Here is a 72,089-nt window from a genome sequence, read left to right on the forward strand (position 1 = left end):
CTGGGGAGGAAAATGCCAAAGTAATACAAAACATTTTAAGAACAATAATTTTACTGTCTTTAAAAATAATAATGACAATAATAAAAAAAGGTTTACTATCAAAAGCATGAAAATCACTTACGCGAACGGTAATTTCCGTGGCAAATGATGTCGACTCATACATATTAAGTAGTTTGAGTAAATGTAAACCAAAAAAATATATAAAACGGCTGCTCATTGGTCCCAGTAAGCTGATGTAAACCACAAAGTTGTTATAAAATACTCAAAGGAGTAGTGTTATTTGTAAGTAAAAACTGAAAAGATTCTAACGCTGTTTTTAATAAAAATAAAAGCGTTTTCGCTCCAGACACAGCTGAAGCTTCCTCAGAAAACAGATTTCAAATGGTGCCGCCAAAAATCCACATATATAGTCACGTCATTCCACGTAGACTAATTAATTAAAAACTGAAAGATACGCAGTGGAAAATATATTCCTAATCTAAATGTTAGTTACAAATAACGTAAATCAAACACATCTAGTGTGTAACAATCATACCTCATATCAGTGTTGACATACTCAATAAAATTTATATTTATTTACACTGTATAAAAAACAATAACTAATAAGTTAGTGTCAAGTGAAACATAAAATGTTATAAAATGATATAAAATAATATAAGATAAATCCTCATGTCACCAAGTTGGTTCTACTAAAATGTAAGTAGACTATATCTCTAATGCTAGTAGTGAAAATAAAAACTAGGTGTAATACTTATTTTATCATCATGCAGTTATGTACTGTATTAACGTGTAACTAAGTAAAAAACTATCTCCTGTAATTTCTCATTTTTAAAATACAAGAGATGTTACAATGGTCATTCAATCCTGGGAAACTAAACGAGTTTAACATCAATTGCCATTCTAACCGCAAACTTCAAAATAGCGGACAGGTCCACCCCTTGTTGAGTACGCTACCTCATCTATAGCCATAAAATAAAAACTGTGGCCTAGATTTTTCATACAGTGTTTTGCCAAGGCATTCTCTATTTTATTTTTCTTAACCGCATATAAATGTTCGTAGATTCTATCTCGGAATCTACGATCAGTTTTCCCAATGTAAAATGCCTCACAGCAGTTACACTGGGCTAAATATACTATAGATCTAGATTCACAGTTTAATCTATGGTAAATGTAATATTTTTTGTTCCTAATCAAGAAAGAATTTGCAACTTTAACTTCTTTACAGTAATTACAAAATCCACACTGAAAACAACCTTTCAGTCTTGTAGTGCTAGTTGAAATATTGTTCCTTTCGAGTATAGCTTTCAAATTACATCCTCGTTTATACACAAATCTTGGTCTATCCCCAAGTTTTTCAAATAGTTCTTCATTATTCAATACATAGTATCAATTCTTGGTTAAAATATATTGAATGTTCCCAGAGTTCATATTAAACGTTGAAATAAAGCTAGTGGAGAAGTGTTTGCTTGTTTCAACATTAACTATGCCAGAGTTGCTATTCTCCTCAAAGCTGTTCTGCCTTATTGTTACATTAATAGTATCATTTTGTGTTATTGGGTTGCTACGTCTTAATAGGGGAGGATAGAAACCATTTGAATGTTTAAATTCAATTTCATCCATTAATTCAATAAACATAGACAACGGATACTCTCTATTCATGAACATTTCCTTTAAGTTGTTACATTCATTTAAAAAGGCTGTTTCACGACTACACATCCTAGCAGCCCTTATGATTTGGCCTTTTATAATGGCTCTTTTTTGTTTATACGGGTGTGCGCTACTAAAATGTAAAAAAGAGTTGCAATATGTTGGTTTCCTGTGTATGGTAGAAAAATATTCTGAGTTAGTTAGATCTTTATACAATTTTACATCTAAGTAGTCAGTCTCAGTATCTGAAAAATTAAATGTAAACTTCAAGAAAGTTGTGGTCTCATTGAGGGAATCAACTAATCAAATAGATAGCCATCTTTCTATAACATACCCTTGTGCACAACTAGTAGAGATCATTTTGGCTAAATATCTGAAACTTATACCAGGAATCTGTAAAGATTCTTGGACGTTTCTTGAAAATATTAGCAACATCGAATTTGATAATTCATATAACTTCTTGACGATTGATGTGGTAGATTTATATACATCTATTCCTCATTTAGAAGCGATAGAATGGATCACTTTGATGTTAATTGATTTAAAAGCTACACAAAATGAGATAGACATAGCTTCAGAATTATTAGACATTATCTTGACATCAAACTATTTTACCTTTAATGGAAAATTCTATTTACAAAAACAGGGTATAGCGATGGGGTCACCATGCGGTGCCAGCGTCGCTAACCTTTTTATGGCATATTGGGAGCGTAAGTTTATATTTTCCAACATTAACATCATGAACCATATTAAATATTACACTAGGTACTTGGATGACATCTTTATATTATTTAAAGGGAACATTGAATCAGCTAGATTACTAGTTGATTCCCTCAATGAGACCACAACTTTCTTGACGTTTACATTCAATTTTTCAGATACTGAGACTGACTACTTAGATGTAAAATTGTATAAAGATCTAACTAACTCAGAATATTTTTCTACCATACACAGGAAACCAACATATTGCAACTCTTTTTTACATTTTAGTAGCGCACACCCGTATAAACAAAAAAGAGCCATTATAAAAGGCCAAATCATAAGGGCTGCTAGGATGTGTAGTCGTGAAACAGCCTTTTTAAATGAATGTAACAACTTAAAGGAAATGTTCATGAATAGAGAGTATCCGTTGTCTATGTTTATTGAATTAATGGATGAAATTGAATTTAAACATTCAAATGGTTTCTATCCTCCCCTATTAAGACGTAGTAACCCAATAACACAAAATGATACTATTAATGTAACAATAAGGCAGAACAGCTTTGAGGAGAATAGCAACTCTGGCATAGTTAGTGTTGAAACAAGCAAACACTTCTCCACTAGCTTTATTTCAACGTTTAATATGGACTCTGGGAACATTCAATATATTTTAACCCAGAATTGGTACTATGTATTGAATAATGAAGAACTATTTGAAAAACTTGGGGATAGACCAAGATTTGTGTATAAACGAGGATGTAATTTGAAAGCTATACTCGAAAGGAACAATATTTCAACTAGCACTACAAGACTGAAAGGATGTTTTCAGTGTGGATTTTGTAATTACTGTAAAGAAGTTAAAGTTGCAAATTCTTTCTTGATTAGGAACAAAAAATACTACATTTACCATAGATTAAACTGTGAATCTAGATCTATAGTATATTTAGCCCAGTGTAACTGCTGTGAGGCATTTTGCATTGGGAAAACTGATCGTAGATTCCGAGATAGAATCTACGAACATTTATATGCGGTTAAGAAAAATAAAATAGAGAATGCCTTGGCAAAACACTGTATGAAAAATCTAGGCCACAGTTTTTATTTTATGGCTATAGATGAGGTAGCGTACTCAACAAGGGGTGGACCTGTCCCGTTACTTCTTGAAGTTTGCGAGTTAGAATGGCAATTGATGTTAAACTCGTTTAGTTTCCCAGGATTGAATGACCATTGTAACATCTCTTGTATTTTAAAAATGAGAAATTACAGGAGATAGTTTTTTACTTAGTTACATGTTAATACAGTACATAACTGCATGATGATAAAATAAGTATTACATCTAGTTTTTATTTTCACTACTAGCATTAGAGATATAGTCTACTTACATTTTAGTAGAACCAACTAGGTGACATGAGGATTTATCTTATATTATTTTATATCATTTTATAACATTTTATGTTTCACTTGACACTAACTTATTAGTTATTGTTTTTTATACAGTGTAAATAAATATAAATTTTATTGAGTATGTCAACACTGATATGAGGTATGATTGTTACACACTAGATGTGTTTGATTTACGTTATTTGTAACTAACATTTAGATTAGGAATATATTTTCCACTGCGTATCTTTCAGTTTTTAATTAATTAGTCTACGTGGAATGACATGACTATATATGTGGATTTTTGGCGGCACCATTTGAAATCTGTTTTCTGAGGAAGCTTCAGCTGTGTCTGGAGCGAAAACGCTTTTATTTTTATTAAAAACAGCGTTAAAATCTTTTCAGTTTTTCCTTACAAATAACACTACTCCTTCGAGTATTTTATAACAACTTTGTGGTTTACATCAGCTTACTGGGACCAACGAGCAGCCGTTTTATATATATTAAGTAGTTTATATGGTCAACGCAACAAAGTCGACAAAGTCTGTTGACCATAGTTTTTAAATCCCCCATTCACAGCAATGCTGTGAATTCCTGCCCTGTGTACATCCTTCTAAATGGACATACACATGAACATCGACATTCCAAATGCCGCTCCTACCATGGGCGAGAAGGTGGCTGTCGGACATGTCAACGTCGACCTTTTGACTGTAAATCATAAAAAAAAAACAGCTTAAGTAATTATACATAGATTGCCCATACATGTCAAGCAGAGTGCCTCTTTGGCCCTCTTCAAAAGGAACCTTGATGATTGGATGTGAGTTAGGAAATTCACCCCAGGGATCACATCAGTCACCCTGCTAGACAGGGGTCCTAGGAAGTAAATACTATGGGAAGAAATAGCCAGGGAATTGTAATGGCTAGGCTTGTATAGGCCCTAGGGCCGATAGCCTAGTACCAACCTATGAACCTATGAACCTATAATTATTAAGCAACTGTATTAAATTAGACATAATATGGAAACATTGGTTAAGAATAATTACAAGTTATATGACAAAGATTTAATAGAGGAATTTTAGGCAGTTTATAGAGAAATTAAAGGTAACATAGTATAATACAAACAGGAATTGCAATACAAAGTGACAGAAAAGCAGGCTTATGGTATATTTGGAGAGAAAGCAAGGGGATAGAAGTTGATAGAAGTAAGGAGGTGAGTGCAGAAGGGAGAGTAAGGAGTTATAAGGTATGAATATGTATTTGTCCAAATTTAGGTTATAGTTTATCCTGGTGTTGAGCAAGAAAAGAGCCAGATTTTGTTTGGGAAGTCTTTCAAAATGGTTTTGAAGGAAGGGGGGAGGGTATTGACTTGATGGATAGAGATAAGGAGTTCCAGGCCTTAGAAATGTGATATGAGTACAGACAATGACCAGCAAATTTAATAGGGCTGTGGACAGACAGGAGTTTTTGGTCACTGGTTTCTAATGACTGGGATCATAGTTGTATATAGTGTTATTTAGTGCTGGACAAGCAGATGGATTATGGATAATTTTATAGGTGGTAAGAAGCTGTTTATTTTAGCTGAAAGGTATTTCTAACCAATTTACATTTTTAGTGTAAAAAAAAATTTCTAAGCTTGTTTCCTGCCTTTCCTGTAAGTAGTCTAGTCCAGATAGTCCAGATAAAGATATGTGGTATCCAGGACTGTTTATACGTTTCTGAGACCCCAAGCCTTTCTGTGTCTAGCTTATCAGTGGGAGTGGTAAGCACTAGGTAGCTTATCTAAAAAAAAAAAAAAAACACTTTATGCACAGCTACTTAGCTAGGGTTAAACTCTTCCCAGTGCCATAAAGTCTGCTCTTCAAAAGTTCCCCTTAGAACTAGCCAGTTTTTAGTTTTAGCAATCAAATCTGTTTCTCTGAGCTCAGGACTTGTCCAGAACTCGTTGTAAGCACTAAATAAGCTACAAATTTCTACATCACTCAACTTTCCTCACTTGTCTAGAGGAAAACAATTCTTTGTACTAAATAAATAAGCACCTATCCAGGCATGTCTAAGGGTCAGATCCCGGTGTTTTCTCCTGTCTACCTTATGAATCTGGGCATCTTGGGGCAATGCAGCAATTGCCTCATGTACACAGACAACCCTCTCCTCCTACCACCCAACATTACAACCTGTAAAAGATGCACTTATATAGACAGACTGGAAGCAAAGCTCGTTTCACCCAAGACCTGGACTAGACAGTCAAGAGGAGACGGTAAACACTTGCACCACACCACACTCATCACATAGTCCCTCAAAACCTACACCACCAAAACACACACATAGAAATACAAAACACACATCTACATTCACAGAGGGTCTCAATAAAAATCTGCTGAAGCAACAGGGACCTCCAAGGCAGAAACACATGGACCCTCCACCCCCCAACTCAACCCAAATGACACATAGCCCACAAACTCAGTGTGCCACTCAACCACAGCCCTTAAGGCATAACAACGTACCCAACACTCTAGTCATAGTTGACTCTATAGTCAAGCACACTGATGTTCCACTCACCAGGCTAAACAAGGAGAAAGTTACTGTCAGCTGCCTGTCGGGTGCTAGGATCCACCACATAATGCACGCACTCAGGTCACTCCACAACAAGTACAAATATGACTCTGTCATTGTCCATGTTGGTGTGAATGACCTGAGGCATACCTCCCTGGACTACATAAAAAGAGACATGGAGGAGCTTTCTGATCTTGTAGCCCAGGCAGGTATGACCCTAGCCCTGACTAGCATCCTGCCATCACCCAGAATGATACCACAGCACAAGGACAAAATGATTGACTTCAACAATTCGCTAAGCTTCTGGTGTCATTCTAAGGTGATCCAGTATCTATCTGCCTGGGATAACATGATCGACAGACTACGATGCTTTGCCAGAGATGGCCTGCACCTGTTGCCCTTGGAATACCGGATACTGGCTAAGGCTCTTGCCACCTCTGTAGTGCCTTTTTTAGGCAAGGTTCAAATGAGAAATTCACCATTGTAACAGGTACAAGCAAGCAAAATCTGAGGGTAATGCTACTCAATGCTAGACGTCTAAACCTCAAAATGCACTCACTCAAGGCACTCCTTAAAATGGAGAACATTGACATCTGTGCAGTGAAAGAGACCTGGTTCAAGGTTCCAGAGAGAACCCCTACAATACCAGGCTATAATTCATACCGCACCTTTTGGCCACCTAACCTGGACCAAAACACTAAAGGCGGAGGCGTGTCCCTATTCATTAAGGATATCCACACATCCAGGCTAGTTGCTCAGCATAATGCATCTGAGATTATCCAAGTGCAACTAACTCTGGGCAAGACCACAATCCAAATTGCAGCTTGCTACAGATTCCCCATCATGCCACAAGATTCCCACTCCTCATTTCTTGATACACTGGAAAATATTAGGGTACAACCTAGCACCCTAATAATGGGTGATTTCAACTACCCCACCATTAACTGGGAAAACTACTCATGTACCAACACTTTTGCTCAATGTTTTCTGGAATTCATAAATTCCAATGCCTTGGACCAACTTATCCACACCCCCACCAGGGGCAGCAATATCCTAGACCTGGTCATTACCAACATGGGCAACCGGTGTTCCACACCAGAGGTCAATTCCTCATTGGTTAGATCTGACCACAAGCTAATCACCCTAGACATCCACATCCCACCCCCACCCCCACCCCCATTAGGGAAACCACTGCAGAAAATTTCTCCAAAGCCAACTTCAAGTTTCTTAAGACAGAAGTGGCGAACTTCACGACACCCAAGCAGACAAACAATAGAGGTACGACTGCTGAATCCTACACAAATGCATTTTATAAGCACTTACACGAGTGCATGGATCATGCACTCCCTAACAGAACCAAGATGCTATCCTCCCAAAAAAGGAAGCCAACCTGGTGGTCCCCTGCCATAAACACACTCTACAACAGAAGAAAGAAACTGTTGCAAAAAAGAATAAAATCCCATGATTGGAGGAACTCCCTGGTCAGCCTCAGTAAGAAACTGAGATCCCTCATAAAATCCTCCAACGTTAGTTACGAAAACAAAATCACCACTGATTCTAAAGACACCTCAAAGCATTCTATAGCTATGTCAAGAATCTCAATGGCAACACTCAGATCTGCTCTGAGTTACAGCACAATGGCACTAAATATACAGAACCAACTGATATTACCAGCATCATGGCAGATATGTTCAGTGCTAATTTTACCCCCCTCTCACCCTCTAAGGGGCACATCAATATACCAGAAGAATGCAAATTTCCTGTAATCATAGCTGCACAGGTAAAAAACACACTCTCCAAAGCCAAGAATACAGCATCCATGAGACCTGACAATATCCCAGGCTGCGTTCTACACGAACTACAGAATGAACTGGCACCTCACCTAAGTACCATGTTCAATCATAGCCTCACCTCAGGCTTTGTACCTACTTAATGGTGCACAGTGTTGGTTATCCCACTCCACAAAAGGGGAGCCACCATGCACCCTGGGAACTACCACCCCTTATCCTGTCGAGCCTAGTCTGCAAGGCTACGGAATGTATCATCATGGAACTTATAAACAATGACATTGGCAATCTCAAAACTATGGACCCCACCCAGTTCGGGTTTGTAAAAGGCAGATCATGTCTCTTAAACCTGATAGACTTCTTTGAAGTGGTCACCAAAGTTGTAGATGAGGGTAAAGTAGTTCACACAGCCTGTCTAGATTTTGCCAAGGCTTTCAACACCATCCCCCACTCTGAAATTATAGATAAACATACTAAACTAGGTATAAATCCCTATGTCACAAGATGGGTTGCCAACTGGATCACTGACACAACCCACACTGTCAAAGTAGCAGACTCCAAATCTGACTTCAGACCAGTGACAAGTGGAGAACCACAGGATTCAGCCCTGGGTCCTCTCCTGTTTGGTATCTGCTTCTCTGAAGTACAGGCTAACACAGAAGGTCTTTGGCTAATGAAGTTTGCAGATGACTGCAAACTAGGAGCCAAAATCAAAACTCCTAACAATGTGGACATCCTACAAAAGGGCCTCACTGAGACAGATATCTTGTGTCAAAGACATGGCCTCAAGCTCAATGCCAAAATGTGTATTGTAATCCCTTTTGGTAAAAACTCTGTACCCATGAACTACCACAAAGGCGGTAGTCTACTTAACACTGAAAGTGTGATAAGAGATCTTGGGACACAGGTGTACAGTAGTCTCTACTTTGATAATCACATTGCCACAGTAGTCAGGAAATCCTTCTACATGGCACACCTCATCACAAAAAGTTTCTCATCCAGGAAAAAAGAGGTCATCGTTCCCCTCTACTCGTCACTCATTAGACCCATTATAGAATACAGCACCCCTTTTGGTATGTACCTCACAGGACATCTACAACAACTGGAAAGGCCACATAAATACCTCACAAAGAGGATTACCAGCCTCAAACAGATGCCCTATGCAGACCGTCTCAAAAAACTCCAGCTTTACTCTTTCGCATATCGCCTACTCAGAGGTGATCTCTACCTAACATACAAAGCTATGTCAAACCCAGAGCTGTTGGACATGCTCCACTTAAAGAAATCCCAATCCATCTGATTCCTGTCCCAGAGACTTCCAATACTCTGGAACAAACTACCTATCTATATCAAACAAAGCTCCTCATTAGCACTCTTCAAGAAAAATCTTGATTGGATGGGAGATAGAAAATTCACCCCGGGGATCACTTCTGTGGCTCTACTCGACAGGGGCACAGGAAAATAATTTTCTTGGGTGGCGAAAGCCAGGGTACCTTTTTGGCTAGGCTTATATAGGTCCTAGGGCCAATAGCCGAGTACCTACCTACGAACCTATGATATACAGTTGTGGGTTCTGAAAGGGGTATTTGCTGCAAATTTAACAACTCTGTTATAGTATTGTACAAGTTTTGATTTTTGGCATGCCTGAAGGTCAGTAAAGATGGGAACACCATAAAGAAGTGTTGGCAGGAGATAGATATGTAGTGTAAGTGTAGCTTTCATTGCATTGGTGAGAAAGTTTTTGGCCCTGTAACGCATTTGGGGTTTCTGATTAGTTTTTCTTAGGCAATTTTGCATCTGCTTGCATCTGATTTGAGGATAATATGATGGCTGTAGTCACATGCTATGTTGCAATTTGGATAAAATATTGAACAGTTCCTATTCTGGCACTGGTGCTATCATGGAGATTGCTTCACTTCATATTGAAGATCTATGTGAAAATAGAAGATTAATGTCCCTAGGGAGGTAGATAACAAGTATGTTCTTATATAAAACCAGAGTACAGACACATCTACAGTACTCCCATTATATATTCATCATGGGAGATATACAAATTCATCATTTTCAGTTGTTTCTGTTTTTGCAGAATATCTCTGATTTCTGACTCATATTTGTAATCTGTCCATCATAATATAGAAATGAGATGAATTTGTATGTCTCCCATGAGTCAGAAATAGATACTCTGCAAAAACAGAAACAACTGAAAATGATGAATTTATATATCTTTCATGATGCATTTATAATGGGAGATATACAAATTCATCATTTTCAGTTGCTTCTGTTTTTTGCAGAATATCTCTGATTTCTGGCTCATATTTGTAATCTGTCCATCATAAAATGTGTAGGTTTCTGTCAAATCATTTAGGATTGAGTTTGAGACTTCATACTCTTCAGAAAATGAATGCTAATACAAAACCTGTTATTGTATCAAATTTCTAAATATATAACAGCAAGATAAAAAAATCTGCCCATGACTTTGTGTGTTTGTCCTTTATTAGCTTATGTTTGTCTTTGTTCCTGATTCTTGTACTAAGATGTTGTAAACTGGGTTTAAACTTCTGGGAGGGGGGATTGAAATCTTTTAACATGGTAGATCAAGAATGCACAGTGATATAAGAATGTCTGAGAATTAGAAATTGTTGTACTTGCCTTTAAAAATCATAGCTGAGAGTCAGAAAGAGGAGTACTTTCTGATTTAAAATTTATTAGAACCTATATAATAACAGATAAGGACTGGTATAGTCTTAATTCAATTATTTAATAATGTATATTCCCTTAAATAAGTTTATCTTTATGAAAAATATAAAAAAAAAAACTGTAGTAGGAGCAAGAGTAGTTTTGAGGGTAAAAGTCATGGGGTTATGTGTAAATCATAGCAGTTTAGAGATATGCACATTGATACTGAGGTCTTTAATAATGGACTCAGACCAGCAAGCCAGACTACACTATGTATAGAGGCACTTTGTAATCTTATTATGACCTCATCAGCATATTCTTTCTGAACTCTGTGTGTTGAATAATTCATTATCAGTTTACCCATTACAGTGTGCTGGCAGTTTATGATATGTGTTTTGGACTATGAACTACTGACAAACACAGTTCTGACATAGGCTTTTAGTTTGATAGCCCTAGCCTATACCTGCAAATTGTATGACTTTGTCCAAGTCAATGAACAATACAGAGCTTGTGTGTGTGTGTGTGTGTGTGTGTGTGTGTGTGTGTGTGTGTGTGTGTGTGAGTGTGTGTGTGTGTGTGTGTGTGTGTGTGTGTGTGTGTGTGTGTGTGTGTGTGTGTGTGTGTGTGTGTGTGTGCGTGTGTGTGTGCCTGTGTGTATGAACCACTTTAGGATACACTGTAGGAAAAAATGCATATTTCAGATGCTTCTCCTTTGTTCCACAGGCAAAGAGCAGGCCTAAGGCCCTGAGTGACAAATGCAAAGAGAAATGAAATTCCTTTGCAGGGTTTAAAATTGACAGGCATGTCCATAATGACTCCAGCAGTCCATCAGTAGAGTGATTTCAGGACAGATAATCTTATGAAGGAAATGACAGCTGAAGTAGAGTAAAGCCTTTCTTGCATTATAACGAGACAGCTAGGATTGTTTTGGTGAATATCTTTAACTGTATCATCTATGAATAAAATAGGGTCTGAGTTGTGAATGGCTGTTTGTATAGCACATGATACTTGGAGATTACTGTTCTGGTCCATAACCTGTCCTGAACACAGCACTTCAGGACTAACCATTGCTATTCACTGATTACCACTGAATTTGCATCAGGCTAAAATGGATTGCAAGTATTTTCTAGACAAGCCCTGATTAAATTATTACTGTTCACTTAAAAGTACACTGCAACTTAGAAAATTGTCACATTGTTTACAGGACTAATTTTATTTTATTTTTCCACTATCCTTATTTATCCTCTATCATCTTTTTCCAATTTTCCATAATCATTTCTTTCCAGTTGTTTTTAATACCATGGTAAACAATATTTAATAGGAGTATATAATATATTTTTATCATTGCAGCTCTTTTAGCTTAAATATAGAATACTTTTTTTCCACTTTACTGCAAGCAATTTTTGTTATTAGTACTAGCTAATTATTCTTTAATTATCACACGTTTTAGTTATTAACATTTTTTATTTAATTTATATTGAGTTATTAATTTATTTTAAGTATTGATTTTAGTGTTATTTAATAGAGACTGTTCACTACTTTTATAAGGACACTACTTTTTTTGTCGCACACTGGCCAGCACATAGTTAATGTACTTCTCCTGGTTTAACTTACTCATTAAATGTACATTTAATGTTGTCTTCTTGTTTTAATTTTGGTTTATTGTTTATAACTATGCATGCTGGTTAGTTTTAGTAAGTTTTTTTGTAGATATATATTTTTACGGTTCTTGTACACAGGCCTGAGGAAGTCAAGAGGGAGAAAAGCGATCTTTTTGTTAACAATAATTTATAGAAATAGATTATGTTTTGCACAATATATTTTTCTGGATGCCAAAATATATATATATTTTTTGATTATCATATGGTCTAAGTTTAAATATTTCCAACCATGTATTATAATGTCTTTGATAAATTCACAGACTTTGTTTAATAATAATCTGTTTAATAAGAAGTACCACATCATTATTAATTTTATTAATTTTATTTAAAGTGCATAAGGTTTAAATTATTAGGACATTTAGTAAGTAGGGTACTACCAGCTCCCCTATCACACTGATAAGAATAGGGGAAGGGATTTGAATTTGTTAACATGTATACCAATAGACTTCCCCCATGATTCAGCAAGCTCTGCACGGCATGCAGGAATAGTGCAGGAGCTGCTGGAGGCAATATGGCCGCCAAGAGATCCAGGAACAAGATCCCGGGATGTGCACGAGTGCTCCTGCACTATTCCTGCACAGACACAGCTCCTGTATGAAAATTACCCCATTTGCAGGTGAAAACCATGAAAATGAGGTGAATTTGCGATCCAGGAAGCTGGCAGCTGGCCGTGCAGGACTAGTGTAATCTGCAGAAATGTACTCGGTTAGTAACCGAGTACATTTCTACACACTACAAAATGGAGCCATGACAGTTCCAAATAAAGGGTGTATATAATGTGTAAAGCATGCCAATGGCCAAATATATGGCCACTGTCATGTAAAAAAGTTGCAAAAATAAAAAAAATAACTTTTATTTTTATTTTGGGCTGATTTCGGCCGTTTAAGCTTAGGGCAGTGGCACACAAATGGGGTCAGCCCGAAAATAAAAAAAAAACCTTGAAAAAAGCATTCTTTCCAAGAATCGCAATTTTGCCATTATACTCAGTGGCAGGCAGAACACAACATGGCCTGTGAATAGTGGTTGCTAAGGGGGAAGGCTTAGTGTCAGACTTGTAACTAAGCATTAGCAGGCAATCCGATGCAAATGAGGGGAATGATGCAGAATCCCAGATTCCCCCTCATGGCTAGCCTGCACCCAACCGTGTAGGTGCAGGAAGACCATGGTGCAAGCCTAAGAGCTAGCTGACATCATAGTGTGTTCTGTCAGGTATACTGTAATCTTATTGGAGCCCTGTGGCTCGGGTTTGCCCTTAGCTTAGCAGAGCTAAGCAAGGGTGTGTGTCTGAAGATGCCAAGCACTCTTTACATTGCCTAAGCAGGTGTGCATGCCACGCACCATGTTTTAAAGGGAAAAAAAAGTAAACCAGGAAATAGCAGCTCCATGCATATCTAAGCACTGTGTTTGCACGTCGTGCCCCTGGGCTTAAACAGGAAGGCAATGGGAAGGGAAAACATCAGTAGGAAGGTAATCAAGGATAACTAGCATAGCTGGCAGGTGAAATGTATCAGAATCAGTCAATTACACATGCAGCAGCCCATCACACCACTATAAACTATACAAACACCTTTCCCTTTGTTTTTTCCCACAAACTCTATACCACCGGTGTACACAAGTGGGGAAATTTTATCAAACAAAAGCAACAAAATGATAGGGGCTACAGCAGCTCTCATAAATCAACATGTGGAAGAGACTGAAGGTGGTGAGGATGAGAATGCTGTCGACCAACCCACAGTGAGGAGAAGGAGAAGAGTGTACAGACCCAGGGTAACCTACCAGGGGCTACATGAGCTGGAGATAGTGGAGCACTATAGGGTGGACAGGGACATCCTACAGCAAATTGTTGAGCTGTGCCAGCCACACCTTACACACAGAACCAACAGAGGGGAACCCATCCCAGTGGATACAAAGGTATGTGTAGGCCTAAGAATACTAGCCACAGGTACCTACTGGGGATATCATGGGGATCTCACAGGCATTAGCATCCAGGGTACTCCACCTTTTCCTGGATGCCATGTCAGCACATGCCGGTGAGCACATATATTTCCACAACAGCTGTGAAGCATTGACCAGCAAAATGCATATCTTCCACCAAATAGCAGAATACTCTGAGGTAGTGAGTGCTATAGACTGCACGCATATACACATCAAAGCACCACCCGGTGAGTGGGGTAGGGTCTACATCAACCGCAAGGGCTTCCCCTCCATCAACTGCCAGGTCGTATGCAATGCCCAGGGCATTATAATAAATGTGTGTGCTGGCTTCCCTGGAAGCTATCACAACTCCCACATCTGGCATATGACACATCTGTACCAGAGATTTGCCAATGGGGACATCCCTTATGGCCACCTAGTGGGGTATGCTGGTTACGCACTGGAGCCATGATTGATGACACCCACCAGAAATGCACACACACCCGAACAAGAGCTCCATAATGAGGCACATGCACAGACCAGAATCATAATAGAGCATGTGTTTGGGATGCTTAAGTCATGGTTCCGATGCCTGGACTTATCTGGTGGAGGCTTGCAGTCCTCATCAGCTACATGTACCCAAATTGTCATCGTATGTGCCATGCTACATAATATGATCCTGCGGAAACAGCTGCAGCAGGAACAGCATGGGACAGGGTCACACAGCCCCCCACCATTGCCAAGGCCTGCACAGGCACAGAGTGACTCAGAGGAGGAACAACCTGAGCCTGCCCTAGTAGACAGAAGGAGGTGTGCCCAGTATGCCTAGGCCTAGGCAATTAGGCAATGCATAGCATTTACACTGACATGGTAGGAACCCAGGGAATGTCACCTCTCTCTGACTCGCACATACAGTAAAAGGGATGCCAAACATGACACTACCTGTGCTTAACCATGTATAGGGAGTGTACTATGTGCATCCGACATAGTCAGCCTCCAGCACCATCCTCAGTATTGGCACAGCCACAAGGTAAGTCACTCTCCCTATCAATTGCTGAATGGAGTAGTATGTTTTGTTACTTGTATCTATGGTATGGATGTGAGCATGCAAGGGAATCGGATGGCTGAATGGAATGCCAGCAGATAGCAGACACCTATAGTAGCAGCATGAAATCTGTAACAAATGCTGGTGTCACCGCAGTACCCAGTACTAGACAAGGTGACAAAACTCACTGCAGGAAATGTGGTGGGCCAAATGTGTGCCCATAGCACAGATACGTGCCAGTCAGGGAGGCTCACATGGCTCCCTATCAGATGATCGAAACACCATTTCTGCGAATACAAAATGATCAACACATATTGCGCAAACTACGTAAATGCTGGACATCCAAAACAGTGAAATCCGAAATGTCGAAGTGTTTTGGTTGGCCCGTCTGCTGTATAGCTCCGTAAAGTAAGTGTGCGATAGGTATGGACCTTAGGGTAAGGTGCAGGTTAAGGTAATTGTATAGATAGGTAATGTATGTAAGATTTAGTGTAGTGTTAAAAGTAGGGTTTTGTTAAATGTATTTATGTGTATTATTTATTTTGTTAAGGTATATCTCCGTAGGGAAAGTGTGTGGTAGTTACGGACCTTAGGGTTAGAGAGGGGTTAAGGATAGTGCATAGATAGTTGTGTATGTGGGGTTTAGTGTAGTGTTAGAAGTTGGGTTTTGGTGCTTTACTTTAGGGTTAGGAGTAGGGTTTGGTTAGTGTTTGTATGTGGTTTATTTATTTTGTTTGGTTAGGTAGTATGTAGCGGGTGGTGGAGTTGGCCGACTACGACCATTCGATTTTTTTAAATTTCGCAGTTTAGTGCGTTCAGTGTATTCACAGTTCGATTAAAATGTGTCGCTCTTTTGGTATTTGCTGTAATGGATTTTTGCAGAACTGATATAGACCCGGCTCACATACCCAACAACAGTCTCAGCCAGCAGGACAGGCATAGACAAACATAAACAAAGGCTGTGCTAAGGCCTATGAATGATGGCTATGGATAACAGCCCCTCTCCAGACCTACAGAGACAGAATACAACAGGTCAGGCAGTGGCATTTTAGTTTTGAAGGGTAAGAAGTCTGAAACTGAAATGTAGGTCAATCAACAGCCGAGTGCTCCTCCAGGCGTCTTCTGCAGTTAACCCCTACTGCTCCTCTAGGCGTCAAATATGGATTGTTCATATTTGCATTAATAATTCCAAAACCATGTTACTTACAAGGTACCAGGATATTTTGTCTTGAGCCATATGTGATGGCAAACACAACTCTATTGATATTTGACCTCTTTCAATGAGAGTTTTCTAGAACTCTAAGGTGATAACTTAGTTTTTAAAGGCTTAAGCCACGCCCACTAGGGGTTAAAGGTGCACACTCAAAAGAGCTGCTCTGGAGTGAACTGTAGTACACTGATATGCGTCTAGTCTGCATGATAGGTCAGAATACAAAATGAAATGGAGTACCTGAAATACCAGTACATTCATAGCAAATGTGTTCAGTTGTCAGGTGTGCCCCCCCCCCCCATGATCCTATGTAGAAATGTAGTAACATGTATGTGTAGGTATAATAACAGTGGAGCACAGATTACCTGAGCCGACCAAAGTAGCAGGATAGATTGTAGCATGTGTACAATATGCAGGGCTGCATGTGTTAGGTTGGTGTGTGTTGTATATTGTGTGAGAGTGGTCAGCATGTAGGCTTGGTGAGGTTTGTCCTGGTGGCTATTGGCCAGTACTGCTGATGACAGGGCCAAGTTCTCACAACTGCAGTGTCAAACACAATGCATCCCAGCAAAACACATTCCAGCAGTAAGCCATTGTAAATGTTTGGATGTAATATCTGTCACCATCTGAAAGAATGTGGGCCCAGACATACAAAAAGTGCACAGGTGGAAGTACCCCAGACAGACTGTGTATAATATATTACTATCAAATGGACATACCTTTGGAATTGTACATACAGATTAGCAGCATATTAGTTGGGTTTGTAGTAAGGAATACCAATGCCGTGTTGCCAAACACTGGCAGACCACGAAGGTCACAGGTATGAAGTATTGAGAAATTGCTGATGTCCCTGCACAAGCCAGCATAAGTGGAATGCCCCATGTATATCTGAGTCAGATGCAAGTAGTGTCCATAGCACACATGCTCCCAGCTCACCCACCATCACCCACAGGTACCTCACATGTCTTATTCCTGCTGTTGGGAATGAGTACAATATGACCCCACCTCCCACCTCTGTATGGCAATAGCCACAGAATGCAGCATGCAGAAGAGGTCTCCCATGCAGGTGTGTCCCTAGCTGTAAGCAGCACCCTGCCAGAATCCATACCACTGGATCAATAATGACAGAAAGTATTGGCATTAACACCTTGCACCCTCTCACCCCAGAGAAATATACTGTCTTGCAGTCTGGGACTGTAAGAGTTACACAATGCAACAGCCTGCTACAGCTGGCCTGCATCACTATGAAATCCCCTACAGTCCTCTGCCAAAGGCCTGTGTCTCTCCCGTACTGCCAATGTACGTTATGTCATGGACTCCCGAATAACAACATAACAGTCAACTGAACCCAAATGCAAGGCCATGTCAACAAATCCCAGTAACATGTCAACCATGTCCTACTGAAAGAACTGTGGACCAACACCGAATCACTGATGGAATGAAGTGATAACTATAGGGAACTTATCAGATAATGTTTGCATAATGTTTGGAAGAGGATAGAATAATAGATGGGGTGGTAAGAGCATAGATGGCATGGAGTGTGTGAAGTCTGAAACTCAGCCGTGTGCACATACTATCTCTGCCTGCAAACACATGAATGGGTGGCTATAAATCTGCTCATAAACCACAATGTGAAGGGTAATGTCCAGAAATATGATCCCTACCTCTGGGTAACCTCTGTGAATCTGTACAGCTGTGCAGTATGGCCCCAGCAGGATATGGCCATACTGTCACGTCAAAGAATGTACAAGCATGGCATCCTCAGCCACCACTGCACCAAGGTGCTGAACCATTTACACAGACCCATCAGCAAGTGTCTGCAGCTTCCCCTCCAGAATGGCATGATTGTGCAAGAATATGTAGGCTGCAGACCACAATACCGGACACAGCTGCATTCACCCTGTGTTCCCCAGGAAATGACTGCAAGCAAATATGTATACCTAACAGTAGTTGATGACATAAAACATCACAGTATAAAACAGTACATATGTCTGAATATCTCTGGTAACACCAAGACCACGTAGCGGAAGCAGCACAGACACAATTACCTACAGTAACTCACTATCTTTGCCCATTTTGACCCCATATTGTCAACCGATCTACAGATACCCCGCGGAAACAGGTTGCTAGCTGTAGGTGTAGAAAACAAAAGCCTGCACTGGAGTATAACCTACCTGGAATGGATTCACACATTCAATACAGAAGGTCATACTGGGCATGCTCCCACACTTAAAGAAATGAAGCCCATGTCTGGCAACAACAGTGGACTATACATGTCTGACAGTCACAGATGTTTGTGCACACACTCCTCATTGCACACCAGTCATGCTTTGCACACACATTGGATAGGAATACACACATATAGCCAAGGACAACACACTATATTAAGCCAAAATTACACATACATAGATGTGGGGAAGAGAGTGACAGACAGTGACAAAGAGCCTCCCATCATGAGGCCTGTCCCACCCAGTACACATCCAATTGGCTAAAACCACATGATGTGCAAATGTCAATCACTGTAGGCATTTGCCTCTGATATCCCACAGCACTATAGTGTCTGTGGTGCTTGTGATAATTGTGTAACATGACTGTACAAGTCAGTATTCATCAAGCAGTTGTATACATGTACCTGTGAAATATAAGCCTGTGTGTTTATAGGTTCATAGGTTGGTACTCGACTATCGGCCCTATGGCCTATACAAGCCAAGCCATAACAATTCCCTGGATATTTCTTCCCACAATATTTACTTCCCTGGACCCCTCTCTAGCAGGGTGACTGACTTGATCCCTGAGGTGAATTTCCTATCTCCCATCCAATCATCAAGGTTCCTTTTGAAGAGGGCCAAGGAGGTGCTCTGCTTGACATGTATGGGCAGTCTATTCCAGAGTATGGGAAGTCTATGGGTCAGGAACCTACCCTCCAGCATATTTTGTTCATTGTGATGACAAGGTTTAGATCCCTGAGCGTGTGGCTCTGAGGGATTGAGATTCCTTTAAGTGGAGCATGTTCAACAGTTCAGGGTTTGACATGGCCTTGTATGTTAAGCAGAGATTGCCTCTGAGTAGACAATATGCCACAGAGTATAGCTGGAGTTTTTTTTTAGACAGTCAGCATATGGCATCTGCTTTAGGCCTGTGATTCTTTTAGTGAGGTATTTCTGCGGTCTTTCCAGCTGTTGCAGATGTCTTGTGAAGTACATACCAAATGGGGCGTTATACTCTATAATGGGTCTAATGAGGGATGAGTACAGTGGGACAATGACCTCCTTTTTTCTTGATGAAAAGCCCTTAATAATGAGGTGTGCCACATAGAAGGATTTCCTGAATGTTGTGGCGATGTGGTTATCGAAGGTGAGACCACTGTCCACCTGTGTCCCTAAGTCTCTCATCACATTTTCGATGTTTAGTGTACTGCCACCTATATGGTAATTCATGGGTACATGTTTTTTTCCAAAGGGGATAACTATACATTTCTTGGCATTAAGCTTGAGCCTATGGCTCTGGCACCAGGCATCAGTTTCTGTAAGGCCCTTTTGTAGAATATCCACATCATTTGGGGATTCAGTAATGGCTCCCAGTTTGCAGTCATCTGCGAACTTTGTTAGCCAGAGTCCTTTAGTGTTAGCCTGTACTACAGAGAAGTAGATGCCAACCAGTAGTGGTCCCAGGACTGAACCCTGAGGTACTCCACTTGTCACTTGTCTGGAGCTGGGTTTGGAGTCAGCTACTATTACAGTGTAGGTTAGGTCAGTAAGCCAGTTGGCAACACATCGAGCGACATTTTCAAATCTAGGTGCTTAGGATTTCCCTCTCTCTTCCCCCCTTGGCTGACCTGGTGTGACTCACATTGAACTCTACAGTTCCCTACAAAATGGTGTCTACAGGACTGCAATCAGTTTCTCTCAGCATTTGAACAGATTGAACTCTACAATTCCCTACAAAATGGTGTCTACAGGACTGCAATCAGTTTCTCTCAGAATTTAAACAGATTGAACTCTACAGTTCCCTACAAAACGGTGTCTACAGGGCTACAATCAGTTTCTTTCAGCATTTAGTGTTTATTTACTGCATTGCTCTCTTGCTTAGGTTTCTTAGCTATAAATCTTAGTTCATTCTGAAGTATGCTACTTTACCCCCCCACCAAACCTTTCTGAATGCATTATTATAAAATAACTGTCTGTTGTTGCCTTCATGCTTACCCTAGAATCTCTGTTTTTCTCTTTTCCTAGTTGAACTCTACAGTTCCCTACAAAACAATGTCTACAGGACTGCAATCAGTTTCTGTCAGCATTTAAACAGAGTAGGTTGAACACAGAAAAAGCATTAGTTAAGCTTTTACTTACAGTGCTGTGTAATTAAGCAGGTCACCATATTGGTCAGCCACAGGGCTCTTTTTTTCTACTTGAGTGGTTGCCTCCTTCCCCTGTAACTTAAGTAAATTGACTCTTACATTAAGAGCTATAATACTTACCTTATAGCTTTAGGACACCTTAGGAAACCTTGTAAACTGCAACAGCCTGACAGGTGAACAAGTAACTCTTGTTAAAATTCCCAAAATCGTATACTGTTGGTCTGTCTTTCCTGCTAAACATCAGTGAAATTACAGTGCTGAGTGCAAGTGACATTAAAATTAAAGTACTGAGTGCAAATAACAGAGTGCTGAGTGCAGATTTAAGGCCCTTACATTCAACTTACCTCTGGTGTGGTGTCTTGAGTCAATCAGGGTATTCCATGTAACCACTCCTACTGCCTTCTATCTTCCCCCACCCCCCTCTTTCCTCAAACAGGTTAAACTGCTACAATTCAGTACAGGCATCATTTTCAAATCTAGGTGCTTAGGATTTCCCTCTCTCTTCCCCCCTTGGCTGACCTGGTGTGACTCAGAGTAAGTTTCTTCATTGTATGGAGTTTTTGTGTAACTGAATGACCTGCTGCTAAATTCTGATTCTGCACAGACTGCTCTATTTGTTTTCAGAGGCTCTATAAGTATGCTTCATAAGTGACGTAACTGAATTTCTGTGGTAATATTTGTGTTTAAACTGAACCTGTACCTAGAGAAAGTGTATAATCAGAGCTCCTATTTGTTGCATGTGTTTTTAATGTTTAAATTGCACACACACACATTGAAGAAGTGCTTTTATGACTTGAATAACTTGGGCTAGCAATTCCTGAAGTGCTTTTACTGGCAATTTTCCAGTTGTACAATTGTGAACAATTGATTTAGTTTTTCTGGTATATCTTTAAAATTTGGCAAGTGTTTATTTACTGCATTGCTCTCTTGCTTAGGTTTTTTAGCTATAAATCTTAGTTCATTCTGAAGTATGCTACTTTACCCCCCCACCAAACCTTTCTGAATGCATTATTACAAAATAACTGCCTGTTGTTGCCTTCATGCTTATCCTAGAATATGTGCTTTTCTCTTTTCCTAGCTGAACTCTACAGTTCCCTACAAAATAATGTCTACAGGACTGAAATCAGTTCCTCTCAGCATTTAAACAGAGTAGGTTGCACACACAAAAAGCATTTGTTAAGCTTTCACTTACAGTGCTGTGTAATTAAGCAGGTCATCATATTCGTCAGTCATAGGGCTCCTTTTTTCTACTTGAGTGGTTGCCTCCTTCCCCTGTAACTTAAGTAAATTGACTCTTACATTAAGAGTTATAATACTTACATTATAGCTTTAGGACACCTTAGGAAACCTTGTAAACTGCAACAGCCTGACATTTGAACAAGTAATCCTTGTAAAAATTCCCAAAATTGTATACTGTTGGTCTGTCTTTCCTGCTAAACATAAGTGAAATTACAGTGCTGAGTGCAATTAACAATAAAATTAAAGTACTGAGTGCAAATTACACAGTGCTGAGTGCAGATTTTAGGCCCTTATATTCAAGTTACCTCTGGTACGGTGTCTTGAGTCAATCAGGGTATTCCCTGTAACCACTCTTACTGCCTTCTCTCTTCCCCCACCCCCTCTTTCCTCAAACAGGTTAAACTGCTACAATTCAGTAAAGGCATCATTTTCAAATTTAGGTGCTTAGGATTTCCCTCTCTCTGCACCCTTGGCTGACCTGGTGTGACTCAGAGTAAGTTTCTTCATTGTATGGAGTTTTTGTGTAACTGAATGACCTGCTGCTAAATTCTGATTCTACACAGACTGCTCTATTTTTTTTCCAGAGGCTCTATAAGTATGCCTTATAAGTGACTTTACTGAATTTCTGTGGTAATATTTGTGTTTAAACTGAACCTGTACCTAGAGAAAATGTATAATCAGAACTCCTACTTGCTGCATGTTTTTTTAATGTTTAAATTACACACACACATTGAGGAAGTGCTTTTATGACTTGAATAACTTGGGCTAGCTATACCTGAAGTGCCTTTATTGGTATTTTCCAGTTGTACAATTGTGAACCATTGATTTAGTTTTTCTGGTATATCTTTAAAATCTGGCAAGTGTTTATTTACTGCAATGCTGCCTTGCTTATTTTTCTTAGCTATAAATCTTAGTTCATTCTGAAGTATGCTACTTTACCCCCCCCCCACCAAACCTTTCTGAATGCATTATTATAAATTAACTGCCTGTTGTTGCCTTCATGCTTACCCTAGAATCTCTGCTTTTCTCTTTTCCTAGTTGAACTCTACAGTTCCCTACAAAACAATGTCTACAGGACTGCAGTTAGTTTCTCTCAGCATTTAAACAGAGTAGGTTGCACACACAAAAAGCATTTGTTAAGCTTTCACTTACAGTGCTGTGTAATTAAGCAGGTCACCATATTGGTCAGCCATAGGGCTCTTTTTTTCTACTTGAGTGATTGCCTCCTTCCCTTGTAACTTAAGAAAATTGACTCTTACATTAAGAGCTGTAATACTTACCTTATAGCTTTAGGACACCTTAGGAAACCTTGTAAACTGCAACAGCCTGACTTTTGAACAAGTAACCCTTGTAAAAATTCCCAAAATTGTATACTGTTGATCTGTCTTTCCTGCTAAACATAAGTGAAATTACAGTGCTGAGTGCAAGTAACATTAAAATTAAAGTACTGAGTGCAAATAACACAGTGCTGAGTGCAGATTTTAGGCCCTTACATTCAACTTACCACTGGTGTGGTGTGTTGAGTCAATCAGGGTATTCTCTGTAACCACTCCTACTGCCTTCTCTCTTCACCCACCCCCTCTTTCCTCAAACAGGTTAAACTGCAGCAATTCAGTACAGGCATCATTTTCATATCTAGGTGCTTAGGATCCCCCCCCCCCTTGGCTGACCTGGTGTGACTCAGAGTAAGTTTATTCATTGAGTTTTTGTGTAACTGAATGACCTGCTGCTAATTTCTGATTCTGCATTGACTGCTCAATTTTTTTTCAGAGGCTCTATAAGTATGCTTTATAAGTGACTTTACTGATTTTCTGTGGTAATGTTTGTGTTTAAACTGAACCTGTACCTAGAGAAAGTGTATAATCAGAGCTCCTACTTGCTGCATGTGTTTTTAATGTTTAACTTGCACACACACATTGAAGAAGTGCTTTTATGACTTGAATAACTTGGGATAGCTATACCTGAAGTGCTTTTTCTGGCAATTTTCCAGTTGTACAATTGTGAACCATTGATTTAGTTTTTTTCTGGTATATCTTTAAAATCTGTTAAGTGTTTATTTACTGCATTGCTCTCTTGCTTAGGTTTCTTAGCTAAAAATCTTAGTTCATTCTGACCCCCCCCTGCACCAAACCTTTCTGAATGCATTATTATAAAATAACTGCCTGCTGTTGCCTTCATGCTTACCCTAGAATCTCTGATTTTCTCTTTTCCTAATTGAACTCTACATTTCCCTACAAAACAATGTCTACAGGACTGCAATCAGTTTCTCTCAGCATTTAAACAGAGTAGGTTGCACACACAAAAAGCATTTGTTAAGCTTTCACTTACAGTGCTGTGTAATTAAGCAGGTCACCATATTGGTCAGCCATAGGGCTCTTTCTTTCTACTTGAGTGGTTGCCTCCTTCCCTTGTAACTTAAGTAAATTGACTCTTACATTAAGAGCTATAATACTTACCTTATAGCTTTAGGACACCTTAGGAAACCTTGTAAACTGCAACAGCCTGTCATTTGAACAAGTAACCCTTGTAAATATTCCCCAAATTGTATACTGTTGGTCTGTCATTCCTGCTAAACATCAGTGAAATTACAGTGCTTAGTGCAAGTAACATTAAAATTAAAATACTGAGTGCAAATAACACAGTGCTGAGTGCAGATTTTAGGCCCTTACATTCAACTTACCTCTGGTGTGGTGTCTTGAGCCAATCAGGGTATTCCCTGTAACCACTCCTACTGCCTTCTCTCTTCCCCCACCCCCCTCATTCCTCAAACAGGTTAAACAGCTACAATTCAGTTCAGGCATCATTTTCATATCTAGGTGCTTAGAATTTCCATCTCTCTTCCCCCCTTGGCTGATCTGGTGTGACTCAGAGTAAGTTTTTTTCATTGTATGGAGTTTTTGTGTAACTGAATGACCTACTGCTAAGTTCTGATTCTGCACAGTCTGCTCTATTTGCTTTTCAGAGGCTCTATAAGTATGCTGTATAAGTGACTTTATTGAATTTCTGTGGTAATATTTGTGTTTAAACTGAACCTGTACCTAGAGAAAGTGTATACTCAGAGCTCCTAATTGCTGCATGTGTTTTTAATGTTTAAATTGCACACACACATTGAAGAAGTGCTTTTATGACTTGAATAACTTGGGCTAGCTATACCTGAAGTGCTTTTACTGGCAATTTTCCAGTTGTACAATTGTGAACAATTGATTTAGTTTTTCTGGTATATCTTTAAAATCTGGCAAGTGTTTATTTACTGCAGTGCTCTCTTGCTTAGGTTTCTTAGCTATAAAACTTAGTTCATTCCGAAGTATGCTTACCCCCCCACCAAACCTTTCTGAATGCATTATTATAAAATAACTGCCTGTTGTTGCCTTCATGCTTACCCTAGAATCTCTGCTTTTCTCTTTTCCTAGTTGAACTCTACAGTTCCCTAGAAAACAATGTCTACAGGGCTGCAATCAGTTTCTCTCAGCATTTAAACAGAGTAGGTTGCACACACAAAAAGCATTAGTTAAGCTTTTACTTACAGTGCTGTGTAATTAAGCAGGTCACCATATTGGTCAGCCACAGGGCTCTTTTTTTCTACTTGAGTGGTTGCCTCCTTCCCCTGTAACTTAAGTAAATTGACTCTTACATTAAGAGCTATAATACTTACCTTATAGCTTTAGGACACCTTAGGAAACCTTGTAAACTGCAACAGCCTGACAGGTGAACAAGTAACTCTTGTTAAAATTCCCAAAATCGTATACTGTTGGTCTGTCTTTCCTGCTAAACATCAGTGAAATTACAGTGCTGAGTGCAAGTGACATTAAAATTAAAGTACTGAGTGCAAATAACAGAGTGCTGAGTGCAGATTTAAGGCCCTTACATTCAACTTACCTCTGGTGTGGTGTCTTGAGTCAATCAGGGTATTCCATGTAACCACTCCTACTGCCTTCTATCTTCCCCCACCCCCCTCTTTCCTCAAACAGGTTAAACTGCTACAATTCAGTACAGGCATCATTTTCAAATCTAGGTGCTTAGGATTTCCCTCTCTCTTCCCCCCTTGGCTGACCTGGTGTGACTCAGAGTAAGTTTCTTCATTGTATGGAGTTTTTGTGTAACTGAATGACCTGCTGCTAAATTCTGATTCTGCACAGACTGCTCTATTTGTTTTTCAGAGGCTCTATAAGTATGCTTCATAAGTGACGTAACTGAATTTCTGTGGTAATATTTGTGTTTAAACTGAACCTGTACCTAGAGAAAGTGTATAATCAGAGCTCCTATTTGTTGCATGTGTTTTTAATGTTTAAATTGCACACACACACATTGAAGAAGTGCTTTTATGACTTGAATAACTTGGGCTAGCAATTCCTGAAGTGCTTTTACTGGCAATTTTCCAGTTGTACAATTGTGAACAATTGATTTAGTTTTTCTGGTATATCTTTAAAATTTGGCAAGTGTTTATTTACTGCATTGCTCTCTTGCTTAGGTTTTTTAGCTATAAATCTTAGTTCATTCTGAAGTATGCTACATTACCCCCCCACCAAACCTTTCTGAATGCATTTTTACAAAATAACTGCCTGTTGTTGCCTTCATGCTTATCCTAGAATCTGTGCTTTTCTCTTTTCCTAGCTGAACTCTACAGTTCCCTACAAAATAATGTCTACAGGACTGAAATCAGTTCCTCTCAGCATTTAAACAGAGTAGGTTGCACACACAAAAAGCATTTGTTAAGCTTTCACTTACAGTGCTGTGTAATTAAGCAGGTCATCATATTCGTCAGTCATAGGGCTCCTTTTTCTACTTGAGTGGTTGCCTCCTTCCCCTGTAACTTAAGTAAATTGACTCTTACATTAAGAGTTATAATACTTACATTATAGCTTTAGGACACCTTAGGAAACCTTGTAAACTGCAACAGCCTGACATTTGAACAAGTAATCCTTGTAAAAATTCCCAAAATTGTATACTGTTGGTCTGTCTTTCCTGCTAAACATAAGTGAAATTACAGTGCTGAGTGCAATTAACAATAAAATTAAAGTACTGAGTGCAAATTACACAGTGCTGAGTGCAGATTTTAGGCCCTTATATTCAAGTTACCTCTGGTACGGTGTCTTGAGTCAATCAGGGTATTCCCTGTAACCACTCTTACTGCCTTCTCTCTTCCCCCACCCCCTCTTTCCTCAAACAGGTTAAACTGCTACAATTCAGTAAAGGCATCATTTTCAAATTTAGGTGCTTAGGATTTCCCTCTCTGCACCCTTGGCTGACCTGGTGTGACTCAGAGTAAGTTTCTTCATTGTATGGAGTTTTTGTGTAACTGAATGACCTGCTGCTAAATTCTGATTCTACACAGACTGCTCTATTTTTTTTCCAGAGGCTCTATAAGTATGCCTTATAAGTGACTTTACTGAATTTCTGTGGTAATATTTGTGTTTAAACTGAACCTGTACCTAGAGAAAATGTATAATCAGAACTCCTACTTGCTGCATGTTTTTTTAATGTTTAAATTACACACACACATTGAGGAAGTGCTTTTATGACTTGAATAACTTGGGCTAGCTATACCTGAAGTGCCTTTATTGGTATTTTCCAGTTGTACAATTGTGAACCATTGATTTAGTTTTTCTGGTATATCTTTAAAATCTGGCAAGTGTTTATTTACTGCAATGCTGCCTTGCTTATTTTTCTTAGCTATAAATCTTAGTTCATTCTGAAGTATGCTACTTTACCCCCCCCACCAAACCTTTCTGAATGCATTATTATAAATTAACTGCCTGTTGTTGCCTTCATGCTTACCCTAGAATCTCTGCTTTTCTCTTTTCCTAGTTGAACTCTACAGTTCCCTACAAAACAATGTCTACAGGACTGCAGTTAGTTTCTCTCAGCATTTAAACAGAGTAGGTTGCACACACAAAAAGCATTTGTTAAGCTTTCACTTACAGTGCTGTGTAATTAAGCAGGTCACCATACTGGTCAGCCATAGGGCTCTTTTTTTCTACTTGAGTGATTGCCTCCTTCCCTTGTAACGTAAGTAAATTGACTCTTACATTAAGAGCTGTAATACTTACCTTATAGCTTTAGGACACCTTAGGAAACCTTGTAAACTGCAACAGCCTGACTTTTGAACAAGTAACCCTTGTAAAAATTCCCAAAATTGTATACTGTTGATCTGTCTTTCCTGCTAAACATAAGTGAAATTACAGTGCTGAGTGCAAGTAACATTAAAATTAAAGTACTGAGTGCAAATAACACAGTGCTGACTGCAGATTTTAGGCCCTTACATTCAACTTACCACTGGTGTGGTGTGTTGAGTCAATCAGGGTATTCTCTGTAACCACTCCTACTGCCTTCTCTCTTCACCCACCCCCTCTTTCCTCAAACAGGTTAAACTGCAGCAATTCAGTACAGGCATCATTTTCATATCTAGGTGCTTAGGATCCCCCCCCCCTTGGCTGACCTGGTGTGACTCAGAGTAAGTTTGTTCATTGAGTTTTTGTGTAACTGAATGACCTGCTGCTAATTTCTGATTCTGCATAGACTGCTCAATTTTTTTTCAGAGGCTCTATAAGTATGCTTTATAAGTGACTTTACTGATTTTCTGTGGTAATGTTTGTGTTTAAACTGAACCTGTACCTAGAGAAAGTGTATAATCAGAGCTCCTACTTGCTGCATGTGTTTTTAATGTTTAACTTGCACACACACATTGAAGAAGTGCTTTTATGACTTGAATAACTTGGGCTAGCTATACCTAAAGTGCTTTTTCTGGCAATTTTCCAGTTGTACAATTGTGAACCATTGATTTAGTTTTTTTCTGGTATATCTTTAAAATCTGTTAAGTGTTTATTTACTGCATTGCTCTCTTGCTTAGGTTTCTTAGCTAAAAATCTTAGTTCATTCTGACCCCCCCCCTGCACCAAACCTTTCTGAATGCATTATTATAAAATAACTGCCTGCTGTTGCCTTCATGCTTACCCTAGAATCTCTGCTTTTCTCTTTTCCTAATTGAACTCTACATTTCCCTACAAAACAATGTCTACAGGACTGCAATCAGTTTCTCTCAGCATTTAAACAGAGTAGGTTGCACACACAAAAAGCATTTGTTAAGCTTTCACTTACAGTGCTGTGTAATTAAGCAGGTCACCATATTGGTCAGCCATAGGGCTCTTTCTTTCTACTTGAGTGGTTGCCTCCTTCCCTTGTAACTTAAGTAAATTGACTCTTACATTAAGAGCTATAATACTTACCTTATAGCTTTAGGACACCTTAGGAAACCTTGTAAACTGCAACAGCCTGTCATTTGAACAAGTAACCCTTGTAAATATTCCCAAATTGTATACTGTTGGTCTGTCATTCCTGCTAAACATCAGTGAAATTACAGTGCTTAGTGCAAGTAACATTAAAATTAAAATACTGAGTGCAAATAACACAGTGCTGAGTGCAGATTTTAGGCCCTTACATTCAACTTACCTCTGGTGTGGTGTCTTGAGCCAATCAGGGTATTCCCTGTAACCACTCCTACTGCCTTCTCTCTTCCCCCACCCCCCTCATTCCTCAAACAGGTTAAACAGCTACAATTCAGTTCAGGCATCATTTTCATATCTAGGTGCTTAGAATTTCCATCTCTCTTCCCCTTGGCTGATCTGGTGTGACTCAGAGTAAGTTTTTTCATTGTATGGAGTTTTGTGTAACTGAATGACCTGCTGCTAAATTCTGATTGTGCACAGACTGTTATATTTGTGTTTTTAGAGGGTCTATAAGTATGCTGTATAAGTGAGTTTATTGAATTTCTGTGGTAATATTTGTGTTTAAACTGAACCTGTACCTGAATTTATCCTCCTATTTCTTTTTTAAGTTTAATTTAATACTTAAAGTTTTATTTAATTTTGGGGTACTTACCAGGAAGTTTTTAATTTTGTTTTTGGGATTATTTTTTTTTAAATTCTTAAAACTGTTTTTTTTTTTATTGTTTTTTTGGTTTCTTTAAAATTTAGTTTTCTCCCTGACCAAATTTTAAGGGTTATTAAAATAATCCCTGTTTTGTTTATTTCCAAATCTCTGCTTTTCTTTTCAAATTGAATCTACTTTTCCCCCACAACAAACCTGAATATTTTCAAATTTAAAAGGGGTTTGCAACAAAAACTTTGTTAACTTTTTCAATTGATTAAATTTCCCTTCAATTTAGCATTCTTTCTTAGTTCCTTCTTTCCCCAAAACTTAAAAATTTACTTAATAAGTTTTTATTTTAAGTCACCTTGGGAAACCTCTCCCAAACCTTTTTGCAAAACCCCTTTAAATATAATCTTTTTATTTAAAATTTTAAAAAAATTTTTTAAAATTTAAAAAAAACTGTTTTTTAACGGGCCCTTTTTTCCCAATTTTTTTTTTTGGGGGTTTGTTTTCCAATTGGGGTTTTCCCAAAAAAATTTTTTCCCCAAAAAAGGGGGAAATTTTCCCAAATTCATTACGGTTTGTTTCCAAATTTTCCCCCCTTTTTTCCCCCTTTTCCAAAATTTCGAAAAATTTTAAAAAAAATCATAAAATTTCAATTGGGGTTTTTTTTTTTTCCCCCCTTTTTTTTGGTGTTTTTTTTTGGGTTTTTTTAAAACTAAACCCTTTTTTTTTTAAACTTGCTCATTTTTTAAAAATTTTTTAAATTTTAAAGGTGTTTTTTTTTTCTTTTATTTTTTTAAAAAAATTTTTAGTTTTTAAAAATTGTTTTTTTGTTTTTTCCAAAATTGGGTTTTTTTTTCCTTTTTGTTTGGGCTTTAAATTTTAATTTTTTTAACAATTTAAAAAATTTTTTAATTTAATCTGGGTTTTTTTTAAAAACCCCTTGGGGTTTTTTTTTATTAATACCCCCCCAAAATTTTTTTCGGGGAATTTTATTTAAAAATTTTTTTCCCAAAAATTTTAAAATTTTTTTCTTTTATTAACCTTTCTTTTTAAAAAAATTTTTTTAAATTAGTTTTCCCTTTCCCAAATTAAAAAAAAATTTTCTTGTTTTTTTAAACGGATTTTTTTTCCCCGGGCCTTTTTTAAAAACCTTTTCAATAATTTTTTTTTTAAAAAATAAAAAAACCCCAAATTTAAAAAAAATTTTGGGAAAAAGGGGCCCAAAAAAATTAAAATTTTCCCTTTTTTCCCCCCTGTTTTTAAAAGCAAAGGTTTAAATTAAAATATGTTTAAACCCCAAACCCTTTAAATTTAAACCCTACTTTCAAACCTCTTTTTTAAAGGGGGGTTTTTTTCCCCCCTTCCCTTTTTTTTCATTTTCCTTTAAATTTTTTTTAAAAACCCTTTCAAATCGTTTATTTTTTTTCCCCCCCCCTTTTTTGGGTTGTAATAATTTTATGAATTTTTTTTTTTAAACCTCCAAAAAATGAAATATTTTTTTTTTTTTGTTTAAACCCCCCCCCTTTTTTGGGAAATTTTTTTTAAAAATTTTTTAAATTTGGGGTTTTTTAACGGTTTTTTTTTTAAAATGTTTTTTTTTGGTTTTTTAAAAAATTTAATTTTGGGTAAATTTTTAAATGTTTTTCTAAAAGTTAAAATTTTTAATTTTTTTTTTTTTAATTATTAAAATTTTAGAAAAAAAATTTTTTTTTTGCTTATTTTTTAAATTTTTTTTTTTTTCCTTAAATTAATTAAAAATTTTTTGAAATTTTTTTTTTTGGGTTTTTAAAAAACCTTTTTTTTTTCCTTAATTTGTTTAAAATATTTACCCCCAAAATTTCTTTTTTTTTTTAAAAATTTTCCTTTTTCAAAAAATTTACTTAATTGGTTTTTTTAAATTAATTTATTTTCCCCTTTTGGGCTCCCCTTACTTTAAAAATTACCCCAAAAAAATTTTCTTTTTTGGGTTAAAATTAAAGGGGCCAAAAATTTTTAAAAAACTTAAAATTCCCTTGTTTTTTGGGTTTTTTTAAAAAGGGTTAAATTTTTTTAAACCCTTTAAATTTTTCACCCTTTTAAAAAATTTTAAATTAAAAAAAAGGGGTTCTTTTAAAATATTTTGAAACCCTTTTTTTCCCCCCCCCCTTTTCTAAAAAATTAAATTATTTTGGGTTTTTTTTTTTATTTGGTTTTCTCCCCCGGGATTTTTTTTTTTTTCCTTTTAAATTTTTTAAGGAAAAACTGAAAATTTTTTTTAAACACATTTAAAATTTTTTTCCTTTTATTGCTATTTTTATTTAAATTTTTAAAATTTTGGGGGTTTTTTTAACTAATCCCGGGGAAAATTTAAACCTTTTTTTTTAAGTTTAAAAAACCTTAAATTTTTTGGGAAATTTTTTTAAAGTTCCCAAGGTTTTACCCCCCTTGTAAATTTTTTAAAAAAATTTTTTTCCCCCAAAATTTTTAAGTTTTTTTTTAAAAAAATCCCTTTTTTTTTTCGTTAAATTTAAACTTTTTTTTTCTTTCCCCAAAATTTTAAAAATTTTTTAAATCCCCTTTTTTTTTTTTACTTTAAATTTTGTTTTTTTTTTAACCCCTTTCAAACTTTTTAAATCCTTTTTCCCTTTTCCCTTTTTCCCCCTTTTTTTTTTCCCCAAAAAATTTAAACTGAAACTTTTTCTTTCATTAGGCCCCAAAAAAAAAGCTTTACAAAACTTTAAAACCCAATTTAGTTTGGGTTTTTTTAAAAGGGAAAACCCCTTTTCGAAAAAATTTTAAAATTAAAAAAAACGTTATTTTTTTTAAAAATTAAAATTGTTGTAAAAAAAAAGAAATTGAAAAACCATGTTTTTCCCCCCTTTCCTAAACGGTTTAGTATGGGGGATTTTTTAAAAAATTTGTTTTTCCCCCCCTTTTTCCGGGAAAAAACCCTTTTTTTGGGGGTTTTTTAAATGGGTTTTTCCCTTTCCCCCCTTTTCCAAAAATTTTTTTTTTTTGAATATCGGAATTTTTTTAAAAGGGCCCCTTTAAAGGGGAAAAGTATTTTTTTTTTTTTTTAAAAAGGGGGGTTTGTTTTTTGAAAATGCAATTTTAAAAGGGCTTTGGTTTTTTTTTAAAATTTTTCCCTTGGGAAAGTTTTTTTAAATTTAAACGGGAAAGTTTTATAAGTTTTTTCTTTTTTTGTTTTTTTAAAAAATTTTGTCAATTTTTAAAATGAATTTTATAAGTTTTTTGCTTTTTCTTATAAAACTTTTTTTTTTTCCCCTTTAAAATTTTTAATTTTAAAAAATTTCCGCTTTCTTTTTCTTACTAAACGTTTTTTCCCCAAAAACCTTTTAAAAATTTTTAAATGCTGTTTTTAACCCCCTTTAAACCTTTTTTTTTAAAAGATTTTCCTTCCAAAATTAAGGAAATTTCCATTTTATTTTTCCCCCCTTGAATTTTAAAAAACCTTTATTAAAGCCCAAAAACCCCTTTTTTTTTTTTCCTTAAAATTTTTTGGGTTTGAAAATCCCCTTTAAATTGAAATTAAATGTACTGTTATTTCCTGCTAAACATAAGTGAAATTACAGTGCTGAGTGCAAGTAACATTAAAATTAAAGTACTGAGTGCAAATAACACAGTGCTGAGTGCAGATTTTAGGCCCTTACATTCAACTTACCACTGGTGTGGTGTGTTGAGTCAATCAGGGTATTCTCTGTAACCACTCCTACTGCCTTCTCTCTTCACCCACCCCCTCTTTCCTCAAACAGGTTAAACTGCAGCAATTCAGTACAGGCATCATTTTCATATCTAGGTGCTTAGGATCCCCCCCCCCCCCTTGGCTGACCTGGTGTGACTCAGAGTAAGTTTGTTCATTGAGTTTTTGTGTAACTGAATGACCTGCTGCTAATTTCTGATTCTGCATAGACTGCTCAATTTTTTTTCAGAGGCTCTATAAGTATGCTTTATAAGTGACTTTACTGATTTTCTGTGGTAATGTTTGTGTTTAAACTGAACCTGTACCTAGAGAAAGTGTATAATCAGAGCTCCTACTTGCTGCATGTGTTTTTAATGTTTAACTTGCACACACACATTGAAGAAGTGCTTTTATGACTTGAATAACTTGGGCTAGCTATACCTGAAGTGCTTTTTCTGGCAATTTTCCAGTTGTACAATTGTGAACCATTGATTTAGTTTTTTTCTGGTATATCTTTAAAATCTGTTAAGTGTTTATTTACTGCATTGCTCTCTTGCTTAGGTTTCTTAGCTAAAAATCTTAGTTCATTCTGACCCCCCCCTGCACCAAACCTTTCTGAATGCATTATTATAAAATAACTGCCTGCTGTTGCCTTCATGCTTACCCTAGAATCTCTGCTTTTCTCTTTTCCTAATTGAACTCTACATTTCCCTACAAAACAATGTCTACAGGACTGCAATCAGTTTCTCTCAGCATTTAAACAGAGTAGGTTGCACACACAAAAAGCATTTGTTAAGCTTTCACTTACAGTGCTGTGTAATTAAGCAGGTCACCATATTGGTCAGCCATAGGGCTCTTTCTTTCTACTTGAGTGGTTGCCTCCTTCCCTTGTAACTTAAGTAAATTGACTCTTACATTAAGAGCTATAATACTTACCTTATAGCTTTAGGACACCTTAGGAAACCTTGTAAACTGCAACAGCCTGTCATTTGAACAAGTAACCCTTGTAAATATTCCCCAAATTGTATACTGTTGGTCTGTCATTCCTGCTAAACATCAGTGAAATTACAGTGCTTAGTGCAAGTAACATTAAAATTAAAATACTGAGTGCAAATAACACAGTGCTGAGTGCAGATTTTAGGCCCTTACATTCAACTTACCTCTGGTGTGGTGTCTTGAGCCAATCAGGGTATTCCCTGTAACCACTCCTACTGCCTTCTCTCTTCCCCCACCCCCCTCATTCCTCAAACAGGTTAAACAGCTACAATTCAGTTCAGGCATCATTTTCATATCTAGGTGCTTAGAATTTCCATCTCTCTTCCCCCCTTGGCTGATCTGGTGTGACTCAGAGTAAGTTTTTTTCATTGTATGGAGTTTTTGTGTAACTGAATGACCTACTGCTAAATTCTGATTCTGCACAGACTGCTCTATTTGCTTTTCAGAGGCTCTATAAGTATGCTGTATAAGTGACTTTATTGAATTTCTGTGGTAATATTTGTGTTTAAACTGAACCTGTACCTAGAGAAAGTGTATACTCAGAGCTCCTAATTGCTGCATGTGTTTTTAATGTTTAAATTGCACACACACATTGAAGAAGTGCTTTTATGACTTGAATAACTTGGGCTAGCTATACCTGAAGTGCTTTTACTGGCAATTTTCCAGTTGTACAATTGTGAACAATTGATTTAGTTTTTCTGGTATATCTTTAAAATCTGGCAAGTGTTTATTTACTGCAGTGCTCTCTTGCTTAGGTTTCTTAGCTATAAAACTTAGTTCATTCTGAAGTATGCTTACCCCCCCACCAAACCTTTCTGAATGCATTATTATAAAATAACTGCCTGTTGTTGCCTTCATGCTTACCCTAGAATCTCTGCTTTTCTCTTTACCTAGTTGAACTCTACAGTTCCCTAAAAAACAATGTCTACAGGGATGCAATCAGTTTCTCTCAGCATTTAAACAGAGTAGGTTGCACACACAAAAAGCATTTGTTAAGCTTTCACTTACATTGCTGTGTAATTAAGCAGGTCACCATATTGGTCAGCCATAGCACTCTTTTTTTCTACTTGAGTGGTTGCCTTCTTCCCCTGTAACTTAAGTAAATTGACTCTTACATTAAGAGCTATAATACTCACCTTATAGCTTTAGGACACCTTAGGAAACCTTGTAAACTGCAACAGCCTGACATTTGAACAAGTAACCCTTGTAAAAATTCCCCAGATTGTATACTGTTCGTCTGTCTTTCCTTCTAAACATCAGTGAAATTACAGTGCTGAGTGCAAGTAACATTAAAATTAAAATACTGAGTGCAAATAACACAGTGCTGAGGGCAGATTTTAGGCCCTTACATTCAACTTACCTCTGGCGTGGTGTCTTGAGTCAATCAGGGTATTCCCTGTAACCACTCCTACTGCCTTCTCTCTTCCCCCACCCCCTCTTTCCTCAAACAGGTTAAACAGCTACAATTCAGTTCAGGCATCATTTTCATATCTAGGTGCTTAGAATTTCCATCTCTCTTCCCCCCTTGGCTGATCTGGTGTGACTCAGAGTAAGTTTTTCCATTGTATGGAGTTTTTGTGTAACTGAATGACCTGCTGCTAAATTCTGATTCTGCACAGACTGCTCTATTTTTTTTTCAGAGGCTCTGTAAGTATGCTTTATAAGTGACTTTGTTGAATTTCTGTGGTAATATTTGTGTTTAAACTGACCCTGTACCTAGAGAAAGTGTATAATCAGAGCTCCTACTTGCTGCATGTGTTTTTAATGTTTAAATTGCACACACACATTGAAGAAGTGCTTTTATGACTTGAATAACTTGGGCTAGCTATACCTGAAGTGCTTTTACTGGCAATTTTCCAGTTGTACAATTGTGAACAATTGATTTAGTTTTTCTGGCATATCTTTAAAATCTGGCAAGTGTTTATTTACTGCAGTGCTCTCTTGCTTAGGTTTCTTAGCTATAAAACCTAGTTCATTCTGAAGTATGCTTCTTTACCCCCCCCACCAAACCTTTCTGAATGCATTATTATAAAATAACTGCCTGTTGTTGCCTTCATGCTTACCCTAGAATCTCTGCTTTTCTCTTTTCCTAGTTGAACTCTACAGTTCCCTAGAAAACAATGTCTACAGGGCTGCAATCAGTTTCTCTCAGCATTTAAACAGAGTAGGTTGCACACACAAAAAGCATTTGTTAAGCTTTCACTTACAGTGCTGTGTAATTAAGCAGGTCACCATACTGGTCAGCCATAGCGCTCTTTTTTTCTACTTGAGTGGTTGCCTTCTTCCCCTGTAACTTAAGTAAATTGACTCTTACATTAAGAGCTATAATACTTACCTTATAGCTTTAGGACACCTTAGGAAACCTTGTAAACTGCAACAGCCCCGCTACATTCATGCTCGCTACGTTTGGGCTCTCTTTGCTCCCCTCCCTGCCCCCAATTTCCTTAATTAAGCAGGTCACCATATTGTTCAGCCATAGCGCTCTTTTTTTCTACTTGAGTGGTTGCCTTCTTCCCCTGTAACTTAAGTAAATTGACTCTTACATTAAGAGCTATAATACTTACCTTATAGCTTTAGGACACCTTAGGAAACCTTGTAAACTGCAACAGCCCCGCTACATTCGTGCTCGCTACGTTTGGACTCTCTTCGCTCCCCTCCCTGCCCCCAATTTCCTCCCACCCCAGTACCTCTAAATTTATAGTACTATAGCCCCTCCCCCACTTTCTAGATCCTATCTCCTTTCATCTGGGATAATTCCACCCGCCCCCATTCTTCTACCTACATTTTAATAGCACGTATTAGCTTTCATCTGGCATTCTCCCATCCCCCTTCCAGTATCTTTGTCTCACCACTCCATCTTCTGGTGTTGCATCACCAGGTAAAACAGTTCCTTAACTCACTAACTGAATCACAGATAATGATATACTCCTCTTTACTACCCCTCTTGTTCGCACCATACCTCATTACTTTGTATGGAAACGAGTTTCTCACAGGATTTCAGGTCGCAAAAGGCCATTCTATCACTCCAGCTGTAAATCCTCCACCTTCAACCATACTTACAGTACCAGATCCTATCCAACATCTTGTTCAGTCTATCAACATCTAAACCCCAGGCGCATTAGCTCTAGATCCAAACACTACCACAAACTAATAAACAAATTCCTGAAGTTCATCACCAAGTATAGACTCAACGGTGGTGATATTCACCCCAACCTTGGCCCACTCACTTCAGATACACATACCCCCTCTACTTGCAATCTAAGCTACAAATCTACTATTAATAGGCCAACTAACTCTCTCCTAGTCCATCATCTCAATATTAGAAGCATTAATAACAAGGTACATGAATTGCATGCACTTCTGGATGTCCATTCCCCTGAGATTCTCTGTTTATCTGAAACCTGGTTAAAACCTTACACTAAAGACACTGAAGTGTTACCACCTGGGTACAACATACACAGGCTGGATCATGCTTTGAGGAAGGGGGGTGGGGTAGCTGTACTCTATTAATCTGAGTTGAATGTCACCGTAGATGTAATACAACCACCTCAGATTAATAACTCAGAGATTCTTCCCACCAAATTGCAACTTAATAAAAATAAATGCATTAATATCATCTGTATGTACATTCCCCCAGGTAACAATATATCTACATTTGAAGATATCCTGTAGTGGCTATCATGTCACTACCCCCAAGAAACCCTACTACTTGGAGACTTTAACATAGACTGGGGCACCTGTTCCTCAGAATCCCCAACCACCCATATTAACTGCATGCATTTACACAGATTATATCCACCCCTACCAGAATAGGTAAACCCAACCAAAAAGAAAGTATACTTGACTGGGTACTCATAAATAGTCACCCCCAACTGTGCACCTCTGGTACCCTCCTTGATGGCCTAAGTGATCACCTTCTCACATATGTAATTAAGCACAAAACCATTAATTCCCAACAACCCTTACTCAGAAAGGTTAGAAACAATAAAAACTTTGACCCTGCCAAATTCCAACAAGAACTAAACTCATGTAATTGGTCTATTCTAAAACACCTCCCCTTAGAGGAAGAGTAGCATACTTTAACAACAAATTCCTTGAGATCCTTGATTTGCATGCACCTGTTCGTTCAAAGAGAACCAAGGCAAAAACTGCACCATTGCTTTCTAAAGAGTCTAAACTCAAAATTACCCTTAGAAACAAAGCATGGGCTTTATGGCATTCTTCTAAAGACCCTCAAGATCACATTAAATACAGGCAATCCAGGAACGAAACCAAAAAATCAATTTTACAAGACAAAAAACAATACTACTGTAATTTACAGACAGTAAATCAAAATAACCCTCAGAAGTTTTGGGCAGGTTTAAATAATCTACTACATCCTGGACAAACTTCAACCCCAATCCATGCTGCTACTATTGATAAAACCCCTGAAGATGTTTCTGATAGTTTTAACCAATTCTTTACTGAGACAATTCAAGCCCTAGCTAGCCAACTACCTCCTAACTCCCCTGGTCCTGAAAGTAGCACCCCTAGAAACCTACCCACGTTCAGCTTCCAACCAGTTGCCACTTCACTTACCATACCTTGATCAAAAAATTAAAACCCACTACACTTTCTGCTGATCAACTCCCTGCCGAGTACCTACAAAAATCAGCTGATGCTATTGGTTATCCTGTCTGTATACTAATCAGTTGAACCATAGTAGAAGCTAAAATTCCCACCATCTGGAAAATATCCTATGTAATCCCACTTCACAAAGGAGGCAGCTCTACTGAATTCTCTAATTATAGGCCAATAGCTACACTCTCTCCACTTGCAAAGATTATGGAAAAATGTATTCATAGACAACTCATGCACCACCTAATCCAGAATCACCTTATGGCAGACACTCAGCATGGCTTCTGTCCTCATCACAGCACTACTTCAGCCCTCCTAGCCTTTACCAACACCATAAACCATAATCGCAACAATGATTATATATCCTCAGCCCTCTTCTTGGACCTTTCCAAGGTATTCGATATGGTTGATCACCAACTTTTAATCCACACCCTGCAAACATTTTGTCTAGATACTGGAGCCCTTCAATGGTTTCAATCCTACCTGAATGGTCGACAGCAGGCTGTCCTCTGACAGAACAAACTCTCTAACATTCTACCTAACACCCTTGGAGTACCACAAGGCTCTATACTAGGGCCCTTGCTGTTCTCCATCTTCATTAATGACCTTTATACTATCATTCCAAAAGTCAGCTGTATCCAATATGCTGATGACTGTACCCTGATTTGCTCAGCCACATCTCCAGTAGAGTTATGGCCAGCTACCCAGACCAGCTTTGATACAATAGAAAGCTGGCTTTCTGAACATTGTCTGATCCTAAATCCCAAAAAAACTAAAATGCTGTTATTTTCACCAAAACGTAGATAGTTTCATAGTTTCATATTATAGTACTAGGCTATCTGCCCTGGGGCATTTGTAAGCCTAGCCATAGTGATGTGGCTTTCGCCACCCCATGAAATGGTACAAAAATGTACAGATAAAATCTAGAATACTGTGCCTCTGTCTAGTAGTGACACAGTGAAGGTCCCCTTATATAATAGAATTAGTTTACTGTGCCTCTGTCTAGCAGTGACACAGATGTGACCCCTGGGGTAAACTTACGATCTCCCATCCACTCATCAAGATTTCTCTTGAAGAGACTCAGTGAGGGGCTCTGCCTAATACGAACTGGGATCCTGTTCCAATGCATGGGAAGCCTTTGGGTTATGAATCTATCCCTCCAGTATGTCCTATTCATACTTGTGCCGAGGTTTAAGTCTTTAGCTCTTGTGGTCCTGATGGATTTGGATTTTTTGAGGAGGAGCATGTCCATCAGATCCTGATTGGACATGGCCTTGTATGTCAGGCAGAGATCACCTCTGAGCAGGCGGTATGCTACTGAATAGAGCTGAAGTTTCTTTAGTCTGGCAGAATAAGACATATGTTGGAGACCCTTGATCCTTTTGTTGAGGTACTTTTGTGGTCTCTCCAGCTGTTGCAAGTGCTGGGTGAGGTACATACCAAATGGGGCATTGTACTCAATCATGGGTCTGATGAGGGTGGAATATAGGGGTACAATGACATCCTTGGATCTGGATGTGAAACCCTTCATGATGAGGTGTGCAAGGTAGAATGTTTTTCTAACCACTTTGGCAACGTGGGTGTCAAATGAGAGGTCGCTGTCTACTTGGGTCCCTAGGTCTCTGATTACTTTTTCTGTACTCAGTGGGTTGCTGTCTATGTGATAATTTGTGGGTACTTTGTTTTTTCCAAAAGGGATAACTATACATTTTTTGGCATTTAGTTTAAGGCCGTGACTATGGCACCAGTTGTCCATTTCAGTGAGGCCTTTTTGTAGGATGTGTGTATCTGCTGGTGTATCGACTGTGGCACTTAGTTTGCAGTCATCTGCGAACTTTGTCAGCCACAGCCCTCCCATGTTTGCTTTAACATCTGATAAATAAATGCCGAACAAGAGGGGTCCCAGAACAGATCTCTGTGGGACACCACTTGTGACTGGCTTTGAGTCTGACATTGCTCCAGCGATTTTAACTTTATGGGTTCGTCCTTTAGCCAGTTTGCAACCCATCTAGTGACATAAGGGTTTACTTTTAAGCTGTTTAGCTTATCTATGATGCCTGAGTGGGGTATTGTGTCGAAGGCCTTAGCCAAGTCCAGGTATGCTGTATGGACTGCTTTGCCCTCATCAATGGCTCTAGTGACTGTTTCAAAAAAGTCAACCAGGTTTAAAAGGCAGGATCTGCCCTTTACAAAGCCGAACTGGGTGGGGTCAAGCGTCTGCAGGTCCCCTATGTCTCTGTTTATGAGTTCCATAATGATTCTTTCCATAGCTTTGCAGACCAGGCTAGTCAAGCTTATGGGGCGGTAGTTTCCAGGGTCTGTAGAGGCACCCCTTGTGGAGTGGGACCACTGTTGCTGTACGCCAGTGTTCAGGTACATATCCAGTAAGGCTAAGGTTAAATAGCATTTTTATGTGTGGGTTTAGCTCCCTTGAGTTCACGACACACACCCGGGATACCGTCAGGTCCCATTGATGCTGTGTTTTTGCTTTGTTTAGGCGGTTCTCACTTGGATATCTGAGATGACAGAGATTACATTCAGCTGGGATAAGTATTTCTTCTTTTGGGGTGAAGGAGGCGAGAAATTTGCACTGAACCTATCAGCCAGAATGTTAGCAATATCTGTGGGTTCAGTGTATTTTTTGTTGTTGTGAACCAACTCTGAGCATATCTGAGGGTTTCCGCCCAGGTTTCTAACATAGCTGAAGAAGGCTTTGTGGTTATCTTTAGTGTCCTTAGTGATTTTTCTCTCAAAGTTTGCCTTGGATGTTTTTATGAGAGAATGTAGTTTTCTGCTAATGTTGATCAGAGATGTCTTCCCTTCATGGGATTTCGCTCTGACGTGCAGTAGCTTCCTTCTTTTGTTATACAATTTGTTTATGGCTGAGGTCCACCAGACAAGACGCTTACATTTGGTGGAGAGGGACTTGGATTTGTTTGGGATTGCATGATCTAGGATTGTTATACTCCTGCACTTAAAAATATTATCACCCCCTATAACAATCCTAGACCATTTAGATCCTCTAACAAACTACTAATTCAGACTAGCAAAATTAATAACACAGCCAGTGATTCTCTCTTCACAAACTCTGTAAGTAGATCCTGGAACTCTCTTCCAGCTGATATTACCTTACTTTCCACCTTAGGTCAATTTAAAACTAGACTCAAACAACATTTGTCACTTAACTGGCTATGTCAATGTATCAAGCCTGGCTAACTCTCTCTAGGATGTGTAAAAATCTGTTAACCAGTTTACTGTGTAATTTAATTTAATCCTGACTTGCGCTCAGGATTAACTGTAACCTGTGGAACTTGTTTAATGTGCTTACTTATGTAATCTCTGTAAATAGTCTGTTTGTAATATGTAATGCTGTATCTGCTTACCCTTGGAGCTTTTCTCCCCGGGCCTCCGATGAAAATGGACATGCATCCAGTTGGACTATCCCGGTCAACAAATGTAAAATAAAATAAATAAAAAATAAACATAGGGATTTATGCCCAGATTAGTAAGTTTATCTATGATTCCAGAGTGGGGGATGGTGTTGAAGGTCTTGGCGAGGTCCAGATGGGCTGTGTGGACCACCTTACCCTTGTCCACAGCTCTGGAGACTGATTTGAAGAAGTCAATCAGGTTCAGGAGACAAGTTCAGCCCTTCACAAACCCAAACTGGGTGGGGTCCAGTGTTTGAAGGTTGTCATTGTCTTTGTTTATAAGTTCCATGATAATGTGTTCCATGCCCTTGCAGACCAGGCTTGTCAGACTGATGGGATGGTAGTTCCCAGGATCCAAGGTTGATCCTCCCTTGTGGAGTGGGATAACTGTAGCTGTGCACCACTCAGTGGGCAGGAAGCCTGAGGTGAGGCTATGATTAAACATGACACTTAGGTGAGGTGCCAGTTCATTTTGTAGTTCATGTACTACACAGCCCGGGATGTCATCTGGTCCCATGGATGCTGTATTCTTAACTTTGGAGAGTGCAATTTCTACCTGTGTGGCCATGATTACCAGATTTTGGCAATCTTTTGGTATTGAGATGGGCCCTTTAGGGGGTGGGGGGGGTGAAGTTGACACTAAATCGATCTGCCAGGATATTGGCAATATCCTTGGAATCAGTATATTTAATGCCTATCTGTTGTAGTTCAGAGCAGATCTGAGCATTGTCATTTAGATTCTTGACATAACTATAGAATGCCTTGTGGTTGTCTTTTTGGAATTTTTGGTAATTTTATTTTTGTAACTAGCTTTTGAGGATTTTATGAGGGATCTCAGCTTCTTACTGAGGCTGGTGAGGGAGTTTTTTGCATCCTAGGATTTTCCTCTTTTCTGCAACAGTTTCTTCCTTCTGTTGTATAATTTGTTTATAGCAGGGGACCACCAGAGCATCTTGGTTCTATTTGGGATGGCACAATTCATGCATGAAAGGATGTGCTCATACAGTGCCTTAGTGTAGGATTCAGCAGTCGAACTTTCAGCTCCCATCTGCATGAGTGTCTTGAAGTTTGTTATGTCTGACTTCAGTAGCATGAAGTTGGCTTTGGAGAAGTTTTTTAAGGAGGTTTCCTTACTGGGCGGTGGGGGTGGGATTTGGATGTCAAGGGTGATTTGCTTATGGTCAGACCTGACCAATGAGGGGGTGACCACTGTTGTGGAGCATCTAACTCCCATGTTGGTAATGACCAGGTCTGGGATATTGGAGCCCCTGGTGGGACAATGGATTAGTTGATCCAGGGTGTTGGAATTTATGAATTCCAAGAACCGTTGGGAATAGAAGTTGGTACCCCAGTAGTTGTCCCAGTTAATGGCAGGGTAGTTGAAATCACCCAACCTGAGTGTTGTGTTTCTGCCTCCAGATGAATGGGTTATGGCCCATGCACACACACTGCACTCCCCATTGCCCTACTATGGCAAGCCTGCTGATGTCTTCACCTTGAAATACACTTTTGGTGAAAGAGTAGCCCTATAAGCTCTGCGGCATGTGCTATAACTCCGTAATGTTATAGTGTGTTGTACTAGTTAAGTAGGAGTTCTAATCCCAGGCATGGCAACTGTATAATTTTTTGTGTGTGTGTTTGTTTGTCTGTTTAGGGATCAATGCTTTTGTGGCCATTTACAGTCATTACACTCCTTTTTGCCCTACTTTGACAAGCCTGCTGATGTCATCACCTTGAAATACACTTTTGGGGAAAGAGTAGTCCAGTAACCTCTGTGGCACATGCTATAACTGCGTAATGCTGTAGTGTGATGTACTAGTTAGGTAGGAGTTCTAATCCCAGACATGGCAATTGTGAGAGTGTGTGTTTGGCATAAGTATACTGGGTGGAGGTAGCTGTGAGTGTGTAATAACAAGACTCATTGTGGAGCGGGTTTTGCAAATTTCTTATATGGTGAACCGATTATATGCTACAATGTCCACCTTACAAGGATAACAAATGTCAAACAGCAGAGATGCCGAGGTAGACAATCCATACCTCTACATGTGACATCATGGCTTGGGGAACAATATAGGCAACCCTTGTATTACCCAGAGAACACTCTCCACCCATGTCTCATACACAAACACACTCGGCTAGGCAACAACCACTATGTTGTAGTTCCCTGCATATTGTCCACAGATAGTAACCATGGCATGCTTGCAGTGGACTACAGAGAACATGGCACTCTGTCCCATCCCTACAATAGGCAAATCGTTGCATACAGTGTTCCTTCACTATGTTCCCCACTGGACACCTGCAACAACTGTAGAGCCAGCAAATGTAACCCACGAAGGACATACTATGCCTTATACACATGCCCTGTATGGACAGATGCCACTGACACCAGTGAATACTTGTATCATGATGTCAGTGTAGGTGCAAAGTCAACCTGGTGTCCATTGCGAGTTCTCACCACATGAGGTCAGGAATGGTACATCTGATAACAATCTTTCTACACAACATGCCCCAGACACCCCACTTCCATATGTCACAGAACATGCATGTGGGATGTGTGCACATCCCAGATACCGTCCATTTTATGGAATATAGAGCACATACATGGCAAGCATTGCACAGCACTGGCCACCCACAATAGTAACTTTTCAAAAACAAACTCTCAAATAAATAAATAAGCGAAAAGATAGCAGATACTTCCTAAAACAGAAATTTATTAAACGTTAAAAATGGTAAAGCACTTTTCATCTACTCAATAGCAGACTTCATCAGACCAGTGAATTGTGTTTTCAGTGAATTGAGCTTTCAGTGATTTGTGCACAGTCATTTGACTTTCAGTGAAAAGTGCATTCAGTGAATAGTCCTAGACCCATACACACACACACACACACACATATATATATATATATATATATATATATATATATATATATATATATATATATATATATATATATATATATATATATATATCCATATCCTTGTCATTGTGTAAACATTACTGTTGTGTATACATTCCCAGATCTATCACACTGTATGTATCTGATATGTGTATACTTAGATATAACAATATATGTGATGAAACAGTAATATCACTAACAAGTAATACACAATTGTAAAAGTCACAGCAATTGTTCAATACTATTCAATATGTGTACTGAAAGATTTATTGGAAAAACAACAGTTGTCATTACAGCTGTCATGGCGTAGTGGTGAACTGCCGTGACTATAGTTTACAGGGTCCTGGGTTCAAGACCTGCAAGGGCTGTTTACTTTGCTGCTGGGCAGAACAAGGGCTGCTGGATACAGAGTGGTTAATGCAGTTTTGAGCAGCTTTAAGCACGTTAGTGTGGGTTTGCTGGGCAGAACAAGGGCTGCTGGATACAGAGTGGTTAATGCAGTTTTGAGCAGCTTTAAGCACGTTAGTGTGGGTTTGCGTGAAGCTAAGCAGTTCTAAGGTACGGTTGAACGTATGGGGGCTTATACTGTGTAGGCTTCGCTTACCAGTGCGCAAATGTGCTTAGCTGTTATATTGCAGCCATGCTGACACCTGCTAAGCATGGCTTAGCCCTGGTAACCAGTGCTCACATTCCAGTCTGATAACATAGCAGGGTAATGATATCTGTAATAAGTGTATGTAATGCCATCTACATAACATGTGTCTATGTGCTGTCATTACAGTAGCAAGGGGTGTGAGTCTACTGTCTCGGACACTTGAGTATATATGGCTTCTACAACAACACTCTTATCCATTTGAATGTGTTACATACATTGGTAGTATCCCAGGTTATATGCAGTCGCACTGGCATGTAATGTATCATTATGTTATTACTGTTGACAGTGCTTTTCCAAGTAAGAGTAGACTGCTAAATGTAGTACTGGAAACAAACACCCCTGCATGCAAAGATAGACTGTGAGTCTTCACTGTCATGTTCCTGGTGTGTGAGCTGTGTCTCATTAAATATTTCCTACTGGATAATGGTCTGACATGTGGAAAATAACTGTAGACTACTGTGTATAGCACATGTCAGTGAGGGCTGCCGTCATGTAGTAATGGCATACCTATCAGTGTTAGACGTCTATCTGTCAACAAATTCATCCTAATGCATAGCTAGTTGGCTAGCTGATGTATGTCAGTCCTCTGTACAGATGTGCAGATGTCAGGTATCCATCTTGGACACTTACAGGCAATCTATGCTTGATTGACACTGACATGTCTGCCCAGCTGTGTTATAAATGCCACAGATCAGACTCCACACCCTGTACGCACCACATGCCATGGATACCTCAACTACACTACCACAGTCAACAGAACATGCTTGAGTACAGGTCTCCAAGACAGACACTAACCATGTTATGTAATACATGTTGCATACATGTCAACTGGAGCACCTCACCGGCCCTCTGTAAGAGGCACCCAGAAGATTGGCTGATGCATGTCACTCTCACCCTGAAGATCACCCCAGTGGTGTCTGTTGATAGATGGCCTGCTGGCATATGGCAGGTGGCATGATACCACTGTACACACATCCCCCACACTTCCCATCTCTCCATGGACAATAACTTGGTACACACCTATGAACACCTGCAATGATGCACCTCAGTACTGACAAATGTGGACGTGTGCATTACTGAGAATAACAGTGTCTGTGTGTTTGTAGACCTGCAGTTGGGAATACCCTGAGGCCCTTCACACCCACCACACCACCCATTGCCATAGTTAGATGTGGCTGCTGCTGTACCAGACATTACATGTACCTTGTTACGCTCGTCGCCCTAAGGGCTACCTGGGCCTTACAGTACCAGCACAACACTGTTGTACAAATGTGTTGATAGGCATGGGATACCCACTGAGTTCAGGCAAGTATGTGTATATGTAGGGTACAGTATTCCGAGGCCACATACTCCTATTATAATACACATCGCCACACAATATTAGGGATAGTGATGTTGCTGCCTGTAGGGAAGGCATGAAAATACATCACCCTACTATGCCTGTGGCATGCGCATTAGATGCATGTCCCTGTTGTAGCACTCTTGGGATGGACAAGGGGTTGTATTGGAGTCCTGGCCAATGTGTGATGGTGGGTATGTCAGAGTGTCATCATGGTTTCCAGTGCATACAATATCCACAGTAGGGTGTGAGTGCTGGGTATACTGCCATTATACCATGGTACCCCCAGTACATGTCCCATGTACCACTGTATGGTGACCACTGTCACCATCAATGATACAGGTAACTGATAACACTATCCAACCCAGTTATGCATGTGCTGTGTGCAACCTACCTGTAATACAATGAGCGCACTGACAAGGTAGTTAGCACTGATAGGCCCAGGTCTCTCAGATGTGTGTCTGACTCTTATGTGTTTGTCAATGTGTATATGACGTTATGTCACACTATGTATTGTCCATAAACAACCATAACATCACCTATTATCGTACTGCATATGCCTCAGGATATTTTGCATGTAACATGTAACCTGGAACACACCTCATCCTAAAAGCTGTGTGGTGTTTGCAATTAAAGCCGCACACATCAGTAGCACTACATACCTAATTAGGGGTCTAGTCTCAGTGTTGCCAAGTAAGAGTGTGTGTGTATGTGGAGGGATCTACTTCAGGTTGCAGAATATACATGTCCCAGGGGGTCATCTGTCCAAGAACTGTGTGGCATGTGCTAACATTTCACAGGTATCATTCTGTGGACATACATTCTATCACAACTATTGTTAGATGTGTAAATGGTCTCTTCCCCACTGTATAGGTGAGCAGCAATACTGGGGTTGGTATATATAGCTGGGTGTGGCTGTTGTGGACATAGCCAACATCATTGCAGTTACTGTTGAGTGTATCCCCCCACGTAGCTGGCCGTAATACTGTACAGTTCATGTCAACAGGTTAGGTAGTTGTCTATCACACTATCTGTGGTTCTACAGCACCTCTCAAAAAGGTAGGGGTATGCCATCCACACCAGCATACATATGTTTACCGAGTTGAGGATTGCACTACATTGGGGAAGGGGACATATACCCTGCCAGTACCATCATCAATGACATTAAACTAGCAGACTGCTTATTCTGCAATGTGTTGTTCTGCGTAATCTGGCATGGTGGAATTATATAGGCTACAATGGGTTCTTTGCACAGGTACATGCATCCATGTGTACAGCATTCTTGGTGCAGTGCATCAACACCAAAGCCTCTGTGTGTGTGTTATACACAAACATGTGGTGTGTACCACCAAGTACAACTACCACTGTCCACTGTACATGGGCTGTTAACAGCAGCCACCATGCACTCACCTGTATACACCACCCCAGACCTATCGGCCATGTGGCATAGGCAGTAACTGTTATACAGACCTGTGACATGTGTTCACCTGTACCCAGGATATGTCACAGCCAAGGTGTCACCACAGTGCCATACCCCTTGTGAGATATGACAGCAGACCATTCTCCTGCTGACACATGGACACCTACAACACAAACGGATAACATTATGGAAACCACAATCACTCAGTGTTAATAACAGCTATAATGCATCATAGCTGGACAGCTACACTTCCTGACATGTAAGCATTAAACGTTACTGCTGACAACATTACACAGCAGTACATTGGTACACTGTAGTTCAGTCAGCATGTGCATCAGAACCATATTTGCCTATCCCTGCATCAATGTTATGTATAACAGAGATGTGGCACAGGTATCATCATATGCACAGGGTGTGTTGTTGGTTTGCCAGAAACCTAGGCTGGGCCATACGTTTGATACCATGCGTGTGAGTGAGGGGTTTTAATTACTGATATGGCCGTGGCGATGTGGTGTGTGAAGGTATGGGGTTGCCCTAGGTGTGTTTGTATTGTGTGTGAGTATGCATGCACACAGTTCTGCCATGTGGCTGCCCTATACAGGTGTGTGTTGGAGAGCTGCAGACCATACCTGGCAGGGTGTGCAGTTCACTGCTTCCGACCATGGACATGAAAACTGTGCCTGCCAGGAGTTCCACGGGCACATCCAGGTACAGGCCACGATATGGTACTCTCCCCTGATGATGACATATGTCCGCTGGAACCAGGTCCCTCCTGGGACTGTCCAGGGCCATGTGCACATGGCCTGCTGTGGTGTGATGTGGTGTGGACAGCACCCCCCTGCAGTACTGGGGCTGGTACTATAACTACAGGAGTGGCTTGGTGTCCTTGCACATCCACATCAACCTCCAGCTGTTGGTGTTGCTGGCCTACATCCACATGGCCATCACACCACTCCCACGACATGCTCTAGCATGGACAATCCATGGTCTGAGTCCCACCATCTCACCCCACCGTCTATCCATGACCTCTGTAAAATAACGGAGGGCACCTGCAAAATCATGGATGTTGTCAGTTACAGCTGAAAGAGTAGCCCTCTGCAGCCTCAGACCCTGTCTGGTGTACCATTGCATATGTGCCTACACCTACATGACAGCCTGAAACATGCATCTGGTGGTACCAGATGTAGCACTTCTGCCAGGGGCACGATGACCAGCAGCCCTCCAATGAGCACCCCTGTACATCTGCCTATGTGGTACCCTGCCGGACATCTGGCTATGCCTGATGTGTCCAGCACAGCAGCCATAGATACCACACTGTCCTGTGCACTGCAATCAACCGCCAACTGCCCCTCTGCTATGGCCACTGGTGATGGTGTATCTATAGGCACTGTGACTGTGTGTGGGGATGGGGTGGATAACAGGGGGATGTCAAACGATGGTGCAGTTTTGGCCTCTGACAACCCTACCTGTGCCTCAACACACCTATCATCATTTTCAGTGTCTGTATGGACACCAACATCAGATTGCCTGCAGGAGGGACACTGACCCACTTTGCCACCTGTGAGGGGAAAACAAGAAATGCACTTTAAGACATGTACATCATTGCTTAACAGTACACACACACACACACACACACACACACACACACACACACACACACACACACACACACACACACACACACACACACGGACATTCCACCATAATATTTACCTGTCCCTGAGGTTACAGACTGTCCCAAGTTTATTCTCTTAGGTTTCATATCCTGCATCACACTTGGAAACTTGCAATCATTAATAGCAATCACTAAAATATCATTCTTCTAATTGCCTAGACAAGTGTATACAAATCAGAGGTTTATAATTTCATAGGTAGGTACTAGGCTATTGGCCCAAAGGCCTAAGTAAGCCTAGCCAACAAGGTTCCATGGCTTATGCCACCCAAGAAAGTTAAGCCAGTGTAGGGCATCTGTTTGAGGCCAGTAATCCTCTTTGTGAGGTACTTCTGTTGCCTTTCCAGCAGCTGCAGATCTTGTGAGGTACATTCCAAAAGGGGAATTGTACTCTATAATGGGTCTAATGAGTGCAGAGTAGAGGGGAACAATGACCTCTTTTTTCCTGGATGAGGATCCTTTTGTGATGAGGTGTGCCACATAGAAGGATTTCCTGACTACTGTGGCGATGTGATTATAAAAGGAGAGGCTACTGCCCACCTGGGTCCCAAGGTCTCTTATCACACATTCAGCATTAAGTAGACTGCCGTTTATGTGGTAGTTCATGGGTACAGAGTTTTTACCAAAGGAGATAACAATGTACATTTTGGCATTGAGCTTGAGACCATGCCTCTGACACCAGCCATCTGTCTCAGTGAAGCCCTTCTGTAGGATGTCCACATCATTTGGGGACTCGACTATGGCTCCTGGTTTGCAGTCGTCTGGGAACTTTGTTAGCCAGAGGCCTTCTGTGTTAGCCTGTACTTCAGAGAAGCAGATACCAAACAGGAGAGGTCTCAGGAATGAACCCTGTGGTACTCCACTTGTCACTGGTTTGAAGTCAGATTTGGAGTCTGCAACTTTTACAGTGTTGGTTCTGTCAGTAAGCCAGTTGGCAACCCATCTTGTGATGTAGGGATTTATACCTATTTTAGTGAGTTTAGCTATAATCCAGAATGGGGGATGGTGTTGAAAGCCTTGGCGAGGTCAAGATAGGCTGTTTGAGCCACCTTACCCTTGTCTGCGGCTTTGATGACTGCCTCAAAGAAGTTGATCAGGTTAAGAAAGCATGAGCCACCTTTCACAAACCCGAACTGGGTGGGGTCCAGAGTTTGGAGGTTACCAATGTCTTTGTTTATGAGTTCCATGATGGTACGTTTCATGGCCCTGCAGACCAGGCTCGTCAGGCTAATAGGGCAATAATTCCCATGATCAGTGGAGACTCCCCCTTTGTGGAGTGGGATAAATGTTGCTGTGTGCCATTCAGTGGGCACAAATTCTGATGTCAGACTATGATTGAACATGGTGCTTAGGTGGGGAGCCAGTTCGTTCTGAAGTTTGTGTAAAACACAGCCTGGGATGTTGTCCGGTCCCATGGATGCTGTGTTTTTGGTTTTAGAGAATGCAGCTTTTACCTCCATAGATGTGATTACAGATACTCTGCATTCTTCCTGTATAGATATGGGCCCTTTAGGGGGTAAGAGGGGGGTAAAGTTAGCACTGAACCTATCTGCTAGGATGTTGACAATATCAGTTGGTTCTGTAATTTTCCTGCTATTGTACTGTAACTCAGAGCAGATCTGGGTGTTGCCATTGAGATTCTTGACATAACTATAGAATGCTTTGTGGTTGCCCTTAGAATCAGTGGCGATTTTGTTTTCATAGCTAGCTTTGGAGGATCTTATAAGGGATCTCAGCTTCTTACTGAGGCTGACCAGGGAGCTCCTCCACTCATGGAATTTACTCTCTTTTGCAACAGTTTCTTCCTTCTGTTGTAGAGTTTGTTTATGGCAGGGGACCACCAGACTGGCTTCCTTTTTTTTGAAGGATAGCATCTTGGTTCTGTTTAGGATAGCTTGATCCATGCACTCGTGTAAGTGCTTATAGAGTGCATTTGTACAGGATTCAGCAGTTGTAACTGCATTGTATATCTGCATGTGTGTCATGAAGTTCACCACTTCTGTCTTAAGAAGCATGAAGTTGGCTTTGGAGAATTTTTTTATCATGGTTTCCTTAATGATGATTGAGGGCGGGATGGGGAAATCTAGGGTGATAAGCTTACGGTCGGATCTGACCAATGAGGAGTTGACATCAGGTGTGGAACACCGGTCACTCATGCTGGTAATGACTACATCTAAGATATTGTTACCCCTGGTGGGGATGTGGATAAGTTGATCCAGGGCATTGGAATTTATGAATTCCAGAAAGCATTGAGCAAAGGAGTTGGTACATGAGTAGTTTTCTCAGTTAATGTTGGGGTAGTTGAAATCACCCATTATTAGGGTGTTTGGTTGAATCCAAATATTTTCCAGTATATCAAGAAAAGAGGAGTGGGAATCCTGGGGCATGGTGGGGGATCTGTAGCAAGCTACAATTTGGATTGCAGTTTTTCCCAGAGTTAGTTGCACTTGGATAAGCTCGGAAGCATTATGCTGTGCAACTAGCCTGAAGGTGTGGATATCCTTAATGAATATGGATGTACCTCTGCCTTTTGTGTTCTGGTCCAAGTTAGATGGCCGAAAAGTGTGTTATGAGTTATAGCCTGGTAATGCAGGGTTGCTCTCTAGAGCCTTGAACCAGGTCTCAGTCACTGCACAGATATCGATGTTCTCCATTTTAAGGAGCCTCGAGTGGTGCATTTTGAGATTTAGACTTCTAGCACTGAGTAGCATTACCCTTAGTTTTTGATTGCCTGTTCCTGTTACGGTGGTGAATTTGTCATTTGAACCTTGCCTAAAAAAAGGCACTATAGGGGCAGCAAGAGCTTTTGCCAGTATCCGGCATCCCAGGGGTGACAGGTGCAGGCCATCTCTGGCAAAGCATCATGGTCTGTCGACCATGTCGGCCCAGGCAGACAGATACTGGATCCCCTTAGAATGACACCAGAAGCTTAACTAATTGTTGAAGTCAATCATTTTGGCATTGTACTGCGGTATCATTCTGGGCAATGGCAGGATGCTACTCAGGACTAGGGTCATACTTGCCTGGGCTACAAGATTGCAGAGGTCTTCCATGTCTCTTTTCATGTAGTCCAGAGAGGTACGTCTCAGGTCATTCACATCAACATGAACAATGACAGAGTCATAGTTGTACTTGTGGAGTGACCTGAGTGCATGGGTTATGTGGTGGATCCTGGCAACCGACAAGCAGCTGACAGTAACCTTCTCCTTGATTAGCCTGGTGAGTGGGGCATCAGTGTGCCTCACTATAGAGTCACCTATGACTAGTGTGTTGGGTATGTTGGTTTGCCTTATGGGATGTGGTTTATTGGCACACTGAGTCTGTGGGCTATGTGTCATTTGGCATGTGTTGGGGGGGTGGAGGTTGCTTGCATTTCTGCTTTGGACGTCTCTGTTGCTTGAGCAGATTATTACTGAGAGCCTCTGTGAATGTTTTTGTATTTCTATGTGTGGATTTTGGTGTAGGTTTAGTGGGACTATGTGATGAGTGTGGTGTGGTGCAAGTGTTTATCTTCTCCTCTTGACTGTCAAGTTCAGTCTTGGTTGGAGAGAGCTTTACCTCCAGTTTGGCTAGATAAGTGCATCTCTCACAGGTTGTGGTGTTGGGTGGTATGAGGAGAGGGCTGTCTGTGTACAAGGCAATTGCTACATTGCCTCAAGATGCCCAGCTTCATCAGATAGACAAGAGAGAAGACTGGGAACTGACCCTTGGACATGCCTGAATAAAAAAAATACTTTCCTCTAGACAGGTGAGGAAAGTGGGTATAAGAGCTGTTTTTCTCTAAGCAAGTGAGGAAAGTAAGTACAAAAACTGTTTTCCTCTAGGTAAAGAGGAAGGTTGAGTTCTGTAGTAATTTGTGGCTTTTCTAGTGCTAACAACAAGTTCTGAACAAGTGCTGAGCCCGAATAAGCAAATTCAAGTGCTGAAACTAAGAATATGTAACTGGATCTTGTGGTAGATAGGCTACCTAGTGCTTACCACTCCCACTGATAAGCTAGAATGCTTCCCTCCAACACAAAAATGCTTGGGGGTCTCAGAAGCTTACAAACAGTCCTGGATATAGCAAATCTGTATCTGGACTAGACTAGTTACAGGAAAGGTTGGAAACAAGCGCTATCATGGGCTTTTAAACCAGAAAGTTAAAAGAGATGGAAAAACTGCCCAAACGGCCAATAAACTACAATTTCTGGACCAGAAACCACTCTTGTGTTAGGCTACCTAGTGCTTATTGCTCTCACTGATATGCAAGAAGGCTTCCCTGCAACACAGAAAGGCTTGGGGGGGCTCAGATGCTTACAAGCAGTCCTGGATACATCAAATCTGTATCTGTATTAGACTAGTTACAGGAAAGGTGGGAAACGAGTTCAAACATGGGCTTTTAAACCAGAGGGTTGAAAGAGGTAGAAAAACTGCCCAAATGGCCAATAAACTACAATTTCTGGGCCAGAAAGCACTCTTGTGGTAGATAGGCTACCTAGTGCTTACCACTCCCTCTGATAAGCTAGAAGGCTTCCCTCCAACACATGACCTGTTTCTCCATTGCCTCTTTGACTTGATTGGAGTCAGTTTTGCAAAGACTCACTGCTGTCATCTAGTGTTCACTCTGGGTTTGTCCAGACATCGTGAACATGGCCCAAATATGGTAGGGGCTACTACAGTCACTCAATAATGTCATGCACTGGAGTGTCATAACTTACTATTGCTCAGTAGATGCAAGATCTATTGCTCTATTAACTTATTATGTGGACAACAGTAATATTTGGAAACACTCACTGGTGTTTTCTAGTAATTCCCCAATGCATCTGTAGTGCTGCATACATGGGTATTCTTTCACCTTTCTGCTGATTGCAATTATAACAGTATACCTGGTGTCTAGTTTCCTTCCCAATGCATGTTCCATGCTACCGACCTTATTATACTATCAGCTATTATAAAGTTAGCACTGAACCTATCTGCTAGAATGTTGGCAATATCAGTTGATTCTGTAATTTTCATGCTATTGTACTGTAACTCAGAGCAGATCTGGGTGTTGCCATTGAGATTCTTGACATAACTATAGAATGCTTTGTGGTTGCCCTTAGAATCAGTGGCAATTTTGTTTTTGTAGCTAGCTTTGGAGGCTCTTATAAGGGATCTCAGCTTCTTACTGAGGCTGACCAGGGAGCTCCTACACTCATGGGATTTTACTCTCTTTTGCAACAGTTTCTTCCTTCTGTTGTAGAGTTTGTTTATGGCAGGGGACCACCAGACTGGCTTCCTTTTTTTTGAGATTACATGTCGGAGAAGTATTCCCGGTGTCTCATGTGTCTGTCCATGTCCATGTACTGCACGATTTCAAAGGGAAGTCAAGAGGTATGAACAACCCCACAATCACACATGTGCATACATGGACACACACACACACACACACACACACACACACACACACACACACACACACACACACACACACACACACACACACATCCTACATACATCAACCCCCATCCACTCCACCAGATTGCACTTACAGACAAAATAACCCCCCCCCCACACACACACACACACACACATTTACAGGTGAGGTTGCATGAAGATATTACACACAGACCTCCCATTACTCATCTGTCAACATGTATGACATATGGTACTCAACAGCATGCAGTGCAACTATAGTCAATCCATGCTAGCAACAGTATACATGTATGTGATGCATGGGCTGTGTTAGAAGGCCGTGCCCCTTCCCCTGGAATACACTGCAGCCATGTACACACTATTGCTGTGCACCTGTTCAGCACCCTGCCATGTACTGTGCACCATACCTCACAGGTGTACACACTATTACTGAATGTGTATTACTGTGTCAGTTATGTCTGCTCTGTTGCTCACAGGCCCTATGTGTTTGTCTGACACATACATGGGATGATATGTGGACAGATGTCATTTGTGAATGCCTGATGTCTGATTTACAAATGTCATCATGAGTAGTGCATGTATGGCCAATACAATACAATTATGCTGACAACTGTCAAACCTTACCATGGCTATGGGGAGTGTATACACCCTTATTATATGACGCATGGCATGGCATGTACAATGTGTGCAAGCCACAGCTGCCTCTGTTGCAAGTAAGTGGGCAGATTTGATGGCCAGACATCTTGGACAGCAGACCATTTCTTGGTGTGACACTGGGGGCATGTACTTGTTGGAAGGTGCATTTCCATGAAGAATGCCTGCGATCAGTACCTCAACAGCTGCTTCCACTATATTTTATCTTCCTTGATATGCCATGAGGCCACATTACTGCATATGTTAACATTACATGAACCTGATATGTGACATATGACCTGTACAATCAAATGCAGTGTCAAACAAATGTGTTAGTTGTGCTGATGCTGCTTGAGATGCATACACTCAGTGGGTGCATATGTGTGCATGCCCCTATCATGATGGTTTGTTGCATCTACTGTTATGTGTAATACAGCAGTCACTATTGCTGGAAGGGGTATACTAGCATGGGTCATCTGCATTTTCCAGTATTTGGTTAGTTTGCCATACACATGTCCCCCGACTCTGCATGATTGCAAGGTCAACTCATGTGCACATCCCTTGGAGTTCGCACACTACAGTCACTATTGCTGTGGAGTCAGGGTTATGTCTGCCACCGTTCCTGACCCTGATTGTGTGCAGATACAGCCATTCATAGCATCCTTTAGCTCCCTGCTGGAGTGCACTGTTGTGTCATGATGGCACCCCTCCCCCTTCAGCCTTTTTGCAGATGCTTGACAACTATGGCCTACACATGTATGCCAGTTTGCAGTGTCCCAAAAATTGAGCACCATGTGTAGCAGCCTAGTCCCAGCTAATGAATGGCAAACATACAGGTGTACACTGGCACCGGTGAGGTACAGATGGGGGTGGTGGGCCTGAGATGGGATGAGGTGTTGGTTGTGCAGCACATGTTTCTTACTTGATATTGTCTGTAGGTTTCCAACTTGGTCTAGGTACACCAGTACACATTGCAACACATGCCTTTTGGGGACCATTTCTGTTATGCAGACACTACCTGTAGAGAGGTCTGGCTGATGTTTCCTGTGGTGCAACTGTACCACCTGATTACCCTAACCTATGGGCCACATGTATGCAGAGTCCAGGCAATTGCTGATATGGGTACTGCACAGCTAGTACTTGCTAAACATTCCTGCAACCCCCTCAGTGTTGTGGCATGTTACTAGGCAGCGTGCATGACTGGTTTGCTACATGTGATATCATCCGTCTTGGATGGTCATCTGTTTATTTCCTACATTATTCCTGTCCAATACATCCTCACCACATACATGACTGTCTGCACTGTTTGCCATGGTATATGCAGTGGTGAAGTATGCCTACATGTCCAACTCCTGGGTGCTACCTGTTGGGTATGTGGTCCACACCATGGCATGTAAGATGTGTGCAAGCCACAGCTGCCTCTGTTGCAGGAAAGTGGGCACATTTGATGGCCGAACGACTTGGACAGCAGACCATTTTTTGGTGTGACACTGGGGACATGTACTTGCTGGAAGGTGCATTTCCATGAAGAATGCTTGTGATCAGTACCTCAACAGCTGCTTCCACTATATTTTATCTGGAGTGTGTGCACACATATGCTTCCGGTGTTTGTGAAGGTATGTTTTCCCCATAGTTGCTGTCCTAATGTAAGATTCCATATTACGCATTCATTGCTCATGTTAGGACCACATTGCAGGCTGTAAGGGTTGTGGACTGCAGTACTGTGATATGCCATAGTGTAGATCTGTAACAGTTGCCATTGTAATAATGGTATATACACTGTTGTAGCACTGTATAAGGGTGATGTTTCACACATGTCCCTACTGTAGGCCATTTGTCCCACCATTATGTTCATCTCTGTGCACACATTTTGCAATGACAGGATGTTAGTTATATTGCAGGAGTCTGACATGGTTTACCTTTATAAAGCTGAATCACAGTGGTGCGAATTCTCATATGAGCGACTCTTAACCATGAAAGTAAAAATGGCAATAGTCCTTAATGTTCGAAAAACAGCAAGTCGAAAAGCAGATTCGCTGTTTTTCGAACATTAATGTCGAACGAAAAAAAAAGAAGTGTAAAGCAGGGGGCAAGCCCCCTGCTCCCCCCATGTGGGGGGCTATACCCCCCGCACACCCCCTACTTTAATATGCTAACTCCTAGATCGGACTTCAGTGGGGAAAGGAAAAACTTTCCAAACCCCACTATAGTGCAATCCGCTCCACAATGTTGAATGTGCAGTGAGCGAATGTCACTGTGCATTCGCTCATTGCACATTTGAACCTTTTTTTGTTCAGCGTTTGCAAACTTTGCAAACAGCCTTTTGAACAATTGCTGTTCGCCTGAGTGTGAACTGCCTTTCTAAAGGTAAACCGTCTGATATACCTTTCAGAAACGCCATCATGGTGACCACTGTGATGCAGTGCAGTTAACAGCAACAATATGTGAACAAGTATGACATGCATTATGCGTAGGTGTGTTAAATGTGTGCATGGAATATACCATGGCCATTACATGACCGGTGTATTGGCAAAGTTGAACAAACTCCATACTCACCAGCTACAGGCTGCTGCCCTGGAGGTATACCAGAGGGACCTACATAAGTGTGTGAGAGATGTGATGTCAGTAGCTACAGCCATGACATTGGTACAGGATGGGTATAGCATTACAGTACAAGCCCACAATACTACAGATTATGCACATCTGTTTATTAATACTATGCAGCAACAGACTATATATATATATATATATATATATATATATATATATATATATATATATATATATATATATATGTCATCTCACATATGCATGATCTAACTGCACAAATGCAGATGGATATGCAACAGTGGTCTACCCATGTGCCTTTAGCCTTACCTGCATGCTCCTCTGCCATTGTGTGGGTGGCACCCACCTCCACTATGCTCTCCGCCAGGTGTTGTGTGTGTGGGTGGGCAGGTGCTCTGAGGCTGGCACGGAGCTCCTCAACATGTGTCAGGGGGGCTGGCTGGCATGACCCCCCCGATGCAAGCTGATTCCCCTGACTGCAGCAGCACGCTGACAGGCATGGCAAAGTAGGTCTGTGCGACAATGCCATACCTGCTCATAACTGCAGTTATGCAGGCCAACATCATTTTCCCTGTGGACAAGATCATTCCATAGGGCGGTCCACTCCTGCTGATCATGAGCTGTTCGGCCGAACAACACCTGGTAGTGCTGCACCTGGTGTGAGATGATGACATCATTCTCCTCCGCTGTATAAATTAAAGCCTCTGCCTAGACATCTTGCCTGAAAGACATAAAGATAGAAACAGGTCTGAGGACTTCATACAGCAAGGTTATCATAGTTTTTAATACACATATCTGTCTGCTCCCCACCATATCTGCAACAACAATCTAATCACACAACTCAACAGGTATGTCTACAGAATACCTACCATTGCAACATATATCGTATTGTACAACACTTTGTGCTATGTGTTTGTAGTCATGTTCCCTGTGGAGACACTATCATTGGTGGCCTGTTACGGACAATGTCACCTGCATGCCATTGTAAGGGCCACTATGGTTCCATATATGCATGTGTTCTGTTTGCTATGTGATTGCTGCACATCTGTTTTGTGTTATTGGGGATATCTATGTATGCTGTTGGACATGATCCAGGAATGTGTGGACTATTACTACCCACATATGTTCTATAACAGTGACACAATAGCATGTTTAGGGAACAGTTGCCAGCAGAACCACCTCTCCCACCTCATCTGGGCATGTCACCGGGCCACATCACATGTGGGACCCACCCTGGGGTCTTCTCATCTACTGGTCCTGCACTACCTTTAGGTGTTACCACCTCAGGGGATGGTGTTCATGCCCCCAGGGAGGACACACAAACATGATCCTGTCACCCAAGGTCAGGTCCAGGGTCTGGTGCATATGGAGCTCCACAGAGACTAGGGGGGATGTGCTACAGCATGTTGAGGCCCTCAGTACACAGTCACACGGTCTGCATGCTCTTCCTGCTCAGCCTCCATCCCAGGCAAATTCAGGGCTGTGAAGCTGATGTTGTGACTGGCCATGGGTGGGGACATTGGTCCCATTGTTTCCATATGGGGTTCATGGGGCTTCCACATCACAGATGACACTCACCATCCAAGGTGTTTACCCACCATATGTGTCATATACCGCCCCTGTAGGCTGTCTTCTCTATCTTCCAGCCCAACCCACCTCCAAAAATATACTCGCTATCCTTCCCCAAATTACCAATCCCACCTTCACAAACAAGGGCAATGTGTTCCCAAGACTGGGTTCACATCTGACATAACCATTCATTTTGCATACTCTTACGGCTGTATATATATGTGTGTACTGGTATGTGTGATGTTCTCTCACACATATCATGCAGCACTATCATGCAAATGTAGGGGACATGTATTTATATACATATGTGTGTGTGTGTGTGTGTGTGTGTGTGTGTGTGTGTGTGTGTGTGTGTGTGTGTGTGTGTGTGTGTTTGCACATATGTAGACATACACACACACACACATATATATATATATATATATATATATATATATATACTTATATAGATATGGGGTGCGTTCAGACATCAGGTCAACACTCTCTAACTCTCCTTCCTGAACAGCTGCACGGTTCTGCCTTGCTACAAGTCAGACAGCTGCCAAATGTGAACACAGCCTATACAGCCTAACATTAGGGGGATATATATAAGGACAGATTGCAGATAAGCCTATTACACACCAATGGCATTTCTGCATGCTACATTACACGTTAACATGACTGTCCTGCAAGTGGTGGGCTCTGGAACCCACATGTCCATCATAACGGCATTACTTCCACCACCATCTATTGGCAACACTAATGTACACATCTTGCATTACACAACACACACTATGATGGCTTACATCTTGTCCATCAGTGCTGATCTGCACAGTTGACAGGTATGGCCCACTGCCCACAGGGACAGACACTATTGTCCATAGCAGTTGTTCAGCTGGACATCATTACAACAACAACACCTGATGGCACATATAAATCATTTCACATCATCTATCCCATTATTATAGACCAAGTACTACATTCAATTACATGCATATATACTTCACATACCTGTTGTGGTAATGATGTCTCTTCTGGATAGTGTGCTGCGTGGACAGCTGGATGGATGTCATTTTTTATTTGTTTGTTGTATTTGCTTTTTTTTTTTTTTGCTTTCACTCTCTCTCTCTCTCTCTCTCTCTTTCTCTCTCTGTCACTGTCTCTCTCCACTAATTGGATTGAGCTGCTTTGAATAGATTGCAGCATGGAATTTGTAGGTTATGCACATGATCAGATGATGGCCTCTGCACCAATCAGTGTCCACCACTTGCTACCTGCATGCAGCATGCTGTGTAGTACTTCCCAATTAACACTGTCATGGCAACCCACTACTATACATTCCTGCATCATGTGGGTGTGGTCCCTTTATCTTTCTTGTATGGAGGACATCCTTCCTGTGTGTGTGCAGCAGTGTAACAGACAGCAGGTAACAATACCTCTTACAAGAGGACTTGCAGACTCAGTCCAGCTACATATTTGTATAAGGTTCCAGACCTACAGTATGAGTAGTGTTGTTATATGCATTGTATAGCACCAGTGTTACAGGGTTTGTGTGTACATACTAGTTTAGCATGGGATGCAGTCTGTCTGCATAGCTCTCAACTGTGGGCCTATCCACATGATGGCCAGAGGATTGCCTGTTATGTTTTGTCTGTCCATCACACAGGTCTTGTGTCAGATATATCACTGGCATTGTGTCTGTTGACTGCTATCAGTACATGGCTACATCCATTTGTGTTTTTCACTTCATTTTCCTGACTAAGGGTATGTTGCAGACTATCCTGTAACACCAGCAACTTTCTCAGTGTATCACAACACTATTTCAAATATGGCTCTGTGTTTCGGCCTCTGTCCTTCACCTATATACCAGGCTTTGTTCATATGTCATGCAGTAAGAGGTTGCTATGTAGTGGCCTGTGGTTAAGTCGTGCTGCCATTCCTGCCATCATTCCAGTGCTGTTGTAGTCCCCACACATATTGTGGGGTAGGATCTATATATATCTGGGCTACAGCTGCATAAAACATGTGTGACTTTCTGCAGTCCAGAGGTCAGTGTATGTAACAGTGTTTTATGCCCCTGCAAGTCAGTCTGTGGGGGAGAGGTATGCACCATATATAACTTAGGCTGTTACAACATGTTAGGGATATCAGTAGTAAACTGCCTTAAGGCATATGGCTGTACATTTTCATACATTTCACCTTGGAAACATTGGTAGCCTAGCGTTTACTGTCATACAGACTGTTCTATTTGACGGTGTGATAGTAATGTTTTGAGTTAAGCATTATTATGTAACAGATACATCCTCATTGTGGCAACTTAATTCTTTTCCCCCTAGGGGTTGAGTACAGAGTGTAATTCGAGGCTGCTGAACTATACATCTGGATTACTTACTGTTGATTGATTGTTATCCTCTGGCCCAGTCTTTCTTTACTGTTGTGCTACTTGAAGGCCTTGGCCTGGACAGCAACATATATATATATATATATATATATATATATATATATATATATATATATATGTGTGTTATGCTTTCAGATTACTGTATAAAATTATCTGCTTGAGAGTTGCATTACTTAATTAGTATGTATTTCAAAGACCTAACAGCTATATGACATGTCGTATAAAATTGTAATAGTACACAAATAAACATTTCTTATGTATGCAAACCTGTGTGTGGTGTCATATCCTTTGACTTCTCTTTGGGTATATGTTTCATGCAACAATTGTCTTTTGTATGAGTGAATCATACACTGTCCATTCTAAATATGCATCTTCTTATATATATATATATATATATATTTATATATATATATATATATATATATATATATATCTATCTATATATATATATATATATATATATATATATATATATATATATATATATATATATATATTTATTGGGAGGGTGGCCTAATGGTTAAGGTGTTTGCCTTACAAACACAGGGTACAGCGTTTGAGTCTCATAAGGGATAATTGGGTAAGCTTAAAATGACTCACAAGGGCAGTTAGCCTAGTATGAATCTATATATGTATATATATATATATATATATATATATATATATATATATATATGTGTGTACCTGCGTATATGTGTGTTTGTATATGTATCTTTGGAATGTTTATTGCTTCTACATTGTACATTCCCTATGGTAGCCAGACAGTATTGCATGATATGTTATTGATACCATCCTGGCATCATACAGGTTGGATGGATTACTGTTAACTTCTTGTGGCTATGTTGTGTAGGACCCTCGTATGGGACTTGCAACAGTTGGTATGGTGTTGCAGGACAGATCTGTTTGGCTGTGGGGGAGTGGGTGATACCAATACTTACAAGAGGTACTTAGCTTGGGCCCCCTCACCCCCATTAATGGTGCCTTTGGTCATATATGTATTTGTTATGTTCTCATCTATATCTATAGCTATATATCTGTATATACATATATGTATATATATTTACACACACACACACACACACACATATATATATATATATATATATATATATATATATATATATATATATATGTGTGTGTGTTTATGTGTATGTGGTAGACAGAAGCACTTTATAAGCTCGAAATCCTAAAATAGTGAATTTCAGAATCTTGAGCCTATAAAGTGGAAAGATTTGAACATTGCAACCCCAGAAGCGTGAAATTCAAAATCTCGAATGTTGGAGTTTTTGAATTAGCGGTTCTGCTGTTGCGCTGTGTTCATGGATTCAGGTAAGTGTTTATGTTTAAGGGTGTTGGGTAGGGGCTGTAATGTGTGTTAGTGTGTGCTGTTACTGTGATATGTGTGTGTGCGAGAGGAATGTAGTTTGTGTGGTGGTGTTTCGTGTGTGTGTGTGTGTGTAGTGTGACCTTGGAGTTAGAATATTTAAGTAGGGAGGGTGTGGGGGGTGCAGAGGGGCTTGCCCCCCTGCATATAATAAGGGAAGGTGTGTGTGTGCTTGTTTAGTTGTGTGCGTGTGTGTTATATTGGTTTTTGACAGTGTCGGGAGATGTGTGTGTTGGTCCTTATATGTGTTGTGTAGTGTGTGCTGTGTGTTTTTGTGGTTTTGTGGTTTTGGGAGTTTGGATTTCGCGGTTTTCTGGTTTCGGGATTTAGGGTTTTGGGATTTTGTGGTTTCGCGTATTTGGGTTTCCCACTTTCTGGGCTCGAGATTCTGAAATTCGAGATTTCAGGATTTCAAGCTTATAAAGTGAATTCATATAGACATGTATATGTAAACATATATATCTATAGATGTATGCATATGTGTATATATATATATATATATATATATATATATATATATATATATATGTGTGTGTATATATATATATATATATATATATATTATATATATATATGTATATATATATATATATATATATATATATATATAGATATATATATATATATATATATATATATATATATATATATATATATATATATATATATATATATATATATATGTATATACACACAGACATACATCTACATGCATAAATACATTTCCTGTACTGTTGAATGACTGTAGTGGATGATATGTGTGTTAAAACATCAGGGTTATGTATATCTGACATGGCTTAGTGGTAAATCAATTTGGCTATGATGTGCAGGGTCCTGGGCTTGAGCCTTGCAAAGGTTGTTTATTTTGTTGCTGGGCAGAACAAGGGTCATTGGATACAGTGTGATTAAGGCACTTTTAAGCAGTTGTAAGAGGGTTTGTGTGGGTTTGCATGAAGGCAATCACTGCTAACTTCCAGTTACAGTTTCTTATACTCCCATAGCTTCTAAATTGCTTACCCTGTGTAGGCATTGCTTACCCCCACGCACAAAAGCTTAAATCTGCTTACTCCTGCTTAAAAGTGCTTACACACGCTTACCCCTGTGCTAATTTCTTTAATAGAAAAGAAAAAGGGTTGATAGGAAAGTGATGAAAAAGGGACACAAAGAGGGAAAGACAGTAGGGAAAATAGCTGGGGATGTGCAGGACAGGTGTAGGGAAGGTCCATAGCTTCCCATTTCTTCTACAGCAACAGCTGTGCATATACACTGATTTGGAGGTAGATTTGGACACTCATACCCCTGAGAGAGGGGTGAGGACAACAATAATATGTTGGGAAGCTAATTAGACCAGATTACATGTGTCCAGTGGACATGTGTGCGAAATGGACAGCTATGTATGGGGCAGGATTTTTTTGGGGAGAACAGATTGCCAGTTTTTTTTTTTAGGGTGAGAGTGGGATGTTGGGGAGGGATAGTAGGTGTATTTGGAGAGGTAGGTTGGGTAGGATAACAGACCAAGACAGACAGGACAGTATACAGGGGCAGTATATGACACATGTGGGGGTAAGCACCTTGGATGGGGAGGGGTGTTTGGAAGTTGGAAGCCCATGATCCCCCTACCGGAAACAGTGGGACTGAGGTCCCCACCCTTTAGCAGTCACCACTGCACCTTCATGGTCCCGAAGGTGGCTGTGCTGGAGGATGAGTAGCAGGGGTAGGCTGACCCTCTAGTTGCACCACCCAGCCCTCAAGCTGGCATAGCAGATCTCCAAACTCCCTGTGGAGCTTGCTATGCACCAGACCCTGGACCTGACGATGGGTGACAGTATCCTGTCCACGCCCACTCCCGGGGGGTGAGCCCCATCCCTTGAGTCGGTTTCACCCAAAGGTGCTGCAGGACCAGTGGACGAGGAGGTCCCGGGGTGGGCCCCAGATGTGCTGGTGCCCGGTGCCATGGCCAGATGAGGTGGGAGGGATGGGTCCGCTGGGACTGGCCTTCCCAAACGTGCTATGATGTTTCAATTTTAAAACATATGTGGGTTAGTAATAAACAACACATTCCAGGATTAGGTGTAAAAGCATGCATAGATATTCCCATTAACCCAAAACACCAGATATGGAACAGTTGCATAGCAAACAGAACACATGCAAATATGGACCACAGTGGCCATTACAACAGCATGCAGGTAAATTGATGGCAGCATGCCACCAATGTGGGAATATTTCAACATGGCACATGCATAGAAACAAATTTCAATATTTATCAAACAATAGGACATATGTCCCAACAGTAGATTTAATTGTGCACATACCGATTCAGTTGTGTATTTAGATTATTGTTGCAGATATGGTGAGGGGGAGAGAAAGATGTCAATTAACAACTTTTATATCCCTGTAGTTCTCATTACTTTCCTAGTCATTGCTGTGATCTGTACCTTACAGGTATTATTACACTACCCTATGGCCTTAGTTTGGACAGTGGTATGGATGTAGACAACTATATACATGAAGTGTATTTTACCTGCAGTATACCCCTATTACCTGGTATACCTGTGGAAGTATTGTTTGTTAACACTACCTGATTGTTTCTATGCATATTCCCAGATTCCAGGTTGATGTTATGCACATACCTCTCCATCTCTTATTGCACACACTCTGGGCATGTCTTGACAACATGCAGGTGAAACTGGGACATATTTTTTTTATTGCCTTCATAAACCTTTGGTGAGTTGTACAATGACAGGTTTGTTTTCATAGACATTTTCCAAATATTTACAGGACTGACAGTCAGTTATATGACATTAAATACTGCCTAAATTTCAGAGATTAGCACGCTGATATGCCAGGGGGACAGGGTAACAGCCAGCAGATATGGACCAATTCTCTGGACATTCCAGACAGATCTGTACAGTCGAGGGGTATGATTCTGCATACAGCTTACTACCGCTCCCAGGATTCGAACCATGGCTGTGTGTGCTAAAATAAAACAGTGTACATCACAGTTGGGTGTACTATATAGAATTCTGTCTATGAGTCTCCAGTGGTTTTACAATCTGACCTTTCTTATACAGGGTTTCTTAGACAGTTTTATTATGTAGCACTGTGGATGGCAGTGATGAGTAATACATTATTATTCAGAGATACTGCAGCACTAACATTGCCATACGATACCAGACTAAACAGTACCAGCCCAGGATTTCAATCTTTTATTTCTACGCACAATTTTTGTATCTGACAGACCTGTGGGGGGAATGTTTGTTAAAACTACCTGAATGTTGTCACACATATTACCAGATTCCACATTATTATTATGCACATACGTCTCACTCTGTTACTGCACACACTCTGGACATAGCTTCACAACATGGGGGTGGAGTTGGGACATACTTTGCTTATTACTCTCATAACACTTTGGTGAGTTGCTAGAGTGACAGGTTTGTTCTTGTGGATATATTTCTGACAGTTATGATGTCTGACAATCAGTTGTATGTCATTATTTGCTGCCTAAACTTCTGGGATCATCTCGCTGATTTGCCAGGGGGACAGGGTGACAGGCAAGGGACTTACACCAATTATCTGGACTTTCTGACAATATCTGTACAGTTGTGGGGTATGATTCTGCATACAGCTTACTACCACTCCCAGGATTCGAACCATGGCTGTGTGCGCTAAAAATGCAACACTTCACATCTCATTTGAGTGTGCTATTTGGATTATGTTGTCTATCTTTCCACTGTTTTCTTTCTAAGTCTCTCTCAGTTATACAATATGACCTATTGTGATTACAACAGTTGTATACAGACATTCCTACACATTTTATTCATGTAGCACTGTGTGGGTAACAGTGCTTAATACAACACTACTAAGAGTTTGCAACACTACATTACCATATGATACCAGAATAAACACAAGCAGCCCAGTAGTTAAACCTTTATTGCCAGGCTGTTAACCTTTTATTTACATGCAACCTATATGAGACTCTTCCTGCCATATTGTCTTGTTTATTCAGTACATGCCATACACAATACAGGTTTTATACTGGCAATAAACTTTATACTACTTTTAGATTTATTTCTTATGACAGTACATGCAAGATTATTACTAACCTGCCTCGCGATGCAACCTCTGCAGTCTACAGGCATGGGCTTCCTGGTTCATAGCCCACTCGTCTGTCTCTGTCAAAAACATAAGAGGAATATTTAGCCATACCTATCCATAATATACATGAGCTGGCAATTGTTAAACAGGTAGTAGACTGATACTTACACATGGCTGGGACATCCCCTGTCCTCCTAGCCTCTTGGATCCACTGATCCAAGAGACCTCCCTTTCTCCACTTCAGGTGGGAATAGTGATGCCTGACCTGCTCACCAGTTCAGGGTATGCCAGTGATATTGGTGAGGTCATGGGCAAGATGGTCCCAGGCTTCTCTGGTCATGGTCTTTCACAAGGAGTTCTGCCATGACTCCGGACTCCTGGATTCCCCAATGCTGCACCCAGGAGCGCACACCCTCTCCAGTACCAGTCATAGTGCCTACAGGAGGAAGCTGCAACCAGTAATGAGATGTATTCCTGCCTATTAGGTTTAAATAGGGCTGATTTCCCACACTTTGCTGTGATTGGACGGTTTTGAAAATGCTAAGCTATGGGCAAACCTGCTTACCTAAGGTTGTCATTGCCTAAAAGGGTATACCAATGGGCAAACTGATTTAGCTGGCCTACACATTGCTTACACCTAGTAAGCAGGGGTGTGCAATGCTTAGCGTTGCTTAATTTTTAATTTGAACACTATTTGCTGTTTGGGATTGATTTATTATTCATTACATGTTATATGTGTGTTTGGTATCCATGATTCATGTGTACATACACTGCATGAGGTCCTTGTGTTTACTGGGGGATTTCAACAATTTATTACAATGACACCTCACATCTGGACTTAATGCAGTACTCCAGTTCACATATTTATGTTGTGTAGCAGGTTATACAACATAAAACTGTATATAGATTCCTTTCACATGTTAATTTTGATTTTCCTATAGTGAGGATCTGTTTGGTGATACCTCAGTCTTATGTACTGCTGTGATGGCTTACTGGTTAACTATAGTGTACTGGGTCCTGGGTTCAAGACCTGCAAGGGCTGTTTATTTTGTTGCTGGGCAGAACAGTGGCTGTTGGATATAGAGTGATTAAGGCAATTTTAAGCAATTGTAAGCTAGTTTGCATTGGTTTTCATGATGGTAAGCAATGCTTACTTCTGGTTAAATATGCTTACAGAGCGTTAGCTTTAATTTTGCTTAACCTGTGTGGGCATTGATTACCTCCGCGCAAACAGGCTTATACCCACTTACTGCTGCTTACAAGGTGGTGAAGGTGGTGGATTTGGACACTGTATGGATTTATCATTCATTACACATTATACCTTCAATTTGTATCCCTGATTCATGTATACATGTACTGTATGGGGCACTTGTGTTTATCTGTGGATTTTGCAACATTATTACAATGACACCTCACATCTGCATTTAATGCAAAACTCCAGTTCACAAATATATGCTGTTCAGTAGGTTATACAACAAAAGAAATTGTTCATAAAGTGATTTGACATGGAAAATGGAATTTACTAGAGTGAGAATCGACCCGGGAATGACTGATCATAAGGCAAATGCTCTGCACTACACTATTGCAGTACTGCTTCATTTGCATGTATCTTCATATTTATATTCTTGTGCCAGTTAAGCTACAGTATGCGTAGCTAAGCAATGGGCAAACCTGTGCACCTACGGTTAAATTGAATCTGTTTGATAAAAAAAAGTTCTACTGCTATTTTCTCTTGGAGGGGACAGGTTTCACTTATTGCTGTGGATTTCTGCATGCATCTGCACATTTGGCAGACATCCTCGCAACCCCCCATACTTCTCAACCTCTTAATGCACATTATTTGGACAAAGCTTGACAACATGAGGTCCAACTACGGACATATTTTAATTATTGTTCTTATGAACTTGGAACAGTCACTAGAGTAACAGGATTTGTTTTAATATAGGTTTTCTGATGGTTTTTCATGTATGACAGTCATATGTATGCCATTTTTTCACAGCTTCATTCCTGACATCATCCTGTGATTTCAGGGTACACCTGGGGTACAGGCCAACTGTATGAGCAACAGATGTGTGGACATTATGCTATGATTTGTACAGTTGGGAGGTATGCAACCTCCTATGAGCATTCTCGCTCATTGTTATTGGCAAACGGCATTTCCTGAGTGCAGGGGCATGTGCATTGTGAGAGCTCTACTCTCAGACACACCCCCTGCACTTGTCCACGCTCTGTGTCTGTTTAGGAGCACAAGCAGCGTGCCTTCATTACTATGATGGTGCACTGCCATGCTGTTCCTAAATGGTCACTTCCATGCAGGAATAAGCTATTCCTGCATGGAACCTTACTGAATCTCGTGGTTTGTTTTACAACAAAACAAACCCCTCCCATACCTGATAACAGCTATATAGTCAGAAAGTATGAGATTAAACTACCATTCTGTTTATTTTTTGTTTGGTTTGGATCTCCAGTCTGTGTGCTTAATAAAGGAGTTTTGATTGGAAATAAGCTGTCTACTATGCTTGTATTACTTCTGAATACCTACTAGAATTAATAATTATGTATAATATTAATAATATTTCAAAATACGTTTTTATTTTTTGATTTAGGACATTTTTAAGTTTGCTTCTTTTACTACCATTTTCTGATTTTATGTGCTTTTTAATACAGGAATTGAAAAACTTCCACACAGAGAAGTTTCTTTCACTGTTTTATTTCCTAGACAACAATACACGTTAGTGTTCAGTGATAACTGAATAAGAGTGTGGCAGAGAGAGAGAGAGAATATTAACATAATTTCCTCTGAGCAGTGCCAGTTCCCAAACAGCTTTCTCACAGGAATTGTGAACAATACCGTCTCTGTGATAATGCTGTGACTCAGGTTACTTTCAAATGCCAATTGCAAGACTATATTTTAGTGTACATTCAGCAAGAGCTTTGGGAAACTGTGTGCATACTTAAGTACTGCAAGAGATAGGGATAAAAGGCAGGATCTTGTTTCATGGATGTGGCGGTCAGATACAAGAGAAAACAGGTAGACATTTTTAAGCATTGTCAGTGCATAGCGTTTGCATTTTCTCCCACCATTAACAATGCCAAATAGAAGTGTTTATATGGGAAAGGCTTCAAGCTGAACTGAGGAAACCCTAATTACTTAGCAGAAAGCCTTAAAGTTTGGCATTGTCTGTGCTGTTACTGAAGGGTCACTTAGCTAGTCTTTGCCAGTATTATTTTTTTCAGTGAAGGACTCAAAGCACTGTTAGAACAATTTTGATTCTTAACGGGAACATTTTTGTCAGAATTTTCTTTATTAAAAAGTGAATAAAAAA

This window comes from Protopterus annectens, chromosome 1.part1 (assembly GCF_019279795.1).
Source record: "Protopterus annectens isolate FY-2018-M chromosome 1.part1, PAN1.0, whole genome shotgun sequence".
Classification (NCBI taxonomy): domain Eukaryota; kingdom Metazoa; phylum Chordata; order Ceratodontiformes; family Protopteridae; genus Protopterus; species Protopterus annectens.